Source organism: Lepeophtheirus salmonis, chromosome 10 (assembly GCF_016086655.4).
Source record: "Lepeophtheirus salmonis chromosome 10, UVic_Lsal_1.4, whole genome shotgun sequence".
Lineage (NCBI taxonomy): Eukaryota > Metazoa > Arthropoda > Copepoda > Siphonostomatoida > Caligidae > Lepeophtheirus > Lepeophtheirus salmonis.
This window is the reverse complement of record NC_052140.2, coordinates 20,420,226-20,492,314: the sequence shown is the minus strand read 5'-3', so window position 1 is coordinate 20,492,314 and position 72,089 is coordinate 20,420,226. Positions and strand designations below refer to the sequence as shown.

Genomic DNA, 72,089 nt, shown 5'->3' with positions numbered 1-72,089 from the left:
CACAACTGATTGTCGCGGATCTAATGAAACGTCATGACAGCCAAAGCTGCTCTCCTCCAAAAAAATTCTTCAAATTGTCAGTGGTACAATGTTGATTTCAGTTTTCTTTTTTTTAATATGCCCAAAATACACATGCTTTTAATCACAAACCATGTATATTGACTTCAAGGACAATTTCTAGGTCAGAGGGAGTTATTGTAACACTACAATGCTTACATAGAATTAATCTGCTCAACTCTATCTGACAAATTAAAAGAACATTTGAAAAAAATGACTTTTTTCAGAAAATAAATTCATAAAATTCGAACATGGACGGAGACTCAAATCCAATATTTATAGTTATATAAAACCAGAATACACAAAGCATATGTTCGTATATTCCCGGTAAATCATTTCCTTTGACAAATATACTTAACAAAATGCATTTATTGACAGAAAGTCAATAACTGAGCACTTATAGACTTTGTTGAAAATAATATGAGCTTCCTATATGCGTAAAAAAAACACGTAAATTAGCGTACTACTTTAAGAATTTGAAGAGTGCTTCGGAGAATAGCAACTTAGTTGACATGACGTTGTGTTAAATTAGCTTCTAGTAGATATGAGATGAAGAAAAATTAACACACCTTCACACTGTATCTAGCCATTATACACGAGGTGAATTCGTATTTTTTTATTAAAAAAATATGTACTTATTCATCAAAAATTATGGTGTCCCCTTCAATGTATACAATACACTGTGCCAACGCTTTTTCTAATCCTCGACAAACTTCGCAAAAGCTCTTTTCCGATATAGCCTTGAGCTCTTCCAGTGATGGGAGATCTTTATCTACTCAATCATAGCAAATTTCCGTCCTTTCATAGGTTTCTTCAGTTTTGGTAACAAGGAAAAGTCACATGGAGCCAAATCCGTTGAATATGATGGGTGAGTCATAGTTATGGTGTTGTTTTAGGCTCAAAAATGCAATGATCATTTGGATCAAAACTAAGCAGTTTCGGAACATACATTTTTGACACTCATCTCATGCCCAAAAAATTCCAAAAAAAAATCATGATACGAGCCAACCAATATGTCAATATCCTCAACAATTTCTCTGATAGTGATTTGACGGTTTTCAAAAACAATTTTCTACGCTGCTTCAACGTATTCATTTGTTGTTTACGGCTTGGGCGTCCAGAGCGTGGCTTGACGTTGTCATCTTCCTGTACATCTTGGAAGAGTTTGTATCAATTGTAAACATATCTTTTACTCAGAACAGTTTCACTGTATGTCATTGTCAACATTTTTAGTGTTTTGGGAGTATGTCATTTCATTTTTACACAAAATTTGATGCAAATTCTTTCAGCCATTTTTTTAGTTAATAAAAAATCGCGGAACATGCAATGTACTTTTAACCGTTATGCCTTTCACAAACAAACGAAGCATATTATATTGCGGAAAAAGTAGATATATCTTCATGGCGAGTGTTCTGACACAAAAGAAAAATCGACCATACAAAATGTAGCGATAATTTTTTACTTATAAGTTCTCTATTCAAGAACAATCATTATTCTTAAATACATAAAATATAGAGGGTTCCTCGCATAGCACGGTTTTTGGAAATATAAAAATTCCGTGTTATATGAAATCTGTGTTGTACGGAGGCTATTTTAGTTCTGAAACCCTAAGAGATTTTTATTTCACTTTTGAAAACTCCTCCTGGATTTTTCAGAGTAGTAAGCTTAACATAAGTTTTTGTGAATCAATAAAAAGTCAAAAAAATACATTTTACACCAAATACATAATAGTTCAAGGCTGGGCAGCAAAACGTGGACTTGAGAGATGGATTTAGAAATACATCAATGATTTTAAATTTTCAATAATAGGCAAAAAAATAATGTTAACAAAACATGTAGACAAGGTTTTTACAAAACTTTTTTCACTCAATATGTCAACTTTTATTATGAATCACAGCCTTTACACGTCGCCAGAAGGCCATGCAGGAGTTGATGAAAAACTCTTCTGGCATATTCTTCCATGCAGCCATTATGGAGGACTTCAATGAGTCCACATTTGAGCGTGAGGTCCTGTTGGTTTCCCTCTCCAAAGCGCACTATATAGAAATGGCCAGTGGGTTCAAATCTGGTCATAAAGAGGCCGTATCTCTTTGTGCCAGAATCAAGCCATGCTATCTGCACACAACTTTTGGCACTTGGGCGACGTATGAGAGGGGGTGCCGTCCTGAATCCACACGTAGTTACCCTCCGGATAGTTGGTCTTCAGCCATGCCAAGATGGTGTACCTAATCATCTTATAGTAAGCCTCTTGGCTGATTTTCTGTCCAGCCTAGAAAAAGAACGGAGGGATCTTCTTTCCACCAGAGGCCACAAGGCCGTTGACAATTTTTTTGGGCGAGATATTTGGTGTAGTAAGCCCCTTAGACCTCTTCTTTTACTTCCGTAAGCCAGCGGTCGTTCCGGAGGTTGTGAAATTGATCAACTGTGAAAATCTCCCCTACCGTGTATATATTTGGTACATCAACATGAAATTATCATTAACAAAAGTCAAGAATAAGAAAAAATTTCCTATTTTTTTTTTTTTTTCCTTTAATTATATGTTAATATTTCATAGACATATTTGAGGCAATTATAAGTTTAGTATTCAAATTTCTAGGAGGAGTTAAGACACTCAAGAGTTTTAGCTATAGTTTAAAATCTTTATTTATATTTATTAATTTTTATATTGGTCCCGATGTGGACCTTTTCAACCATACAATTTGTCCACGTATCATTGTTTTATTGTGACGATCAATTTTGACTACTTTAAGAGTGCAATTTACGGAGCACTTAAAGGGATAATAAGAACAGTTTTTGCACAGAAATGTACAATAATTGGTTGTAGAATATAATTGTAATCCACAATATTTTTTGAGAATAATAATTATAGCTTGCAGCTTGCTTTTGTGTCATCTGGGCACATATATTGAGGTATATTTAATGAGGTTTCTATCATAACATACAATATATATGTATCATTATTTGTGTTTGCTTAATGAGTTTTTCTAGAAAAATACCCAGACATGTATTTTCTTTATAAATATACTAGTAAAGGGTTAGCCGGTGTAGCTCTGGCCAAGGAGGGAGAGGGAAATCACATTGACAATGGTCAAATAAATAGAGAAAATACTTCTATATACTACATATACAAATAATTATAATATGAATGTTTTGGTGATTGTCAAAAACGATCCTGATAATTCTAATTCTCTTGGACTCTTCATACAAAAGCCCCCCTTATATGACCTCCCCAAAAATCGAAACCCTCGTTTCAAGCTCAAAAGAAGGACACATGCATAATTTTAGCCTCCTAGTTTCAATGATGTGGGAATGTATAAAAGGCATCTACACACACACAATCTCTCTTTTTTTATATATACAGATTTCAAGAAAATGAATAAATTATTTTATACATACTTGATGACATTTTCTCTTACACTCCAAAAATAACCTGAACTATGTGGCTAACTACATATATTTATGCTTTATGGATTTGGATTTATTGAATGCCAATAAAATCACATCCAGCCTTATGTAAAGTCTCTAAACGAGGCCAAAAGTACGAGCAGGCCTTCGCCACTTAGATCATCAGTGTTGCTCTCCATCAATCATAAGCACACGTACTTGTGATGGCTTTAAACTTAGATAGTCTCTCTTCAAAATTTATAAAATTATTATAACCGCTTTAGAAAATAAAAAACACTGTTCAGGTTGTCAAGGGAAAAAACTATCACGCTATAAAATGCTTTAGATTAAGAACCCTGTATATTAGTCTAAAAATGTAGTGGTCAATGGCCCTTGGCTCCCATGGTTCCGCCACTACTGTTACACAAGGATCTTTTGTAGGTTTCAATTTTTTTTTAAATGGGACGTGTAATAACGTATCTGCACTTTGGATTTGCGACAAATATTATTTTGACATAATATTTCTTTAATGCCAAAATACAATGATTTATTGTCAATTACAATTTATTCTTTGAAGGAATTTCCTTGAGTAAAAACTTTTCATAAATTCCAAAATAAATTGATTTCCTCATTTGAAGAACTCTATCGTATTATCCAAAGACTATCCATGAGTTAACTATAATGATTCAATTTCATATATTTTATCTACAATTGTTCAACTTTCAAATCCTTTGTGTATTAGTTAACTTTCGGGTTTTCTCTATAAAGTAGAATATCTTCAATATTCGATTTGAAATTGAGTTATTTATTTATTTCCTAGGAAATTAGTTTTCAAACTGGTGCTTCCAAAAGCTTTTTCATGTATGCTTTCCGTAGCATTCCTCAAATATATATTATATCTTGTCTAGATATATAGGAAACTAACAGTATATGCAAAATATTTTATATTCTGTATATACTGTTAGGGAATAGTTTTTCATAATCACACTCCCAGGTAGTTGCTCAATGCTTAGATATTTTCTCCTCAAAAATAATAATGATAACGGCTTAAGCAAAAAAAAACAACACATATGGCGTTATCACTGGTGAGGCAGGAAGTACTTTAGTCTCTAGAGCCCTACCTACCTATACCTTAGGTCCACCATAGATAAACACGCAACCTCGCTCATAGAGCCTTGCAAATAAATAGTTATTCCATTAAATAACAGGAACTTATCCTAACTTTCATTGAAACCCCTCATTTATTATTGAAGCAATTAATTATGGAGGAGTGGAAGGACGAAATATTTTATGGAAAAGTTTCATTTTTTGTGGGACAAATGCAATTTTCAAGTGTAATTCAATTTTGTCAAAGAAAAAGCCTTTTTCTAACTTATAATTGCATATTTCCTTTTATTAGTTAGTTTGGAGGAAGGTTTTTTTAATAAATCTCACGGAAGAAATACATTTTTTGAGGGAGTATCCTTGATATAGTTATTATATTGTCTGTTCCTTTATAGCTTATAATATTTCGCTTGTATTAGAGAAGAGCATTTCTTGATGAACATTTTTTTTTATCAACATAAATATAGATTATTTTACATTCAGCAATTCATATTTCACCTAAACGACCAAATTAAATAACTCATTGAATGAAAACAGTAATGATTATTGATAGTTTGTGTGATTTTAAATGTGAATAAGTGATCCAGATGTTATGCAATCTGTGGCTATACATGCAAAACGCCTGCAAAATTTCATTAATACTGGAGTAGGTTTGCCCGGCGTTTTACGGGAAATTAAAAATTAAAATTAATTAAGAACTCTTCTGCTTGATATAAAACAAAAAATAAAGCCCATAAAATTTAAAAACTATTCTCATGTTAGTTTTTTTAGTATGAGTATACTAATATATAGACATTATATAGGCACTCTTCTCTCACGCCATGAGGAAGTAGTTACTTTATTCTGGGTCATACGCCGAACTTGTATTCTCGCTGCCGCTTCCCTGAGCATCAAAGAAACCTCATAATATCCCAAAAGCCATGTGTCCAAAAGCTCTCAGGTTGTACAGGAGAAATGCTTGGCCAAAATACAGTCTAAACTCAAGTGCTGCCGTGTTTCTAGGCACCCAGGAACCCTTCTAATATTCTCAAGTACACCCTAGTCCACGGGTTGTGTATATGAGCTGCTGGTCTCTGAGGCAGGTTTAATACAAAATACAACCTTGGTCTCAGGTTGTACAGGTGAAGTGATAAAAAATATTATTTTAATACCACAATGGCCTTAAAGGCCAAAAAATGGTTACCAGAAGTATTTCTGAAGCCTTAAGAGCCACGATGAAAAAATTCAGGAAAATCCATCATGGCCCTCGATCGAAGGACAAAAACACACATAGACAGACATTTACATTTAGTATATAGATGACTACATTGTTATTTTTTAGATTAAAAATGACTGTTTTTCATTCAAACAAACATCCATACATATATTCAGACAAACCTTGTTTTGTTAATATAGATCAGTCGTATTTTGTAGTATAGTAAATGCACTCAGATTATATAAAGTTTGAGAACCAGGGCCTTAGAGGTTTAAGTTGTTTTTAACACCATTACCTATAATCAGGGTCGGTTATAACTTATAAGAAGGACAATTACCCGATCTTCACTGGAGACCCAACATTGAATATAATTTTGTAATAATTCAAATATCGATAATTCTTTTTATAACTAGGTATTAAGCAAACAACTTGTATAAGCTTTTTAAGATCCAGAAAATCCCTCAGATCTTTTTTCAAAATTGTAAAAGTTTGGGTACTTGAAGCTGGTTCTGTTCTTGGATCTCGGATTTTCCATGATAATACAAGTTTACTTATCCCTTGCCTGGGTACTTCGGATCCGGGTCCAAGACCAATTCTATCTTTACTCACAGGTACTAAAATAACAAAGTCCGAAATTTAGTTACCCTTAGTGTAATTAGCTATTTAAGAAATATCCGGAACCCATTCCAACAGTTTGGTATGATATCCAATTTACCCTTGACGAAAAGTACTTCAATATTTTGAATCTGTTCCAGGAAAACTAAAGTAAAAATTTGATGCGAATATTTATCATCAAATTACTTTTAAAAGATAAAAGTACTTGTTTTAAGTGATGATCAAATCCTTCCAAGAAAAATATCAAAATTTAAATTACAAAAAAAAAGAACACTACGTAGATTAAACTTTAAAATAAATTAAAGTTATGGATTATAAACCTTCAGTGAGGTAGTTTAATTATATAATCAATCAATGAGAAAATTTTAGTAGTTATCTGTAAGTGTTATTTAAAGATATTTATTAAGTTTCGACTTTTTATGCACTTTTAGTGCATAAAAAATGAAGCAAAAAATGAAATAGTCACCCTGACAATTACAAAGATGTTTGGGATGACAGCAACTTAGCTGTCATGCCGCTTTATTAGATTAGCTGCAATCAGCTATTTGAGGAAGAAAATAAATAGAAATCTCCCTCAAAGTGACTCAATGAACACACGCACTTTGTACTTGGATGTTATACCAAAAATAGGCGAGAATGCTTACTTCAAAAGAAGAAGTTAAAACCACGACGACCTATGCATATTGATGGAAAACGTGTATATAATGGGTATGTTAAAAAAAACCGAAAATCAACTTGGCATCCCTAACAATTTGAAGAATGTTTTGTTAGGAGATCAGCTACAATCAGCTCTGACAAGGGAGAAGTGGAACAAGGAAATAAAAGAGAACTTTGGCAAGAATTACTACTCCGATGTTCATAAGTAAATTCTAATAAAATCGTATTTATTTTAGTAATAAATAGAATCGAGAACATTAAAGGTTTTAAACCTAAATTTATCCGTAAGCAAATATTTTTTAGACTTTATCTAGCAATACCCATATTTGTTTGGTCGAACAGAATTTGAGTGCTTTTTAACAGCAATTACTACAGCCAGGGCTGGTTTTAAGGGAGTACTTGCCCTAGAGCTTGCGTAATTTTACGTAAAATATAGAGCCTACCATTTTATCTTTATTTAATGTACCACTCAATGTAAAACCAGCCCGGATGACAGCCCTTTTCATGAGAATCAATCAAAGTAAATTTATTATTCATACTTTTTTGCCAATATGAAGAATAACAAGAGTGTGAATTATTTACTATTTAAGCTAACAATTCCATCACATAATTGGTAAAATGCCCTAAATACTTTTTATAAAGTTCTGAAATCAAGGACACATGTTCTTTTTCGCTAAACCTTATAAGCTAATTGTACATTATTAAATGAATAATCTCGTTTTGGATCAAAATATATTACTGTTACTGACATAGGAATATTTGCAGAACATTCTTCTCTTCCTTAAATTATAATTCTCCTAACTATATCTTTGCCTATAATATATTTTGCGTTAGATTTATTGATAAGTCCAACAGAGACGTAGATAGTAATGCAGTCCCTCTATCTGACACATCTCCACTGTCACAGGATTCTGCATTTGAAGTCAACTATTTTATTTTGTCATTGAAATAAATACATGGAAATTCTTTTTCTTATGGTATAATCCTCTTAAGAGTCGTTTTTGGTGGTAAAAAATCTTCGTCACTACTCTTACTTACAATAGAAAATGTATAATGGGGATTTGGTTTATCAATTCAAAAGATTTTTTGGCAATCTTGGGAAGTTTGCTTCTTTTTTTTCGAATGTATTTTTCTTGTAGTGCAACTGTTCCTTTCTTGCCCAGGACTCAATAAACATTTTTCTTTCATTACTTTGATCCCCCTCCCCAGACAGGAATCTGTGTTCCATTATAGGAATGCTCTTAGTTAATGGACATTTACAAGATGAAAAATTTCTACATTTATAAGATAAAATATCAAATAAATAATGTGAATCATCCACAAATGAATCAATATTTTTTTGCTAACCTGGTAACTTCTTGGTAAAAGATTTCATCAAATTTCTATATTTTTTAGATATATTACTATCTAATTTGCCACTTTTGTTTAAGTGATAATTTATTTTTAGATTTGTATATTCTATGATTATACAAATCTAGAAATAAATTATCACTTGATAGTCCCTTTTTTTTAAATGCGTCATTATATTGTTGCTCGGCGTACTCAGAAGATATAATGTATTATCTTGTTAATTAATAGTATGTTCATCGTTCAATGTTTAAATCATAATCCCTTGTTAATAAAGTTTGATAAAGGATACAATCTAGATTTATAAGGTTATTATATATAAATATATCTTTACACGTATTTGTCAGTAAACTGGGTATACTTGGAGAGGTATTTAAATAGACAATAATTCTATATCAAATATCTTTAAAAACAAAATAATCAAGAATGAACAATTTAAGTCATAATTGTCTCATTTCTACTATACTATTTTTTCTTTGTTTATTGATGAATTTTCATCATGATATATATTTTTGCCATAATATATATATGAGAGCAAAAGTTCCGAGTGAAAATTTTTCTCAGAGAGAAAGTTCCACATGGCGAAAATATCTTAGAACCGAGTGCACACACTTATACATATAATTACTGCAACCAGTTAAAAATATTGTTATCATAATAATACTATCCTAAACCGATCTCAAGAACCACATCCCTAGTTAATAGTACTTGTATGTAATTGCAAATTAACATATATCATAATTATATACAATTACTATAGAAAAAATACAGTTATTTGTCGTCTTAACATACAATAAAGTATTTAATATTGTTGTACAAAGGTATTGTATACAATTAATATATGTACCTCGTTTCATATTCTTGATTCTTTGTACTGACAACAGTCTAGATAAATATATCTTTAATTTTATATGATATATTAATTAGTACCTTTGTCGTAATGATTCCTTCCTAATATTTTCATTTGAATAAATTTAACTGTAGAAAAATAATGTAACATTCAATTGCAAGTTTCCCTACAAGGAAGAGTTACAATTTATTCATCTAAATCAGGGGCGTTCAGAACCTTTTTTGTGCCACGAAGTAGTTTCATCATTAAACAAATTTGCAAAAGGGGATTGATTATATCTGTCTTAATCATTATGTCTCATAGGTGTGAAAAATATGTGAAATACAGCGGGAGCAACTTCATTTAGTTGGCAATCTAAATAAGCTTTTTTTATTTTCTTTTGATGTTATCATTATTATGTAACATCTAAGTTTAAAGTATTCCTCAAAAATTATCAAAGCTGTTAGACAATTAATTATATATATAGATTGATTTTATATATGTACTAGCAGAGGATGCCCTCGTTACAGGACTGAATAGAGGGGAATAGAAACAAAGAATGAAGGAACAAGAAAAGAGACTGAGTGAGGGGTATAGAAAGAGAGTAGGAAAATGAGGATGTATTTTGGCTAAAACCAGCTTATAATGGCCTTGAAGGCCCCAAAAAATATCATAGGAATATGCTTGGTTATTTTATACGTCTACTTGTTAAATTCCAGACTGTTTTGTTCGTCCGGTTTGGATTCCATGTGTGAATAAACCCAAAAAATGTAAATAAATATCAAACTATTCTGATAAAATAAAATTAATAGATAAACCATTCATTTCAGCATTCTTTTAAATCAATTATCTCTTTCATTCTAGTACAATTTTACTATTAATAGGATAAAACCAATAGCCCTTAATTGGTCCAAAAAAAAAGAGAACAAAATGAATGCACGTTCCTTATGTAATATATAGAGAACTCCTTGCTCTAATAGAATATATTTTAACTCTTCTTGGCAAACATACCTTCAATTTTGACAAAGAAGATTATATTCTTTTTAACCAGATCATTTCTCGGACAAAAAATGTCAGTATTATAATAAATTACGTATAAAGTCTTGACTTTTTACATGACACAAATTTGGAAGAGCCGGGCTCTGAATCTCTGAATGATGTTGGAGGTCCAAAAAATATCTTTGGAACAAGTTTGGTTATTTTATTCGTCTACTGGCTAAATTTCAGACTAATCTGTTCGACCATTTTGGATCCATGTGTGATAACATCAAAAGCAGACTTATAAATAATTATAAGATATGATATAAAAAAATTCGGGGAAGGGCTGTAGAAGCTTTTAGATGGGATTCAAGCTTCCCCCTATGGGCTAGCAACAGCTCTTTTTTTTTACATTATTACTCATTTCTTTAGCCCCGTGTCTTTGCAAGTTTATTCCACCTTTGTAACTACTAGGGTATATTTATTTATTAATTCGTTTCTACAATAGATTAACTACTGTGTACGGATTTAGGTTATTAGTAGAGATTTCTGCAAGAGTGATGGTTACCCTGATAGCCATGTTCGAACGGGACATGAAAAAAAGGGTAGCATTGTCAAGGCTAGACCATTCAGGTATTATAACTAGAATTATGAGATTTGTTTGAGGAGAGTTAGCCTTTAGGGATTTGATTTCTTCCAAAGACTAGAATGGACCGAATAAATAGGGACCAACATAGCACTCTGATGTACATATATAAAGTAGAATCATTGTGACAATAATATTTAAGCAAAAAAGACACGTTGTTGTCGAGTATTATTAAATATATTAAAAGTTTAATTAACTTGTCCCATATCGTTGGAGGATATTTCATTTGGACATAAGTGAAGATCATCATGGTTTCATTGCATTTGTAGTATTCAATTGGAACCCGTGTTCATTCATGATTATTGCCATTCGAGTAAGCAGTTTTACAATTTAAACATCTGTTTGAATTTAGAAATTACTTATTTGCTTACGTGTTTCGTTCGATTCGCTATTGTCTATAATTCTTTATTTGTATGAGTATTTATCGGAGCATTCCATTAAATATATCATGTAAGGAAATTATTTATTGTATTATGGCTCCGACGAAAAAGGTAAAGGCTTGTCTTGGTGTATGGAGCAAAAATAGGAAGGTTTTTGTAGAGGCATGTAATAATCTAGAAAGTGAAATTAGACCAGGGGATGATGATTCCCATCAAATTGGTCTGTTAATGGATGTATTAGGTCTTGCTTATGAGAGGTGCTCCCAAACATATAATGCTATGGAAGAATTACCAAGTATGAAAAATGTTAAGGACGTTGAAAATCAACATGATGGTCTCCAAAACAAGTATGTGAAGGTGCTTAAGAAACGAAAGAGACATAAAGTTTATTATAACAAAATGAATTAAAGATGAACGAGAAGCAGAGTTGAAACATGGTAGAAAAATTACATCTATTCAGTTACGAATTTTCGTAATCAGAGCTCTGTACATAATGATATTCCAAGGCTTCAGTTGGCTTCATTTCATGGAGCATTGACAGAATTTTCGTGTTGGAGATATTCCTTTGAAGCGTTATTTAGGTAATTTGTCAAAAATGGATCCTTTATTGAAGTTTTCGTATTTGAAGAGTTGTTTAAAGGGGCAACCTTTGAGTAAAGTAGTTTTGCTACCTATCAATAAAAAGGTGTGTGGACAAAACGTCGACTGGCAAAACGTTGAAGGGACAAAACGTCGAATAGACTTAACGTCAAATAGACAAAACTTCGACTGTAGAATAAAAAATAAGGAGAAACAGTGTTGCAATATATATCATTCAGATATTTCCTACCTGAAACATACCCCCAACACTACCACACCTATATAAACTACCAGTGCGGGTGAATACCAACAATCTTATACAACCCGAATGTCGGGGATATTTTCGGTTACCGCTGTGTCCCGAAATGGCATGAAATCCACCGCCACTATTTAAGCAACTAAGAGACCCTTATAATCCCTCAGCTACACCCGAATGTTAGGGTTGTTTTGGGACGCCGCCAGGCCCCTCAATGGGATGAAACCCAATACCACTACTTCCATTTACACCCCAAAGGACTCCAAATTTTGAGGTTTTGCTGGTTTCATCTCGTTTTGGGAACCGGTAGTACCCAAAAGAAGCCCCAATTTCCTTGATATAAATTGACGAGTTTGTTTGTTTTTGTAGGCGTACCTTTAACTTTTTGAGGTTGCAACGGGGATTTTCAATCTGTCTAGTGAGGCTGTTATTGCACAAAATCCGCTTTCTGAGGTAAATATTGGGATGTTATAAGGCTAAAAAATAGATGGCTCCATATATTTTATGATGTTTTTTTTCAGGTGTTGCAACATTTACTCGGCATACATTTCCCGCTCGAGACATTCCCCCCTTCATAAACAACAGTAATGACCCCTCACCCCCCCCCATTTATACCCCGAAAGTTGGGATGTTTTCATTTATCACCGGGTCCCAAAAAGCGATAAACTCCACCACCGTCAGATAAGTTACCTTCAAGGCCACTCCTAACTCGTCAATTTATATATAATTTTTAATGAAATCGTAGTTGGAATTAAGATCATACTATACGCGAATTTTTAATATTTGATTACCTATGAAAATGTGCACATGTAGAACCTCCGTTCACCATCACCTTTGTACATATTATTTATATTAAACACACACATGTGATGGTAACAATGCACGTTTACAAAGACCAGGGAATTTCAATTATATGCATCACACAATATTTGTTTATCAAGAACGTTTAATGTATCTTACCCAGGGCGTCCGCAGGATTATATTTTAGGGGGAGGGGGGGGGCTGGGTAATAATTAATAATTCGTTATTATTTATTGGACTAATGAAGTATTAAATATACATATACTATTTTAAGGGCTGAACAAAAAAGGAAGACAATGGACATTTACAACCTGTGGGCAAGGAATATTATAAAAGGTATTTAATTTCAAGTTTCTGAATCATTCATTCATTTTATCGTCTGAATATAATATAAATGCAACGAAATTGCCCACAATAATAATGCCTTGCAATAAAATGATTCCCCATCATATTGGTGACCGTTATGATTCATCAAGATGACATTACCCACAGCAATTTTGTCTCAATTATAATATACACAACAATTTTACCAAGCAACGATTTTATCATCAACCTTTTTACCACAATTATTTTACAATAAACCCCTACTGTGTTCTGGTTATAATATTCATTCATGAATATAATTAGTTTGAAATATTTTTCTGCAAAAAAAAACACTAAATAATTACCGTATATGAGATATATAGCATAATAGTTTAGAAACAATTCCCATTTATCCTAATATCATTTTAAATTGAATTAAAATATGCAATCGTATGCATATATCCTTAAATTTAATATCCTTTTTAGGCGAAACATCCCAAATGGTTGTTTGTTGAAATGCCCTTTTGGCGGGGAAAAAAACATCCCCAGTTGGTATTATTATAGCACCTGGTGGGGATTTTTTTCTTTGATAATGAGAATATAATAAATTATTAAACCGAGAGCAATTTAAAAATTTTGAAATCATATAAAAGATTGTTCAGCGATGAGACTTTTGATTCAGGACCAGATGGATATCAGCTGTATACAATTCACACTCTAATTGGAAGTAACAAAACTCTTCCGAGCAGTATATTGCCCATCCAAGAATAGAAAGGATAAAATTTACTCCATCATATTGAATTTCTTAAAAAATAAACACCTTAGTCCTCTTTCAATCACGGTCAATTTTGAAAGAGCTGTGACTAACCAAATTAAAAGAGTTGTCGTCCCGGAAACGAAAATTTTCTATGTAATTTTTCTATTTTGGTCAATGTTTATGACGAAATATTGCAAGCCTTGGTCTTCAGGAATGGAACAAGAATGAAAACAGTCAGCTGATTATCAAGCAATTGCAAGCCCTTGTTTTTCTTCCTCCTGGCAAAATGTACAACATATTTACGAGATACATGATCACATTCGACGTGAAAAATAATGAATAGCTTGGCGATTTCTTGCAATATTGAATAATCCTTTTTGAATCCAAATGGATTGGCATCAAAAATTGCATTGCATTGCATACGTATTAGAAAATTATTGAATAAATTATTTAATATGTATTAACGTTATTATTAATTTTCGTGTCCTGAATAAATTGTGTGTTGAGGGGGCCTTTGATACCTAAAAGTAATTTCATTAACAGCAGTAGGGATTCATCCCACTGCTATTAATGAAATTACTTGCCATTCGAACTAGTGGAAATATTGACTAGCCATTGACTATCTCCACATCGGTGTCTGAGACCCAGAAGATTTTTGATCGTAAAGTCACAATAACCATGAAAGGTTTCATTGAGGCTCCACTCCCAAAACTTCAGTCTCCGTTGAATTTATTGATGGAGGATACGCTTATTTAAAGAAAAATCCGTTCTCATGATTAGTTGTAGGTATGAGGGATATGATTTTTTATTTTTTGTGACGCATCCAATAAAGGATGAGGTCCAGTGTTGTATTTAAGATCTGTTTTTGTGATCGCGTACATAAGTCAAGCCTTTGAAGGATATGACGATCTCTCGAATGGAGCTTGAGGCCCCACTATTAGCATCGCGCATGGTTCCACATTTTATTTATATTACTCCAGTTGTGATATCAAGCCTCCTTGCTTGGAAGGATTCCACGGTGGTGTGCCATTGGCTAAAAAAGAAACCGTGCGTTTGGAAAACGTATGTCACTAATAAAACTCTGGAGATTAAGGATAATATGGCAAGCGTTTTGTGGTAGTGAGGGTAAGGATGGGCTTGTTAGAAGCGTTCTTATCCGAGTCTCTAATAGTCGAACATTTAAAAAACTGGTTAAGCAAGGCTGCAATGGTTATCCCTTGCGAATGAATATTGATTTGATCAATTGGTAATTGACATGTATATTATAGTTAAGATATTCATATGGGGAGTGTCAATTATTATGTTATTCTCTCTTGTGTACCCTACACAAAAATGTTATTTTCTTGTTAATATATATTGTTTGTTACGCCTTATGTATATATAAAGTAGAGCCTTTGTTACTATGATATTGAAGCAATAACGACACGTTGTTGTCGAGTATAATTAAAAATATTAGTGTTTAATTACATTCTCCCATATTGTTAGGCTCTTAGGTTTTCTCTAAGAATTGATTCTCCACTTACCAATTTATTGCTAATAAGGGCCTTGGCACTCAAAAAAAAGAGGAATGTATTGCCCGATTTTCAGCACTTTTTGTTTTTATCTTACTAAATATAGACACAAGATATCTAGGGCCTCACTTATACACAAATTCAATATAAAACATTATTAAAATTTTATTTTTGAAGAATAAAAATCAGTTTGTCAATCTGTTTATTTAAAAGTATCTTAAATATAAAGCACGAGGTCTATATAAAGTACATGAACGTAAAGACCTCTTCAACGTGAGCTACTCTGTCATGACGTTTCATTAGCAGCGAGCAGCAATGAGATAAAGGAAATAACCATAAGCCCCACTCTGTATCTAGAAATAATATAAGCAGGAATTACTTCAATGTTATTCCTCTATTCTACCCCAAGTCCATCAAGGCCTTATACCCAAACCTCAACAACCAATCCTCAGTGGCACTCTTTGTTTTTCACACACTACTACCTGTTACTTTATACTTATATGTTATAGAATTATGACAACATCTTTGGTAGATAAAAAATATGCACTCAGGTAGCAATTGTAAAAAGAGAGCATTTTTCAAATTTCATATTTTTTTAATTTCTAGGATTAGGATTACTGGAAAGTGCGGTGAGAAGTTGGAGTGAGACTTATGTTATTAATAAATTAAGACCCTCTTTTATATCAGCTGCCTATTGTATGATTTTGAGAGAAGAAAATGAATTACTGCTAAAATATGGTAATTACATTTAATTTAATAATTACCGGATTGATTTTATCTAGTGGTACACATTTTTTCCCCTCAACTTTTCAAGAGTAAAATTTAAACAAGAGGTTTTTTGAGGACATTTGGTTAACCAAATCATATGAAAATAGTGTTTGGTACAGCATTTACTCAATGTGTGAGGCCTCAGCTCTATTAATTGCCTCAATACGAGGCCTAAATCTCTTTCAGCTCAAGTCTGACAACATATTCAATGGAATATGTTGTCAGACTTGAGCTTGATCCAATCCTTCTGGATGGAAGCCTCTATAGACTGGACATTCCTGTGAGGATTAGTATATATCCTCTCCTCTAGACGTGTCTTAATAGAGTAGTCTAAGGGGTTTGAATATGGAGAGGAGGGTGGCAACATCTTGAGGTACAAAAATCAGTAGATGGTATCTCAGGAAAGGCTGGTCTATGCGGTGCGATGAAACAAAGCTACTTCTTGAGTGAAAAAAAAGTTGTCTCTGAACTTATCTCTGTCCAAGGTAGCAATTTCTTATCCAGAAGTTCCATGTAAGCATCAGCATTGAGCCGGTTCTTCCTCTACACAAAAATCGAATGGAAGACTCCACAACGCCCAAGACCATGGTTCCATGTGTCACTGAAGCTAAGACATTGTCTGGATGTTCATTTGCAATTTAGCAGCTGTTTTGCTTATTCACAGTGGCATCAACGGGAAATTTTTTCATCAGAAAAGAGCAAACTTTACCAGAATTTTTGTTGGTCTTGACAAAATTTAGAATCTGTTTTGCTTTTTCCAGCTGTGTCAGCTTGCTTTGTTCAGTGATAAACTATTTTGTTGTACTCCTCCGTAATTTTTCACCATTGTCATTCTGGATTTTAAATAATAAATGTGTACCACTCTAAAAGAAATTTATTTTCCATTTATAAAGCAATTTTTTCCAAAGATAATCGAGAATGCTCACTTCAGAGGAAGAAGGTAACATCACGACAACCTATTAAATAATCAACAAAAAAAAAAAAAGAGTACACGCAACAATGGGGTTTCCATTTCTAATCGTTAAACTTAGTTTTTTCTTTACAAATATCCCTTCTTCATTTATAATAGATGTGTTCTACTACAAAAAATTAAAATTTTAGGTAAAACAAAAAAGTTGGTTAACATATATCTATGTACATCATAAAGTTGTAGGAACAACAGCAGACATGAACTAATGGGATCTCTTCGCCCTGAAGTAATTCATACTTATCTATGAATTCACAATTTGAATTATACAAAAGGAAGAAAAAACTGCTTCCGGCACGAGGACAAATCGGTTGAAATCCTTGAGGTTGAAGAATGGTGTGTAAACAATAGGATACGATTAATGACATAAATTCGAATTTACATAAAAATTGCTGATATTATTCAAATGAACATTAGAGAAAAAAATTGTGAATAAATCTGTCTTTTATACATCCAATTTAACTAACGATCTTTGTTGATGATGATGATCAGTAAAGCAAGTGTTCTATATTAACCTACAATGAACCTTATTAAATATTTGAATAAACACTAAAAAGTACAGTTATGACGTCTACAATGAATAATTTAAAATACTTCTATACTCATAGATACAGAATATTTTTTTATAGATAAAAGTAATTCGAATTAGTTTCCAAATCAAAACAGATTTGATTTTCTGCAAATTTGAAAATTGATCATACCATTTTTCTATACTTATCAACTATAAGTAAAATATATAGTCATGAAAATCGTCTGTATTACGGGCATGTAAAAAAAAAAAAAAAAAAAAAAAATCAACATGTTTGGGGGAAAGCAGCTACAATCAGGAAATTGTAAAAATGGAGAAGGGAGTAGCTGTTTGTAGTTGGAACCTGAATAATGAATATGTGCTGTTATTTTTCAATGTGGTTATCATTTTTTTTTCTTGGAGAGAGAACACATGTGTATAAAGTAATCTCTAGTTAGTGAAAAACGAAAAAAACATTACAGATTTGTTGTGGTAACTCCTGCTTTTAGATACAATCATTTGTAGATACTCTCGGTCTTTAATGGACACACAAGACTGTTTTATCAGGTTTTGAATATAATTGATTGTAGTAGAAAAGGAACTTAAACTACTCAGGAGTAAAATAATGATGACAACAACTGAGGAAAAGAAAATTTCTTCTTCAGATTACCCATTCAAAAAAAAAATGAGGTAGCTAAAAAATATACACGATTTACAATACTAGATATATAACCAAATTATAGTGATGCAGATGTGGTGTTTTTTTAGTTTACTGGCCCCGAATATTTTGAGTTTTGACCCCTATTTTGAAAACTATTCACTAATTTAAAAAAAAACCACAATACTTAAATGGTCCCCTAAATACAAATAAATTAAGTTAATTTATATACAAAATTGCCAATAAACCTTTTCACTCCTTTAATGAGTGAAACATCTAAATTATTTTTTTTTAGTGTAATATAAAGTTTTTAAATAAAACCTTCTATCCTTTCACAATTTATAAAATAGCTTGTCTCAGAAATGGTAGAACCCGCCTCTTCTCAACCGTTACGTTCAATGTTAGTTTCCAAACAATGGTCCTCTCATCAAATTCAAGGTTACCTTTGTGTTTTTTTTTTTTTTAAATGTCTGCAAAAGAGTGGATTTGCTTGAGTTCTATACTATTGCGGGAGATTTGACACACAGTATTACCTCGCTAACATAAAAATATCCTATGCATTATGTTGTCAGCTTTCAATCACCTCGTCTCACTTGATATGTCATGCCTATTTCATAATGCATGTTAAATAAACAAATTAGTAAGTAAAGAGGGGTTATGTGTAGAGGAAAAATAGGGATATAGGGATCTGAAAAGGAAAAACGGTTGAGCGTCTGCTCTTTTTTGATTATTATTTAATCAGTGGTGGGTGTGTTAACATCTTCCTCTAAAAGAAGAATTGTCACCTCTCTTTGGTGTAAATTGATTTAAAAATGCAAAATTTAGGTGTATATGGGACATTTCTTATTGAAAATTGACGTTTGATGAAAAAAAAGAGAAAAAAAATACAAAATTATTCAGAAAATGACAGATATTTTAGTTAAACATCAATTTTTCTGGATCAAATTTATATGCAAACAAACTTTTAGACAAATTTTATTCTAATTACGAATTCAATGTCCATTGGAAATATATTCGTTTGTACCTGAAATAAACAAAACTGCAATTTCCCCCGATTTCTTTTTTTGCCTATAACATTTTTTTTTCTAATAAATTTAAAAAAACCTTTTCCCTCGTAAAGTTGTTTTTTGAGAGAGCAGTCACTTTTTGATTTATAATTCAAAACCTATCTAGTCTCCTTATAATAAATAATAAAATGTGTACTACTAGATAAGATCAACCCTGTACAGATATACATGTATTTCATTTTAAAAATTGTGAATAAATAATATAGCAATGGTAGTCTGGGAGTACTTAAAAGATAAATAGCAGCTGGTATAATTCACATATATGGCCAGTTACCGAATGATTTTGGGTTTCCCCCGTTTCTTTCTGTATAAAAGGTTGCGTGATACAATAAAGGCGAACGACTTGTTGCGTGACACAATAAAGGGGAACGACTTGTTGCGTGATACAATAAAGGCGAACGACTTTTTGCGTGATACAATAAAGGCGAACGACTTGTTGCGAGCCCTGGAATGAGAACACTTTATAAGCAAGAAATATGATATTATAAGTGTAAAACAATACTTAACTGCTAAAGTCAATACGGGATAAACAATCTTATTTTCGTCAAAAATTGGAGGTTTAAAAATACACAGCCCTGCATGATCTGCGGGTTAAACATAACTTCTTGCATTAATAAACTACAGATTACGTTTGCAAGGCACATGGTCACAAAAATAATGTGTACATTGAATTGGTTTAAAAAATATATATATTTTTTCATACGAGATGATAGATCAAAGAGAAAGTATGAAATATTAAAAAAATATATAATAATATATACTATGATATGTATAAAAAACAACGAAAAAATATTCACTCCACACAATAAACTTTTTTTTTAACTCACATTATAACTAATTATTATCGATAATAATATTACAACTTTTACGAAGTATGAGTACAATCAAATTTTAAGAAAAGTAAAATACAAAAACCCTTACAAAAAATACTAATAATTTACAATTCTGTTCAAATGATTAGATGCACACACTACAAAACTAACTAATAATATCAATTGACTAAATTTTTGATAATAGTAAATTAATATACGAAGAATTCCAGACCCGGAAGACCAATTTAATATGAAAAAGAAGAAAAATTTCATCATGCAGAGAATACTTTTCAACATTATGAAATTAAAGTGTTAGTAAATTTGATTAGATGATCCTTTGGATTTAAAGTTCATCAGATTTGCCAACAGTTTCTTCCCTTTTCACATCATCTCGATCTTCCCCGTACCCTCATGTAAGATCCAAATACGAGGCTACAAAGACACGTAGAATTTTGTTCAGATCTTTAATGGTTGGAAAATCAAGAGCATCATAATTGTCTTGAATTGTATGCCAAACGGAGGGAAATGGCACAGGAATCAAATGTAGAATAGGAACTCCTGGAAATCATAAGTCATATGAATTAATGGACATAACTTAGATAAATAGCATCTCACACCTCTTTGTAAAAATGGTATGTGATCATCCTCAATTCCAAAATTGCCTTGCTTCCCGTGGAATATTCGATCTTTTGTTTGCAATAGTCCTTTAGACGCCAATGTTTCTTCGACATATTGCATCAATGCAAACCAGTTCTAAATATTAGAAAAAATGAGTACATTATTATCATGGGTGGTGAGTAAATACAAAAACAATCTTGAACCAAAATAAAGAAATGAGAAATGCCCAGTTAATTTTTTTACATCATGTATCCTACAAACAGCCTAATGTTTCTAGGACTTATTTTACTAAATTATAGGTAGTGTGCTCAAATTTCTGGGACGAGTTGAGAAACCCAAGAATGTTAACTAAAGTTTAGAAGCCTTTATTTGATATATGTGAATTAATTATGGCCCCGATATCATCTTTCAAATAATCAATTTCTAATTATTTCATTGTGACAATGAATTTGTGGTACTATAAGTGCAATATGGAGGGGTTCCTCCAAAGGATTAATTATAATAATTTGTTGATAGAAAAGGACAATAATTATTCCTATGTAATCCAGACTCAAACATTCTAGATTGTTTATTTGTTGACGAGCCACATTTACATAAACTAACCTCGGTCTTTTCGAAATAATTATATATTTTGGGAGCTTTTGTACCAAGAAGATCCAACAAAACGAAAAGATCAATCCTATCCAAGGTCCTCCCAACCTCATTACCAAAAACAACCTTTTGTTCAGTCCAATTTTGTGCCATATGCCTTGCACCGTAGATGGAATCCTTTTTGTTCCAATTTACAAAGGCTTCTTCACCATCAAAAAATACGAGTTGAAGAGATATGTCCTTCGCCTTCCTATTTTGAAGAACATTTCGGAGCGTATGAGCAACGTTCATCATTTGAGCGCAGGGAACGGCAGAATCAATGGCCCCAAGGAATCCTTTAGGTGTCAACTTGGAATCATAATGACATGCTAAAAGGAGTTGCCTAGGAGCTGTTGGATCATGAGTTGCAATAATATTTGTAAAAGATTTTTCTCCAAGGGGCGTTTTGGCGTCAAACTCCTGCTCTTCAACATACCAACCCAGACCTCTCATAAAAGTTACGATATCCTGTAAATTTTGGAATAAGAAAGAGTGTTTATTATACTATAATTAGAACCTAATTATATAATTACTCACACTACGAACTTTTGCATGACCAGGTGAGCCTACTGTTCTTAAAATAAGAACTTTATTCAATAACATTCTAAAATTATCTTCATCTTGTAACTTATTAGCATAAAATTCTGCATTAGACAAAGAAAATGCCTCAGATGATGACAGTTTATCGAAGTGGGAATGCTGGAAAAAAAAAGTTATACGATTCAATATCATCAAATAATTACTTCAAACATATCAAATTGCAAAAACAAATCCTACGCAAAAAAAAAAAATACGCGTGTTCAACAATCACTCTACTCAAAATTGCAAATTTAATTTTTGATCAAACTCACCAAAAGCCTATCATCAATGACTTTATACAAAATAACTACACAAATAATTAAAGAAATTGTCAAACATTTGTAGTTGTACAATAAATTCATAATTAATATAAAATATGTAATTTTATACATAGATGGCGTTTCTATCATTTTAAAAACATCCTTCACTATTTGCTTCATAGCAAAATAAAGAAGATCAAACCTCTTACCTTTCTCCCCTTCCACGAATCCCCAAAAACCAAGGTAAAGAGAAGAATTAGGATCATAAACATCCTAATTTTCTTCATAGTAGTAAATCACTACGACAATCCGCTCTGATCTTACTTCACGATGGATCGAGACTGATTAATTAGACTTCCTTTTATATGAATTTGACTTCTCTCACAATCACTTGGATTTTTTCACTTAACAACTCTCGCCTGTTTTATTATTTTTGTTGGACTTTTCTCTCAATCTCTTCCTTTTTTTCTCTCTCTGCAGTTTCATTCACAGATCTGTAAAGTTTGTTCAAAAATGACAGGTAGAGGGGTTGTAGGTTTGTAAGGTATAAAAATATATGTATACAGATGATTTAAAGTCATGGCATGGCGGGAATTACCTACATAAAAATAAGCATGTTTCTGATAAATAAAAAATTTAAAGGGATATGAACGTCCTGTTTTTATTTGTATGAGCAATTCATTTCCCCTTTAAAAATGTTTCATAGATAAATTGTATAGTACGAGCTATTAATAGATCCCAGGACTAGAATAGATCCTCTCAAAGCGAGTACATATTGTGTGACGTTATTGATTTAATTTCACAAAAATGTGTCAAGATATCAGGGATTAAGTACTAGGACAAAATGTGAAACGTACAAAATGTAGAAAAAACAATTTTTAAGAAGTTATTTAGAAACCCAAAAAAGTTATTGAACAAAGAATATGCAAGAACAAAAAGATCTGAGGGCATGACTTTTGGTGATACTGATTGAATTGTTGTAGATGATTGATCTGATTCTACATGCTTCCCTTTAATCACATTTCCAACAGATGGTATTGCAATTTTCGTTATCAAAAAGATATGCATATCCATCATGCAAAAGCATTTTTCTGCCTTTTTGAGTCTAATCATTATCATGATAGTTTGAAGTCACAATACAATAAACACAGTTTTAAATGAGTACTCCGTGGAGCAAAAAATCTCCATCTGAAATCAAATTGAGTGATGTATCTCAATTTATTCCAAACTTACGGTCGATTATGCATGGATTATCCGCTAACGAAGTTGAACGGAGGTTATATTTTTGCCCCTGTTTGTAAGAGGCCATTAAATTTTGAGAAGTCAAAGGTCAAGCAGGCACAAAACTAGAATTTTCATAGCGCCCTCTATGTGAGTAACATAAACCTACATTTTATATTACATCGAGTATTGGATCAGTCCTAGCTATCTTTATAAGCATTCTGCAGCACTCATAGCTAGGATTGAATAATATAAAAACGAAGAAAATAATTATAAATGATACCAAGAACTTATAATATGAAGTTTTAGTCAAACACCTCCTAGTTTAAATTTCATCTATCTTGTCTCTTGAAAGAGATTATATTGATTATTGAACAGCTGAAAGACTGTCAATTTTACTAGAATAAAGTTAGGTAACAAGAAAATGGCTGGGTAATCACAGCAGATTTATTACATAAATAGATCTCTCTTTCTATTTCTGGTGACGTCATTGGGACGAGTATTGGTTAATTATACTACGTAACATAAATTTAAAATTTAAATAGATTATATCATTATCATAGAAGTGGTTACTCTATATTTCTTAAGCGATATTTTACTAAATATGAGCACAAATTCTGCCTTCATCAGAATTGAATTCGTTTTTTTTCGACAAGCCAAAATCCAAGCCTTCCCTATTGCAAGATCTTTCGGGAATCGGTAGTATGAAACGCCTTTTGGATTTTTACAAATAACCACCGCACAAACTCTTTTAGTTTTATTTACCTAATGACTAATTAAATTAAATATATGAAAAATCATTATGACATATTATTTATTAACATGTGTTACATCTATGTCTTAATAATTTATAAAATTCGAATACTTACTTTTGAGATTATATTTGGTAAAATATCGCTTAAGAAATATCGAGTTACCACATTTTTTTTTTTTTAATTTATGTAGTATTAATGAACAAGACTCGTGCTAATGACGTCACCAGAATAGAAAGAGAGAGAAATTTATTTAATAAATCTGCTGGTCTTCCCCAGCCATTTTCTTATTACCTAACCTTGTTCTAGTAACATTGCCCAAAGTTAGTAACTATGTCGTTTCAGCCATTGTAGCCAGCATAAATGACCGGTCCTAGGACTGAAATTTTTTATTAGGATTGGATTGATAGGACTGCGGTCTTTTTAATTTTTTAAGACCAATCCAACGTTAAAAAATCGACCATAGCTTGGATACAAAGTGAGATATTTAACTCAATTTGATTTTAGGTCAAGGTTTTGCCCTCTACAAAGTGCCCGTTCTATTTACATCTTCGTGCCACGTTGGATTACGATCAGTAACGTTTGACATAACCCTGCTAAATAATAAACCGAGGCAAAAACAATATCCTCCGTTCAATTAAGGGAATTATTTAAAACATAAATAGTTATTCATTGGTTTCAACTTTATTATGCTCTCAGATCTCTTTGTTTTTGCATTTTCATTGTTCCATAAAATTGTTTTGGGCTCAAAATATCCTATTAAAAATTGACCCTTCAAAATTTTGTCTTTCAACGTTATATCCGAGCATCGGGGATTATATTATGAATATTTGGAAACGTTAATCATTCAAAATATTTCCTTGTTTACATACCTATAATATGTCAATCCATTAATTTTAAAACTATTATACAATTTCATTATTGAATATCAATTAGCCGGTCTCATAATCTTTCGAAGCATGTGGAATGACTCATAATTCCACCTAATTGATTTTTTGTAAGGATATCGTAACAGTACATAAATACTTCGAAATAGAAGTATAAAGGACGAACATTTGCTAAATGAATTGATTTTATTTCAATCAGAAATATTATTTGTTTTAATATATCAAATATACCGTATTCAAGTACGCATTTTAGATATTTGAGATGGACGAATATATAATATTAACTTGTGAGAAAAATCTGTAAATTTTGAGAGTTTTGCATTATAAGTTCTATATTTATCTTTGAAGCCTTTGTAGTACACCTGTAGTAGTATTTTCTAAATGAAATATCCTATAAGATTAAATAATTTAGAACATACATACTTATTAAATATCTTATTCTATTGTCTCCCATAGATACCTGTTCTATCCAAAGCTAGCAAACAAAATATTGAAACGAATACCACGTGGTCAATATAACTACAAAGTAAAGGTCGTAGGGAAAACTGTTTTTTTTTTCGCTAAAAGCATCGAGTATATTTGAGCATTAATGCATAAATGACTAGAATGGGCACTCTGTAGAGAGCAAACCAAAATTTGTTTTGTGTAACCTTGACTTCTCAAAATTTCACTGTTAACATATACAATCTTCCTGGAAAGTTTCACCAAAATCAAACAGTAAATTTTTGAGTAATCATGATTAAAACAAACCGAGGCGAAAATATATGCTTCAATCAACTTCGTTGACGGAAGTAACTATGCTACCTCCTTGAATTCAGTCTCTTAACTAAATTAAAAAGGTAGGTTAATCCACCTTTAATTCAAGAGAAGGTACGAAAAAGTTGCATTCGAAATGAGGTTGTAACGAAGGAAAATGATTAAATTGACGCCATCTAGCTTAGCAATACTGTCATCATACACAACGGCATCTATGGTGGAAAAATATATCAGTATGCCCGGAATTTACTCAAGCTAACAGTCGCCATATGCCAATTTGTATTAAAGCTTTGAATACTTGCTCGGACGCCTACCAAATAGATCCGGCTCACAAATGAAAGTGATTTGATCTGCAGATCTGCTATACAAAAAAAAACGAATTTATAAAAAGATAAAACCTCTACTTCTCAAGCATGACGTTATTCGGGCTTCCATGAAATATCTAGATAAATGAGCAACTCTGCCACTTAAATGCAACCCTCTTTGACTAATGAAGCTAAACTACACTGAAATAGAATACATCCTGTTATTTATTATGCATAATGAATAAGTAAAATTATATAAGCTAACCCATGTATTCATGAATTAACATCAATGCCTACAGATTAAAAGTACTCAGTTTTCTTCTACTTGATGTTGTGGATCCAAAATTTATTGAATCCAATTTATTATATAAAGAAGAAGATGAAAATATTGTTCCATCTGCTCCTCTACGAGCCACCATTTGAATCCATTTAGTCAAGGCACTACCTTAGTAAGTATTGCTGGAGCGTCCCAGGGTTTTTTTTTTTTTGGGGGAGGCTTAATTTTATGCAATATAATTTTGAAGTTAACATTTTTTGGCCAGGCCTGAATTTTAACAAATTGCCTTTATTTGGGGTGGGGCCTTAAACTCTTTCAATTCCACCCCCACCACCCCCTGTATTAGTATTTAATTCGAGTCCAAATTTATCGTTTTTAATTATATGATAGAATTCAACAGCATTTAATACTCTTAGGCCCAGTTGCACTTACCCAAATTAAATTAAAAACTGGCACCTATGACAGTCACTTGCATTTAAACACGACTTAAATTTAAGTAAAGTTGGTGAAATTGGGTCCAAAAGTTCAAATCGCAGATTCGATACCAAAAAAACTAGAGTTGTAGAGTTCAAGTTTCTGCGTAAAGTCGAATTCGTTTTTGAATAAATTACCGATTTTCGAGATAATTATCAAGTCTTCTTTTAATCAGAGAGTTGCTGCGTCTCTAGTTTTTACTGTCCATTTGAGTGTGACACTAGAAATTTGACAAATCATTACACTAATGTTTCGTTTTCAAGTAAATTTGAATTGTTACAGAAAATATATTTCGAGCGAATTTGAGTAATTTTCTACCAATTGTTAGTTCTAGTATAGTCTAGCTTTTTTATTTAGTTCGAATAATATTCGAATTCAACACTATATAGTAATGATCAAATAATGATGTATTTAGTTCCCATATTTTTGGCCAAAAATTTGCACTTTTGAACTAGCTTTATCCTAACTGAAAACCATTCAACATCAACATTTGTATCTGGAGAAACTTTAAAATTAACAATATCATCATGGCACATATTTGATTTTTCAAAATTGTAATAAATGGCAACTCTGACCTATCATCCTTATATTGGTAGTACATGTTCAGGTTGGAGAAGTAGGCCAGGATACCACTCATGAAAGGGTTCCAGTCTCTTGGGTGATTTAAAAAAGAGGACTCCGTTTCAGCAATTAGCGGATTTACAATTTATTTACATACATTGTTTTATGTATTACTAGTATTAAAAAAAGAGTTAAAAGTTATCATTTTGGTGCTAACATAGGTAAGAGTTGCAATCATAGTGGAAAGTTGTAGATCGCAACTAAATCCTAGCTTTAGTGATTAATTAATCAAAGGAGCGAGTAAATCCATGTTTTTTGATATGGAACAATGTGCGTCACCTTATTAGACTTGAGTTTAATGAATGACTCATTATATTAGAACAATAGTTATGCTAAAAGAAAGTTGAATCTCCAGGCTCCGCGCATCGTTTTTGAAAGTGGAGGGACTATTAACAAAAATTATATATAAATAATCTAATTGTTCTTGAGTTTGATAAATGCCACGATTATATAAGTAAGTAATTACAACTAAAAGTAGGTAAAATGAAGTTGGATCCCACCCCTTATACATAATCTTGACCAAGGAATGAAATATTATCTTATTTATTCAATATAATGAAGTATCACAAATACATTATGAAAAAAAAAGTCAGTAGAATAATACATTATTATTGTTACTCTTGCGCTATGAATGGATTTGAGATTGACTCCATGCCTTCCTGCGGGCAAATAAGAACAATGCCAGTCCCTCTACAAACTACCAACCCTAGAGGACGAGTATCTTCTGTTAGTTTGTAAGGATCATCAGGATCTCGAAGATATTCCGTAACATTGTCTAATACTAAATTCTAGAAATGAAAAATAAAGATATATGAATTAAACTATAAAATATAGTTTCAGAGGGAGTTAACAATAAAACTTATTTCGAGTACTATTCATTTCAAATCGCTTATTTATTGTATTTCTTTAATGTCATTTTCGTGTGTTGTATAATTTTTGTTTCATTAATTAGTCAGTTTCATATTTATAACAAGTTATTTTTAGTATTTGGGAAATGGAGAAGTTGAACTCTATAGATTAAAAGTTACTCTAAAATTGCACTATAGTTTCAGAAGTTCAGAAATTCAGAAGAAGCAAATAAAAGGGGTTGCTTACTGGATAAAAAAGCGATAAATATCTATAGAGTAACACTTCTCTATCGCCCAAATACTAACAATAAATATTAATACAATTTGCATTGTTGAAGTAATTTCAAGGTAGAATACACCCACGAAAAATGTGCATACTTTTTTTTTGGGGCTGGTTTTGTAAAACATCACTCACTTCATCTACAAATCTAGATTAAATATACGGATATCTTTGTGTATACCAATTAGAGAATATAATTTGCGTGGAATAAATACACCTTGAAACGTATTTATACCTTATAAAGTTGATTCTTTAATAACAAAAAGTTGGTAAAAATTAGATATTGGGTTAAGATTTTAGTTTTTTTAATATGCAATCAAAAAAAAGGAATGCAAATATATTTTTTTACTTCATATATGCATACACCCTCATTATTTCAAAGATATTTGAGTCCGTTATAGGCTATGACTTCAAATGTGTGAATTAAATTAAGATATTCAAGAATTTTATCTATAACTTCAACCCTTTATTATATTTAAAGACTTATATTAGCCTATCAAATAAAAAATTTCAGCTACTTTAAGAGCAATTTCCAGCAGACAAAAATGGATAATAAGAGTAACTTGTTGATAGAAATGGATGATAATTCGTGGAAGAATAAAAATGGAATGCAAGATCAATTTTGAGAAAAATACTTCAGGTTTAAATTTTGTGTTACAGGGCCACATATGCTTTTACTCAAAATTAAAGAGTCCTGTTTTACTCTTTGAAGTTTTTCACTTATATTACGTTAATGAGACTAACTAAGTTGTATTATTAACTATGTAAAAGTAGAGGCAAATATTCGTAACGTCCGCCTTAAATAAAAGAGTTAAGAGATATGCAGCAAAGGTGGGTCTTTAAGTATTTGGATCCTAGAATGAAGTATTAAGCAACCAAGAGAGTGAGAGGTTGAGTGATGTACGTAATTGTCATCCCTCTCATCGACTAAATGACTAATTGACTATTGGAATAGTCAATAAATGTTGGAATAAGCCTCTAAATTGCCGTACAATACACATGGAGCGATCCAATAAGAGCTTGTCTTCAAAAATCCCATTCAATGATATTAATTCAAATGCCTTCAATTCAGAAAACGTGAAAATCTTACTAAAAGTGGATCATATCCCTTAAGAGTCCCCGAACATTCACGTCCACCGATGAATTTGACCCGAATATCCTTTTCCAAATATCTGGCTAACTCCAAAATAGACTCTTTCTTCCGTTTATCTGCTGAGGAAGCCCCTGTATTCGAGGCCGTACCGCTACTCATGCTACTCACTAAAATAAGATCAACTACATGCAGCGCCCAAAATAGTATCCAATAAATAACATACAAGAGATCGAACCAGCCAATTGTATAAAAAATGACGCAAAATTATGAGTTCGAACCAGCTATCTAATAATAAAATATAGTATTTATTATGACGTAAAATGACGTCACATTAAATTTATTCCCAAAATACACACACACTGTGACTTACAATAACATTGTGGAATGACGCATTATATAAGTTATCTATAAGTTCATTGAAGTAACTGAAATACCATCTTTTTTGTTTATTGGAGAATATAATGATGGAAGTCATATTCTGTCTAATTTTATGCGTAACATATATTTTATGGATCATTTTTATTTAAATAAATTGTCAGAATACCGTCTCAATGATGAACATAATTGAGAGGGTGGGTACGAATGGTTAGTTAATTGCGTAAATCTACATATATAGAGGTGACAAGATACACTAACAACTGTTCTATTGATTTTAGCTGTTAACTTTTGTATTGTTACTGTAATAGCGTTTTGCCGAAACAGCCAATAATTTATTGGGCGGATTTTTTTCCTCCGGCTTTTAATGTAATATCTTGATGTAGACTAAAGACAACAGCTGCATAAAATTTCTTTAACCTAGGAAAATTATTGTGTGTCTGCCTAAGTAAGCCCAGCGACCAAGTAGTAGGCTTTGTCACCTCTTGCTTTCTCCGCTCTTTGAAAAGAAATGCATGATGCCAGAAAGAGAGAGCTGTAAAGAGGTAGGAAGCTGTAGATGAGGAGAGAGATAGAGAGAGAAAGAGAGCGTTTGAGTAAGTTGGTTGCTGTAGCCCTGCTGTGCCATTGCGTAGTTAGTGAGTAAGTAGAGTAAAAAGAAAAAGAGACTTTGCTTCCGTTGTAAGTGTCATGGCGGGTTCACTACTAACAACAAATAAAAACTTCTTTATGAGTAGAAGAATAGAGACGAATGAAAAGGAAAGAAAAAAGAAGAAAAAAATCAAGTAACTCTGGGCGCTCCAAGGTAATCACTTAGTGAAGAATTCAATTAGAAGCGAGGAGATGGAGAGCGAATCCCCACTTTTATCCATGGACCACTTCGTGATGGAGATATCCTCTGGCGCTTTGGGTGGAGGAGGGAGCGGGCAGGGATCCCATATGTAAGCAGGTTCCAGAGCTACGTCTCTTTGATACGTGAAATGACCTCTTTGCTTGCAGCTACTCTTCGGACGATGACTCTGAAGTCTTGAACATGGCGGAAGAGGAGTGCCGCCAAGTGTCCCTCACACGCAAGAGCCAGGCCCTCATATTCGATCGCATGAAAAAGTGTCGGAGATACCTTGAGATTCAGAAGAAGATGGATGGATGGGAGGAGGAGGAAGAGGAGGAGGAGGAGGAGGAAGAGTCCTCTTCAGACTCGGATTTAGACTCCAAGTGGGATGTTGTGATTACGGAAGAAAGTTTTCAGAGTCTCTTCGCCTCTCACCTCGAGAGAAAGAAAGCCCGGGCTAAACTCCGCAATCTGCCAGACGTAATAATACCCATTGATTTATTAAATCCCTATGCTTCGTAGAAATGAATAGGGCCGAACTTGTTTGTAGTTTCACAATTCATTTACAGAATGTTCCCAACGGTAAAGATGAGGACGACACAGACTCCAAAGTCCACTCCTCCAGCAATATCTCTCTTACATCCATGAACAAACTGTCAAAACTAAGGCCGGATCCTCCTCCAAAGAAAAGGCGTAAAAAAAAGGGTGATGGGAGTGATGAAGGGAAAAAATATAAAAATCAGGGGTATACACCTCGGCCGCCAACGATTGAGCAATTAAACACGCGTCGACGACGAGCTTGGGTGAGTATAATGAAGAAGGAGATATCAAAGGCGCAAAAAGCTCGTAATCTAAGTCAAAAAGAAAAACTTGTCAACAGTAAAAGAGTGGCGACGAACTGTATGCGTTTTGTGCGTCAGAGAGCCATGCAATCTCAACGCGTTATGAAAGAAACGGTCTGGAGGGCTAAAAGATTATCCAGGGAAATGCAGGCCTATTGGCGTAGGTTCGATAGAGCAGAAAAATTACAGAAACGGCAACAAGAAAAAGTGGCCGAAGAGCAACGGAAGATGGATGTTGAATTACTCGAAGCAAAAAGACAACAAAGGAAGCTGAACTTTCTCATCACTCAAACAGAATTATATGCGCATTTCATGGCTTCCAAAATTGGAACGTCATCCTACAGTTCTGAAGGATCCATCTTGAGTCGTTTGGATGAAGAAGACAAGACGGATGAAATGCGAAGATTGGGGGATGACTATGACTGTGAATACGAAAAAACGTCTGCTAAAGATAACGCGATCAATGCCTTAGAAGTGCATGCCTCTAGAAGTCGAGTTTATGATCAAGACTTGGATCCGTGTAGTGTTGGGCTTCGAATGTCCTCTTCGGAAGAAATGAAGGAAGAGCGAGAACAACCTAGTATTTTTGAAGGGATGCTCAAGGCGTACCAGCTAAAGGGTATGAATTGGCTTTTGAATCTATACGATCAAGGTATTAATGGAATACTAGCTGATGAAATGGGATTGGGCAAGACGGTTCAAGCTCTGTCCTTACTTGCATATATTGCTGAAAGGTACAACATTTGGGGCCCTTTTCTAGTAATAACCCCTGCCTCGACTCTCCACAATTGGCAACAAGAAGTAACAAAATTTTTACCTTCTTTCAAAGTTGTTCCTTATTGGGGATCTCCGCAGGAGCGAAAAGTCTTGAGACATTTTTGGGATCAAAAGAATCTTCATACTCAGTCCGCGTCATTTCATATTGTTATAACGAGTTATCAACTTGTTATTTCGGATTTCAAATATTTTAATCGAATCAAATGGCAATATCTCGTTTTGGATGAGGCGCAAGCCATCAAGTCGTCTTCTTCGCAACGCTGGAAAATGCTATTGGAATTCAAATGTAGAAATAGACTCTTGCTTTCTGGCACACCCATTCAAAATTCAATGGCTGAGCTGTGGTCTCTCCTTCATTTTGTTATGCCTACTTTATTCGATTCTCATCAAGAATTTAATGATTGGTTTTCTAAAGACATAGAATCAACTGCTGAGAATAAGTCACAGATTGACGAAAGTAAGAATCCATTTCTATAATCTTTTTTATATGAGTAATGTCTCATTCCATTTTACATTTATTCTAGAACAAATAAGCCGATTACATTTAATATTAAAACCCTTCATGTTACGTCGAATAAAGAAAGATGTAGAAAATGAACTGACTGATAAATTGGAAGTGTTACTCTATTGTCCATTAACAATCCGGCAAAAGCTGTTATATATGGGTCTTAAGAAAAAAATTCACATAGAGGAATTACTTTCCGGACTTGGTTCTCAAAATCATAACTCTGCCTTAACTTCTAGTCTTATGAACCTTGTGATGCAGTTTAGAAAGGTTTGAATTCACCCTACTATTAAATGTAATCCTAATTTTTTTTCTATTTTTAATGTCATTTACAGGTATGTAATCATCCTGAGTTATTTGAAAGAAGAGAAGCTAGATCACCATTCATCATGCCTACAAATCCTTACCTTGTTCCTAAGCTACTATATCATGATTATGTCTCAAGAAGAACAAATAAACTGCATATATTAATGAACAAACTGAACATTTTCCATCCTAATAACGTACACGCATCAATCAAAGAGAACACTGGAGGTTTCTCTTACACTCGTTTTATAGGATTGAGTCCAAAAGAACAATTTTATTCATATGGTTCCTTACTTGAGAGATGGAAGATAATATCTGCTCTTTTTGAAAAGAAACGTCGACTCAAGAAGAGTACCTTCTCCAATACTCTTATGCTGGAAGATATGAACCACGATTCATTCTTGTCAGATTCTGGATTAGTGTTTGTGAATCCAGCTAAGACTTTCATTTCTCATTCTGATATTATACTCCGATCAATGCCAGAAACGCTTTCTCATCGTCTTGTACGCAGTAGAAGAAATATTAAGATAGAAGATATTAATGAAGATGCAGATGAAGATTATATTAAGAATCTCCTTCCTGAGTTTCCGTACGTTCAACGCCCTAAAATGGTATTTCCTTGTCAGCCCGTAGATATGCCTGCTTTTTTGTACGATCTTTGCCCTTCTGTTGGGGCTTTGAAAAGGACTTTGTATTCTTATGATCGTTCATGTGCCTGGCATCTCCTACGTCAAGCTCAATGGAATAACGAAATAATGTTTGGAAACAACGATTACGCTCACAGATATGAAAACCGTAATTCTTGTTTTAGTCATATTCCAGTCGGTGGGCTTACAGCTTCTAGACCTACTCATGGTTGGAGTCATATTGTCATTCCTAATAAGCAAACCTTGGTGTCTGATGCTGGAAAGTTATTTGTTTTGGATTCACTTTTAGCGAGATTAAAGGAAGAGGGCCATAGGGTTTTAATCTACTCACAAATGACCCGGATGATTGATCTCTTAGAGGAGTATATGTGGCACAAAAAGTACACTTTCATGCGATTAGACGGGAGCTCTAAGATTCATGAACGACGAGATATGGTAGCAGATTTTCAAGAAAGGTCTGACATATTTGCCTTCCTTTTATCTACTAGAGCTGGTGGACTCGGAATTAATTTGACAGCAGCAGACACTGTTATCTTTTATGATAGTGACTGGAACCCTACTGTTGATCAGCAGGCAATGGACAGAGCTCACCGATTAGGTCAAACAAAGCAAGTAACTGTGTATCGTTTGATATGTAAGGGAACGATAGAGGAACGGATATTACAAAGAGCGAGAGAAAAATCAGAGATCCAAAGAATGGTCATTCAAGGAGGTAGCTTTAAAGGAAAAAATGAACAACTCAAACCAAACGAAGTTGTCTGTCTTCTTCTAGATGATGAAGAGACGGAGCGTCGTTATAATGCTAGAAGGGGGGAAGAGTCTTCGATCCAGGAGCAGCAAAAAACTTCAAAAAGGAAAAAGGAAGAAATCCCTGAAACGCCAACTAAAAAAATAAAGACGGATGACGAAGCTCCCTGTATCGATGATGATAATTGCTCATCCTCATCTGAGCCTCTTCCTTTATTCGACTTTTTGGGTGAAAAATTAGGTCCTAAAAAAACGAAAAGAGGAACGGGTAATAAACGAGGAAGGCCAAGAGTAACTCCCAATATTGCTGGACGAGGAGAATCCGTTTCAATGTCTCAGCTCATTCCTACTTCTCCTCACAGTTCTATTAAAAGAGGGCCAGGTAGACCCAGAAGCAAAGTTCAAGTAGGTCCAAGTCATCAAGGCAGTCGAGGTGGATCCTCTAAAATCAAACGACCTGCAGCATTAAACCCTGTAGATGGAATTATCTAATCACACACGTCACTATCGTCGTATAACGCGATGCCCTTGTATTCCTTCAGATCAACAAACCATTCATTGTTGTAAAATGTCAAAACACACACACGCGTCACTTATATTTGTATTTTTCTGACCAATATGCTTAAATAGTTACATTATAATATGTAGTAGCCAACTGCATGTCTTTTATTGTTGAGGATTTTTTAATATATGTTGAATATCAGTCCTGGAGCTTGATATAATTAGTATGTCTGTCTAGTTATTATGAATTGAAGTCAGTATTTTTTTAATGATGATAATCATTGTTATTTGTACGTAAATCGATGTTTAAACTTTCAAATTTTATCGAAATATTTGTTTTCCTGTTCAAATGAAAGCAATAAAATGTTCAATGTGACTTGACGTATACCTTAACTACGAAGTATTATTAAAAATGTGCCATTAAAGTAAAATTTGTACAGGTTTTAATTGTTGTAATTCTTAAATAAGATTATTGGGCCTTTCCACTGACGTCATAAATTCCAACCTAACAGAAGGAAACTCCATTAAATGGCTTAAATAATAAAAATAGATTTAACACTTTCATTGAATACTACTTGATGTCTATTATAAACAGTGATATTTGAATTAGAGTCGTAAATATATAATCAAGTTTTTTATTATATTTATAAATCAAAGTAATATGTACTGAAAATCACTAAAAATGAGTAGATTTGTAAAAATCAAGATTAGTTTTATTTCTATTAAACTTGGTTGAAATCTTTTTTTTTTTTTAATATATTATATTATGGACGAGGAATTATAGAGAAATATTTTATTAGATAGATTTTTGTTGGAGCATCGGAGAAAATAGAGTATTGCCTATGAACTCTTCCCAATTGCCATTGATACTTTGACGTTGAGTCTTAGGTCAATTTTTGGTGGAGTAGCGGGCAAATAGGCAGAATAGAACATTAAAATCAATGTACACAAAAAACGATACAGACAATCTGGAAGATTCTATAGTACAATAAGGCATAGTTATACTTCCCCGTTGCTACACCAAGTCACGAGAAAACGTTCTACAGCTAATAAGGCGATCTCTATCTAGTCAAAACCTGACAAGATTTCAAATTTAAACACAAATAGGAATTCAAACTTCTCTCGAAAAATTATAATTACACAGTGGCACCATTTTTTTGTGATATTAACTTTACTACAAGCTTGGACTTCCTACTTATTTTCAGTCAAAATTATCGTATACAATGCTATTGAGTTTTGCTATGATACTAGCGCCGTGCATCTGCACAGAAGTCATGCAGGATGTTTACCAGCCCCTATAATAGAATGCAAAGCCATATTGGGGGACTATCTTTCTATTTTAATAAAGCAAACTTTGTCTGTCTACGCCTCATTTTTGATTGTACGCTTAATATCTTAGAACTGTGTGATTACTGGATCTAAGAATGAATAATGTAGCAACGAGGGTGTTTAGCTTAAGTCGTCAGTCTGTTAAGTTTTCAACATTTTGAACAAGAAATGTTCTTTCCAAGAACATGGATGTTGGTGAATCAAAGAGAAGGATGCAGCGAATAGGCAGCAAGAGAGGAGCCCTGACACTGAAAGCAAAGCTTGTCAAGGTCTGCAAGGCTGCTCTTGCATATAAAATACATTTTTTGGATGCAAGTGGGAAGTTACTGTATGCACCCACAAACATCTAAGGGCATAAACTAAAGAATAATCAGACCCAAAAAAAAAAAGGGAGGAAATTTTGAAGCTACTTTCATGCCGGTTATAAGCGATCAATCAGATTGTCATCTCAGAGTCTGAGTGACAATAAATGGTGGTCAAATTTAAGACACTTATGCTCTTCTATCCTCCGAAAATTCGATTCATATTTAGAAATTCATACTGATGCTTGGCATTTCTTTTTCGGACAGGAGGTTGGAGCTTAAATCAATGACAGATTAAATTAATCTTCTTTATTTGAAAATATGAAGTACTATCCAGAGATGGGGTCAAGTACATTTAAATGTACTAAAGTCAAGTACAAGTATTTCATTGAAAATACAAGTATTAGGCTTATTGTCTTGAGCTATTTAAGTAATTTACAAGTACTTATAATATATCTAAGTACAAGTGCAAGTACTATGAATAATTAACTCTAGTGCATGGTTAATAGAAATACAAGGTTATACCATATCGCTATTCTGACTGATGTTTGACTTCCACCACGCTTTTTAATAGTGATGTCAAAGAGTATATATATTGTAACTATTAATCATACAATTAATATACTCTATGACGTCAAAATCTGTCTGTCTTCCCCAGCAGTCGGTACGGTACATCAAATTGATAATTGACATGATGGTTTAAACTTGTATTTCTAATAACTTGGTCTAGTGCTGTGCCAGTCCCTATTCATTTGGTCCGGTCTAGTCCAGTCTTACGACCAGTTCTATAATTCCTTAAGACTATCGGTCCTTCGTACTGTCAGTACTAAAACTGATAAAGAAAAAAGAAAAAGTTGAGTGACATCATCAAGGATCGAACTTTATAAGTGATATTCAGGACTGAAGTGGAAGGGATGCGAGTCCTAAATAATGACTGTCACAACACTAATTACCTCCACCAACGAAGTTTACGGAGTGTTTTTGCATCTGTTTGTTTGTTAATCACTGGGATTACGGTAAAAGTTACAGATATATTTAGATTCAACTTGGTAGGAAGATTATATATGGTCACAGTAAGAGGCTATTAAATTTTAAGAAGTAAAGGTTAAGGTAACACAAAACTTAAAAATTGCATAATCGACCATAACTTATAATCAATTTGATTTTTGGGGTAGGTTTTTGTGCTCTACTGTGCCCATTCTAATTTATTTATTGTTTGTCTCAATCCCACTTTATGAGTTAGTCTACTTATACCAGAAATAAATTAATTTAGGAGTTCCCTGCAAAAACTCAATTAATATTCCGAAATTAAGAGAACAGATCTGATCATCTTAAGCTTAGAATTCCATCTTGCTATATTGTCAAATTGTAGGCAATTTTCATTTTTCAACAAATCTGTAGAATCTGGATTTTTTAACCAACGCAATAACTAGATAGTATTTATTATTTATGACACTTTTAAATACTTTCGACTGAAAATTTTAAAATTGATAAAAATACTTAATGTTTTTAAGGGAAATTAGGGAAGTCTTTTTTTAAAATTTACTTTCGCAATTATTTAAATATTCATGAATAAGTGCTACTTTTTAAACCAAATATCTGTACTCGATGTTTCATGAATACTTACATAAGTATAAATTATGAGACTTAAGGACACTTAAGTATATTTATCAATGTATTTGGCATCATCCATGGTACCATGAGAATATGCCTGGTACTATCATTGTTATGAGCGTTGTCTCAGTCCTTATTTCGAACTGAAGACTGGAGTCACTTCAAATTCAGTCTTGCATTTCAGTTCCAATAACTAATTAAGTTCAGCCCTTGATGACTTTATTTATTCTTCCTTGTCTGTTCTTGTACTAATACAGTATTAAAGACCGACGGTCCTAAGTAGTGATGTAAATCGTGTCCATTTTTAGCTATCCCATTTTTTGGAATTGGTAATCTGAAGAATTAATCTTTATTATATACAAGATTTTCATAACTAGTCCGGACTAGACCGAATAAATAAGGACTAACACAACACCAATCATCCTTTATATTCCTAAAAGAGTATCTGTGATAAGTTTCCGGGGTTAATATAGAATTTTCCTTTCTCATATCTTTTTTTTATTATTATTCAAAAATAGAGAATGCCTTCACTTCAGACTCTGTTAAATTATTCACAAATATTGACTAACTTTGTTGAAATATGATTTATATACCCTATATATACAACTACAGGGGTTGGGCTGAGAGGCTGTAATCCACCACCAAAGAAAGAAATTTTTGCTTTTTACTAGAAATTATATTTATTGGTCAGGACGGAATATTTTTAACCGAAAATAGGTGTAATTTTTTTCTTTCTGGCAAATTATGGAGCAGAGCAAAAAATTTAATATTTGAACTTTTTTTTTGAAAAAACTTAATTTTTTTGTTTATAGCTATGGATTTTGGAAAAAAAATTCAAAAAATTTAATATTGTGTGAATGGCTGTGGATTTTGGAAATTGTTTTCAAAAATCCACATCTGCTCACCAAAGAAATTAATTTTTTAGATAAAATAATTCACATATTAAATTTCTTGGAAATGTTTTTCATTCAATTTTTTGTGAATAACGCGATTTTGGAATTTTTTTTTCTAAAAAATTTAATATTTGAAATTTTATTGTAAATAGCCATGGTTTTTTGGATTTTTTTTCAAAAAAATTCCAAAATTATTCCAATTTTGCGGACGTCCCTGGGCTAGTAGCACCGAACTTATTATAGTAAAAAGACTCAACACCAGAATGCACTCAAATTAATTTCTATAAAACGAAGATAAAAATTAAACATATATTTTTATCACATATAAATATCACATGGTATAACAGCAAAAAAGTTAAGTAACAATAAACTCTTGAAATATATATATATATATATATATATGTATATATGTTTAAAATAATGATATAATTTCTTAATCTGCATGTAAAAAACAAACGTGGGTAAATATAATTAATTTAATATTAAATTATCATTAATATTTATCATCATCATCTAGCTAAACGTAAACAGCATCCGCAGGTGGTGACGTAACAACAGATGAGTTTCCTGATGAAGAAGAGAGGAGTGAATTTCCAAAATCCTCCATCCGAAGAGGATGTCCTCCGTCATCGAAAAACCTTCTGAATGTAAACTCATAAAAACGGTGGTAGTCCTTTCTCCGCTTCAATCTTTCGTCTTCTTCCTCCTCCTCATCATCTTCGGAAGTAGCACGGAGTCTATCAGGATCAATAGGATCAAAATTCGAAGTGTCTGTTTCATACATGATATCAGGCTTATAGGGAGCAGGCTGTGTTCGAATAGGCTTCGAAAAGTCGATACCTTTGAAGAATGGATGGCATTTGATCTCCTCAGAACCATTTTTGCCTAGTCTGCGGTCTGAGAGGATGCATAATGATTTTATTAGGTCTTTTGCTTCTTCACTTAATTTCGCACCTCGTGGTATGTGGAGTGTATGTTCCCAATTAATGACCTTTTAAAAAGTTGGTGAAATTATAAATTAGTTGTGCTATATTTTAAATATAAATGTCATCGTCATACCTTATATTGGGTTTCGGCGGGTGAATTTGCATGAAAGGGAGGTTGTCCAACCAACATTTCATACAATATAACTCCAACAGACCACCAATCACAAAGCTGGGTGTAGCCTTGTCGAAGTAAAACTTCGGGTGCAATATAATTAGGAGTTCCAACGAGGGAATGAGCCATGCACCTTTGATGTTCCTTCAATCTTCGTCTTTCTAAGGGTTTAAGACCATTCGAAATGCTGGGACAAGAACATCGACCAGAGTCCAAATCCAGGTTACCAGGATCCATAGAATCCTGACGGCAATGCCCATCTCCTATAAAAACATAATCATATTAATTAGGACAATGAACTATTAATTGCTTTTGAAATTTACCGTTCTTTTGGTAGTATTTGGAATTATGAGTCCATCTGAAGCCAGTACAAAGACCAAAATCAGTTAACTTAATATGCCCCTTTGAATCGATTAAAATATTGTCGGGTTTGATATCTCTGTGAATAAAGCCCATTTTGTGGACACTATCTACAGCGCAGGCTAATTCGGCCACATAAAACCTATAAAACAAATAATAGAGTGTTATAGAATCTTTTTAATCAACTCATTTGTAAATTTTACTTTGCCATGCTTTCTTCGAAAATTCCCAATTTGATGAGTAAAGACATTAAATCGCCACCAGGGATGTATTCCATGACAAAATATAGATTATCTTTATCCTAAAATAAAACAATAAAGAGTAATGACATAAATCAAACAGGAGGAGGGAAAAAGATAAAAACTCACTTGAAATGAATAATACAATTTGACAATCCAATCGTTATCCGCTTCAGCTAATATATCCTTTTCAGCAATAACATGAGCGACTTGATTTCGATCAACGACATGACTTTTTTTAAGTGTTTTCATAGCGTAGAGTCCGCCTCCTGTTTTGGAGGAATTGGCTTGATCAATATTCCTGACTAATGACACTTCTCCAAAGGCACCGACTCCTATGGTTTTAATTTTTTTGAAATGCTTTTTATTCAATTTGGCTCTTTTCATTCGCAAATAATTAGTTTCTTTTTTACGAAGAACACAGCGCATTTGCTCACTCATGACGGGATCCTTTACATTTAATTGAGCAAGTTCCTTTTCGAGACGCATTTGACGTGCACGACGCTGTTTAGATTCCTTGATGACATTTTCAATATGTTGCTCCATGAAAAATTTGAAGGCTTGTGGTGGACAATTGCGAATAAGAGATTCCTTACGAACCTCTTCCTTTTCAGCAGATACTTTCTTCCTTTCGGGTTTAGGTGATGTATGATGTGTTGTTTTATAGGGTGGGGGAGGAGGAACGATAGAGGATGGTTCCATTCCCCCAACACCAGAATCTGTTGTGGTGGTAGCTTCATTAGAGGATGACAAAAATGAGAGAGGTGAAGCCGCTGAGACAGTTTGAGAGTCAGACACTGGTGACTCGGATCTCGAAGCAGAAGATCCGGTTTCAGAGGTTAGTGGAGAATATTTTCTTTGTAAGGGTGGTTTATTTTCGATAGTTCGAACCAAGTTGGCATTTGAAACAACCTTAGCAGTACTTATAACAGGCGAGGCTTTAGCATTGATAGCAGTAGCATTGACGAGGCCCTCGGAGTGATTATTAGTTTCTAAAGAGAATCCAAGAGCAGTGGATGGATAAGGAGGTGGGGGAGGAAGGTGATGCTCCTCCATGATGGGTAGCCTTTTAGATGAATTTGGAGGTAAAGGTGGTGGAGGTGGATTTAAGGAAGGAGAAGTTCTTTGCTGCTTCTGTTGCATGGAGAATTCATAGGATGGAGGAGGTGGAGCTCCAGTCGGTGGAGCCACAGGGGGTGACGATGACCCGTCACTCGGTGGAGTTGGACTTGGTGCAACAGCTGTTTGTAGTACAGGTTTTTGGACTTGAGTACTTTTAACAGATTGCATAATAATTGGCGAATGAGTCTTTGTTTGTCTAGAAGGCCAGGCCTGAACGGATGAACGAGTTGAAGATGAATTGGAGATTACAGACGGAGTAGGTGATGCTGTCGCACTATTGGTGGCCATAACAGAGTATGCAAGCAAGGGGTGTCCAGGAGCAGGAGATCGCCGATAATCTGTGGATGAAGTGGAACTAAGAGTAGGAGATTGACGCATGGCTAAAGACTGAGAGTAAGAAGGTGGAGGATTGGGTGTCATTGCAGCAGTGCCCATAGGATAAGGTGGTGGTGGCTCAGCCTGTCCATTAAGGTGGTCTCCAGGAAATACACTAAGAGCTTGCATAGACTGAAGAGTTTGTGCAAATTGTTGTTTAATTTCTCTAGAATTATGAACCCTCATGGGTTGAGGCGGAGGCGGTTGAGACTGGACTGGAGAGTTGCCTCTGTTAGAACTAGTCGTGCTTGAAGGTGCTTGAGGAGGAGGTGGCTGACAAGATTGTGCAGAGTTTCTTCCGGGAATTGGAGACATTCTACGCAGGAGTGGAGGTGGGATGGAATTGTTAACTACGAAGGGAAAGGAAAAAAAAAAAAAAAACGATAATCAATTATATATTAAGAAAGACAATTATTTAATTTTGTGTATAATAGATATGAAGTATCCGCTTATGATAGTGATATCACCGTAGCCTTAGAAAGAAAATGTCATATCCGGACATTTCAAAAAAGTTCATGAGGCTAATCAAAATTTTTTGCTCTATAAAATGTATAAATATATAGCCGGAAGTTAAACATTCCATATAAGGACTGTTTAATGCATAAGAATAGCCACAAGGGCACCCTCTATCCAATAAAAACCTGACAGGATCTTTAAATATTAAAAAGAAGTCGAATTTCTGTCGAAAAATTCAAATGACTTAGTGGCATAATTTTCTTGTGATATGAACTTTGCTTTGTCATAATTATTTTTTAAATCCCATTGAGTTTTGCCCCAATACTAGCGCCGTGCGTCTACAAACAAGTTGTACCGGACGTTAAACAGTACCTATAGGGATTTTAAACGGTTTTTATTCCAAAATTATGACTAAAAACATTATGAAATGTGAAAAATCCAAGCTCAAAGCAAAGTTTATCTATATATTACATACAAATATAACTGTATGTATGTCCGACTAAACCAATTAATGGATTTTGCTGAAGTTTTTCTTTAGCTTTTTAACTCACTAAAGACGGGTCTGATAACATTTTTTTTTTGGTTTTAACAGCAGGGCACCCTTAAAGTTGCACTGTTCTTAAAACGATTTTTATAACAAACAAACGATAACTTCATAGAAAAAAAAAAATAAAGACTGTCAAATTCTAGAATTATTCTCCCTGCATGATAGTATGTATCTTTGCACACTTTTCCTTAAGATTTAGATAAGAAAACAGTAGAGATAATCAGATTTTTTGAGATCCTGTCGTGATTTGATTGGATCGAGAGCCCCCTAATGGCTAATCTTGTACATCAAACAGTCCCTATTGACAACTCAATTATTGAAATTTGACCAGATATGACATTTTTATACCCAAACAGCGATATATAAGGAATGTGTGTGGAGGAGAGATCCCACAGTTACTTGGAAAAAGTAACTACTGATTACTAACTACTCCTTCAAAAAGTAACATAGTTCCTTTACAGACTACTTGATTTTCAAAGTATCTAAGTTAGACTACAAGTTACTTTATTAGTTAAATTCAGCAATCGCAGACAACTTGTACATTGTCAGCGTACAAAAAAATCTATGCAGATCATAAAATAAAATTTGATTTCGTTTGTGAGTGGCAATCAATTGGAACATATTAGCGTTCTGCAGTTCTACAGCCATCATCACCATCATGACAGATAATTTTGAGTGCCGTGGAGTATACGGCGTATGCCAAATAAAAAGGTTCGTTATGCTGGCTTCTAATGGTCTACGTGTCATTAGACTATCTAAACGGGAGATGATACTTTTGAAGGAAAATGACAAAAATAGTAAGGCACCATGAACTGGTAAGTAACTTTAACTGACTACTACTTTGGAAATAGTAGCACGTTAGATTATTCGCTACTGCAAATTAGGGTAACCATTGTTAGTGGGATCACTGGTAGGGATTGAGTGACTTGTGACTCACCTTGAGGAGGTTGCTGATAGGAAGGATTAGTTGGCGGAGGTGGTGGTGGAGGAGGGGGTGTAGTGCCCCGCGGAGGTGGTGTAGGGGGATTATTGTTCCTAGGTGGCGGCAAGGGTGGCGGAGCAGAGTCAACATATTGTTGCCTACTTGGTGGTAGCGGAGGAGGTGGAGGATGATCCGGAACACGAGGAGGTTCCCGATTAGTTCTAGGAGGTAGAGCAGGGGCAGATGTTGCTGTTGTTACAGCAGTTGCAGGACTTTCACTTCGATATGGATACGCAGGATAATGATGATCAGTGCTACTTGTTTTTCGAATAGCACCTTTGGCCGTGAGACCTGCTGTGTTATTACGAGCTAGCCCATTTACAACTTCTTGACTTGCCAATTCAGCAGAATATTGTTTATGAAGTAGATCCAGAGCCGTTTCTATTCGTCCTCCACACTGCACAAGGGCTCGACTACTCAATTCCTACAAATAGAGAAAGAGAAATGCGATGTTAAAAATATTGTATCATCTTTATAAATGAATAATTAACACATGTCAACAAAGGTTTAATTTTTTTTTTTTCAAAAGTACTTAAAATTCCATATTTAATTATTGATTTTTAATGTCTCAGTCATTAGTGAATGACTCCCTCAACATGAAATATAAATCGTGTGTATACTGGGCTGAAAATTAAAATGGTAACCCTGACAATGTAGAAGAATATTTTGGAGGAGATAAGCAAAAATCAGCTATGAAAAGGGAGGAGGGGCAGAAAGGAATAAACAAGGACATTTGCAATAATTACTCCAATGTCAATCCTCAATTCTATTCTGAGTCCAAGAGTGGAGGAAGCTCGAGTCTGACTCCATAGTCAAGGTGGTCTGCAAGAGATTTAAGCCACGTATTGAGACAATGATTAGAGTTGAGGGCTCACATATTGAATAAAAATTGTGCGGAGTACTATTTTCAGATAATTTTGTTAAATAAATGTCCTCACAAAACCACTCGCTTAAATTTTACTCATGAAATGTGTACTAATAAAAACAATTATAAAATATTTATATATATTTTTGATTAGTGTAATTAACATAAACGCAAGTACATATAAGTGAGGTTGCCCTGATTTTAGGTGCATGCATACCTTCATAAATGTATATAAACTAGATATTCCGGCTTCAAATAAAGCGTTCATATCTAACGTACATACATTGCATGAAGCAATAATGATAGAGAAAAAAAAATAATAAAAACAAATGCCCGGGGTCTATTTTTCATATTTGCAATTTCCATTTATGCAAAGATAATCAATTTTAAGCATATATATAGTTATTAGTGTTGATACTCGGTCCAAGACCGATTTTTTCCCCGGTTCGGTCATAGGTGATTATTTCTAGACAGATTTGAACGGACATTGTGGTCTAGATCGTGATCTTGTAACGAAATTTAATTGTATTCAAATGGAGGAGCGATTTTTTCAATTTTTTGATTTTCTCTACACTCTTGATTTATGCCTATTATAAATATAACTTAACTTCATAGTAAATTATAGTTCAATGGGCATGCCTAGTAATGAAAATCATGTGTATTTTGGGCATGTTTAAAAAAAAAAAACGATAATCAACATGAACTCCTCGAAAATTTGAAGAAAGTTTTCGAAGAGAACAGCTTAGCTGTAATGGCGTTTTATTAGATCAGCAACAAACAGCTGCGACGAGGGAGGAGGGAGAGAAGGAAGTTAACAAGGACTGTCGATCCTCAACTCTACCCCTGTTAATTATAACTCCACAAAAAAATCCTCAAGGTGACTCTCCGTCTCCTATGAGCACACACAAATATTCAATCAGGTTTTGAACATAATTGAATGTAGTAGAAAAGAAAGTTGACCACTCAGGAGTTAAATAATAAAAGTTAACAAAAAAAATCATTCTTCAGATTACCAATTCCAAAAAAACGGGCCAGCTAAATAATATGACTGTTGTTTACTTATCACACAGTTATCTTTATTTCATCACACAACCTTTCATACGAAAAGAAACAGAGAGTAAAGGCCCTAAATCAGTTGGTATTTACTCGATTCTTCCCAAATAGTAAAGTGTTCAAAACATAACAAGAGCAAATTCTAATTCGACCAATCAACGTTAAGAACGGTGATTAGGGGCAAAGAAGCAAAAATATCGACAGCTGATAACTATTTAGGGTTACAAAATGATAATATGATACAATTTAAATAGTGATTTCAATCGTTTGTATTTATTTATTGACCCTTTTATTAGGAATTTGTAATCTGAAGAAGGAATATTATTTTCCCCTCAGCTTTTGTCATCATTATTTAACTCCTGAGAAGTGAAGTTCCTTTCCTAGTACTCTCAATTATATTCGAAACCTTATAGAATATTTGTGTGTGCTCATAAAAGACAGAGAGATACCTCGAGGATTTGTTCCAGAGTTATTATTATAAGTTCTTATTAGAGAATAATTGAAGATCGACCTCAGAGTAGTTCCAGGAATTGTCGTTGTTTATTTCTTTCTTCCGTGTCACAGCTGATTGTAGGAGAAAATACATCATCACAGCTAAGCTGCTCTCCTCCAAAACATTCTTCAAATTGTCAGGGGGGTGGTGTTACAATGTTGATTTTCAGCTGCTTTTTTTTTTAAACATCTCCAAAAAACACACGATTTTCATCAGTAAATATAAAATATAGGTGTATGTTAATTACATAAAGGGTGCTATGAAAATTCTACTTTGCATACACCATTTTTTTTAAACCATAAGCTACAGACTATCACGCCACCTTGCAGAAAGTATATTTTTTCAACTTTGCTCATACCCTATTGTTCACAATTTTGAAACACAGACAACTTCATGAGTAATTCATCTATTGAAACAGTCTATACAGTAACTAATTTTTTCGGGCAACTAAAAATCATAACGGTCTCGGACTAACCCCAACACTAATTCTTAAGACAAAATATTTTTTCATTTTTCTTCTTCCTTTTCTAAGTACAAATGGAGAATTAAGGAGGGAAATGCAGATAATAGACTTTTGTGTATAAGTTGCGAATCTGTACAACTTGTTACTTATTATATTGCTAGAAGTTAGTAACCGAAATTATTAGGCGTCAACGAACAGACAAACATTGCTTTAATCATACAGATTTGCTGGTTTCAAAAGTGGCCTCTCTACCCTCACAAGGCTCTTTCCATCTCCTTTTTTGATAGCTCTCTAGACAGTCTGTTGTGAAGCCCCGAGATCTATTGCATGACCCCTCATTGACTTGAGAGGATTGGCCTGAACTGTTTATTTAACTACTATGGGTCGTCCAGTAAGACCTTTTTGACAGAGCCTTTCTTCCTCTAAAATGTTTCAGACTTACTGACGGTGTAGATGGTGGTCCTGGAGATGCCCAACTGCTTGGAGTGCACGAACGATAAATTCGTGGATTACGTTCATTTTCTAGACTTGTACGTAAGCTAGAGAGCTCAGGTTTGTTTCATAACAAATTGTTAATGCTTTAATATATCGAAATATGAATTAATATTTGAATTAGTAAGTGTACATATTTCAATAGACCATCCGGTATGTGTGTACAAGTTGGCATTTGAGGAGAGGTCCATGCGTTGAAGACTTGCGACTCAATTTAATCACACATTCACATACATTAGACTTAACTTTGACTCCGAACAGGTGTTGAGTAACGAGAATTCAAGCCAGTAACGAGTATTCAGACGACAAACGAAGTAACGAATTGCTCCTAATTCCTATACTTTTTTTTTCAAACTTTAAAATACTACAGCAGGCAAATTCAGCTCCCAGCACATCACTAATTACAATTCATAATAAAGGAGGAGAAACTCAACTAAAAAACAACCATGTAACACACTGACGTAGTAGATACTAGACACGCTCAAGGAGCATAATGACGAAATTTCTCTCTTTGTTAGGTCGATGATTGAAGAATGAAAAATACACAACAGAAAATAAATCCCTCACAGGTTCTTTGTTATGGGACTTATACAAATACAAACAACATAAAATAATGCAAAGGGAAAAAATTCGGCGGTTTCTAATTCACATTAAGTCCCACTGATTATATATGATACCTAATTATAATTAATACAAACTCCAGGGGCGTCCGCAGGGTTGGGCTGTACCCTCTATCCCAAAAATCTAGAAATGTTTGTTTTTACTAGATTTTTTTTTTGGTCAGATAATTTTTTTTATAAACAGCTATAGGTTTTTTGAATTTTTTTTCCAAAAAATTCCTAAAATTCAAATAGATTAATCATAAAAAATTTCTAATAAATGTATTATTTCATCATTACAAAAGTCAAATAGAATCATTCAAAACCTTTTTGAGTAATATAAAAGACATATATGCTAATGTAAAGTTTCAAAATACCAACATAACATTCATGTCTCATATTTGATGAGATATATTAAAAATGAGACGGATAACGTAGAAAATCCAACTGTGTACCACCTCTTTTGAATACTCATTACTCTTAGGGGTATGAATCTGACAATATTTTCCTAATTGATACTTTTGGTGTAATAAATTCAAAAATTTGTTCATTTAGGGATACTACAGCCCCTCTAGTCCACCCCCTGCGGGCACCAGACACTAACTTACGCTAACAAATTCATGAGTCAAAAAATCATATTTGATATATGACAGTAAAGGGTTATCAAGCATTGCTCGGGCCAAAGACGGAGCGGGAAATCACATTGACAATGGTAAATGTGATGTATTGTTTATGTTCCGACCCCTTTGGTGGGGGCGATCATTATATTATAAGTATTATTAAGAATAATAATAAAAAAAAGTGTTATAAACTTCAAATATCATACCAACATTAATGCATGAAAAAATTTGTCTAGATAAGAAAAAAAGAAATAAATAGAATTTATTGACATTGTAAAGAGGAACACCAACCTACCAAGATTTTTTTCGTACTTACAAAAACAAAAAAAGTTATGAAGAATAATGCCGTGAAAACAATAGCCTCGTTCATTTTTGCAAATATTGCAAAAAATTATGTAATAAAATGTTATGGAAATTGAAAATACTATATTGCTCTGATATAAGTCTAATGCATTATGCACAAAATGTATCGTTTTGTGGAATTTCTTCTTAAAAATAGAAAACTGAGGTTTCATGAAAAAAATGAAATTTTTAGAAAAATTATTCAGAAAATGACAGATATTTCAGTTAAATTTTTTTTTATCTGTCATATTTATATGCAAACGAATCCCCAGACAAATTCCTACAAACTTTATTTAATCTACGAATCCAATAATATCCCATTGGAAATCCATTTTTTTTGCACTTAAAAAAAACAAAAACGAAAGTGTAAATTTCCCCGATTTCTTATTATGGAAATAACTTTTTTGATTTAGAATAAATTTGGAAAACTTCCTTATTCGTATATTTGTTTTTTGAAAAGCCGGTCACTTTTTGATTTAAGACTCAACTCCATATCTAGTCTTTTGTGTTTGGGTATAGAATAAGACCCCAAGTCGGCACTCCTTTCTTAGCCTGCCCAGATTCAAAAGAGGCACGCATTCAAAATTTCAGCCTCTTAGATTCAACGGTGCAGGCACCCATAAAGGACAAACACTTTATTTTATCAATATACAAATCATACAGCGGGGGTTCTATAACAGTTGATATGATTTTACGTGGCATTAACATCCTCAAGCAATCTATACTTACCTATCATTCAATTGAGCGTTTTACTGACGGTCATACATTGCATCTCCATTTTTGGGGATCAAAGATGATATTTTTACTATATAAAATCCACAAATTTCCTAAAAACCTTGATGTAACTTCAAGAAAAACAAAAGTCTTAATATCTGCATTGGATACTACTTGATATCAATGATGAACACTGATATTAGAATTAAATCAAAGTAATATGTACTAAAAATGACTAGATTTTTACATTTTTTTTTTTGGATCAATGAAGGACGAGAAAAGTAGTCTAATTAGAGAAAAATATATATTCCTTGCAGCTCGAACCTCAATTTTGTCCATTGTTACAAAAACCCTCACATCAACTCACTCAAGCGACTATTACATAACAACTAGGCGCCCAAAATGGCTGAAACTTTGATGAGTAACTCTCAACAGTTGCAAGATAAATGTGACCAGCTTTTATTAACCAGTAATGCCAGTGGTTGAGGTCAGAACACCCTCGTATGAAGTAAGGAAATAAATGTGGATTTTCTCATTTTCTTGATTTGTGTTCAAGATTACTTGAATGTTGACACACAAGAAATGCTATATGATACTCCTACATTCAATTGACGTATACGAGTACAAATATGTTGCAGTTATAATAATATGTGGATTCTAGAGACTACAAGAACTATAATATATATATATATATAAGAAAAAACGAATAAGTGTGAAATTTGTTTAGGAGCAGGTCATAAAAAATGAACGTCGCGTCTCACAGAGTACACATATCTACACATGAAAGCAACACGTACACGTAGTATTCTCATACATACATAAAATAATAACTACCAGACGCTGCTGACTGGCTGCTAAGGGGAAAAATGTAGTAACTTGAACATACATACTTACATTTTTCCCAAGCTGGAAAAATGAAGGGGGAAAAGCCGTTATTTAATACGTACCGAGTGTCAAATAACTCTATGGAAATATTTCCCTATTTAAAAAAAGGAAGAAAAAAAAGAGGAAGTAAATCCAGACTGGCCAGTCAATTTTAACGCAATTCCACCGTAGGTTAAAAATTCGACTAAGAGCACTCCTGTAATAAGTTTTCTAACAGTTCTTATTCATTTAGCCCAGTCTTAGGACCGGTCCTATCAATCCTTAAGACCGTCAGGCGTAGATTCAGGATTAGACTGGACCAGATCGAGGCGTAACTGGAAGGGATTGCTGTCATAAATAAGGACTGCTCCAATACTACCCGTATACGGTTTTGTAATTGGGGGCTGATTGGAGTGACTATTATTGGGGCTCCAGTTCCCCCTATGCCCCCTACAACAACCCTAAAAAGTACTTTATTTGAATACAATTTCGTTCGACACGATCACGAATAAGACAATCGAATAAAAAAACATTAAAGTCGACCTGTAGTAAGTCCTCACACTGCTCATATGCCCCAATGCTTCCTTAGAAATCACATCCCCCTTTTTTGGGCACTAAACAATGTAGCCACTATTTCCGTCACATGAAAAACTCCTGGACTGTGTTAATTTTAATGCAATTCCACCAAGGCAGAAAAGTAGACATTCAAATTGCTTTATTTGAATACAATTTCTAATCACCAGTAGAAGAGGGCCTGAGCCCCTAATAATCTTTACAATATTAGTATTAATTGCTTTTACTTATAGCATCGTTCATGGACATTCCAACTAACCCCCTCCTCCTGGAATAGCAAAACTGTGTTTACGGTTGTAATGTTGTCGTCCTGCTGCAAGATGATCACACTATCTATTTGATCGTGCTCTTCAAAGATGCTCACAGTATCTTTGAAGACCCAAAACAGTGTGAACACTATTTACGTCTCATGTCAACCTCCTGCACTACATGTTTATGGACGAATGTTGAGGACAAGGGCATACGTCACACAAGTACCAATGACCTAAGGGTATTTGTCAATGCAGTGGAAATTGACTTCAGAACCCGTTTGTAGGTCAAAAGATAGACGTTCTTTACACATTCTTTAAATTTCAAAACTTTTTTTGTCAATATTATATTTTTGTTTTTGATGTGCGATGGGAAAATAGTTATCTGACACTCGGTACACAACATTCATAGAATGAAAGAAGGAATATTAACTAAGAAGATCAGAAGATAGAAACTAGAGAAGTTATTACAGAGGAAGAATAAGGCTTTTTAAACATTCTATTTTACTCAGTTGAATGGCCGATGTGTGAATATTATATATGTATACTAAGAATTTAGAGGATTTATTTTCTTCACCTGAACATTGGAGTAGTAGACAAATTCCTGGCTTCTCTCCGCCTCCTCCTTGTCCTCCCTTCCTCCTCCTAATAATTTCCGGGCCCTAACTGTCCGATTATACTCATTGGGATCAAAGAGATCCAAGGGAGTCTTTCGAGATGAATCAGCATAGACATTGTCATTCCCGTGATAGCAGTCACGAGACACATGCCCACAATTGATGCAGTAAGACTCTTTTTTGCGACGAAAACTTCGACGTATCCTCTGAATCATGTCTGAACATGAAGATGATTGGTGGTGTAATTATTTTTCATATGTTATGACTCTAATAGCAATGATAACAGTAACTCAATAGTATATTTTTATAAATATATATCACTTTAAATAACTATGACACTCCTTCGTTCGCTCTTCACTGGAACACTATTGATTGTGAACTGAGAAATTCCCCCTCCCCCCTCTTCGCTCTCTTCTTGATGGGGTGGTATGTAATCACACGCCACTGTTACTCCTGTGCTCAAGGAAGAGCGGAGGGGGGAGAGGTTCTCCAATGAACATAACATAATAATACTTACTTACTAACGTAAGGGCAGCTGCAAAATTTTAAAGATACTCTCTCGGAAGCAGCTGAGAAAAAAACCAATTATTAGTATATACATATATAGAGACCATATATAAACAAAAGTTTTTATTCTTTATTTCCTATCCTAGATTGGGGGAGGGGGAAGGGGGTGGAACCATTGAAGTATATAAATATAGGTATATGCATGATAGATTAAGTAAAGCATTAATTAATTTGTCCTTACATAGACCAAATGTCACATAAGTAGCGAACTAACGAGAGTGGTCTGAAAAGTTTCCGATCTAACAAAGATATTTTTTCTTATTTTTTAATTATATTTTTCAACCATGCTTCCTTGTAACTCTCCAAACTTCTCCTAATGATCTTCCCATCACTGTAACCCGTCCACATAGTACTCAGCGTCTCACAAAAATCTTTGCAGCCCACTGTTTAGACTCTATTTTTGTTAGGGGTGTATCCAAGTTTCATCTATAGTAATTGATTGGCCCCAAAACTCGGATGTATTGCACCTAAACTGCGCCAAAAGAGCAATACTCGATTTTGTCCATTTTTGCCACAAAATCACTCATATAATAACTTTGCGCCCAAAATAGCTGAAACTTTAGTGAGTGACTGTCAACGGATGCTAGATAGATGTGACTAGCTTTTATTCAAGAGTGCTATAATCTTCACTTTGAGGTAGGAAACTTGTCAGACCCCCCCGCTCTACTGATAGGGATTTAAAATCCGTAAAATTTAAGGGAGATGCATAAACCAATGATTTTCTCAAAATTAATTCAGATATTCCCTAATCTTTTCCCCTTACACAACGGGATTCAGGGTGAAGTACATAACTCAAACAAACCATCTCCAGCTTCAACCACAGGCCTTGATGAAGAACTCCTTGTTCATGTTGACCACTACCTTGACAATGGAAGACACAAGGAATCAACAATATTATATTCAATTTTACTGGACTCTCTCTATCCAAGACGCCCCCAAATAGTAGTCCAAGAGGTTCAGATCCGGGTAGCTAGGAGACCAAATTTTCTTTGTCCAAAAGTCTTACAAATATTGGGGTTTCCTCCGTCCAATTACCCAATTTAGATAAACAGTACCAATTTAAAATTCTAGCACGACTCCGGATCTGTTAACATCAATTTAAGCTTTCTAGTATTAGTGTCTATGGAGATGATGTGTGTCCCTGGGTCTGCGCCCCGGATGGAGAAATAAAGTAATACCCGGACGGCGTTCGTATTCGGCGGATATCTCAAGTATTTTGTATTTCTTCTTACAGTTTTTACCAGCACACTTTCTTGAACATAGATCTTAGAGTTGCCAAGATAACAAGATCTAAACTTGTACCGGATATAAAATACCCACCCAGTATATATATACTATTTTCAGACAAAACATACTAACTGAAAAATTTATTAAAAAGTCACGTTTTTATGCTTATGAGTAGTACTAATTTATTAGGTTCATTCCAGTCTGAGGACAAGAACTATCGATCCTTGAATTTTTCTTAAATATGTCAATGGTTTATTACGCCACATAAGGGATATAAGATATACATTAAAATCATTGTACATATCTTGCATAACATATTCATGTTTTCATTCAAACATATGTGGCCCACTCAATCCAAAAGCAAGCTAAAATGATTTTTTGAAAATTGAATGACGATTATTAAATTTGTATTCTTCGACGAATGATTGTCAGTTTCTATAAAGAAATTATTCTTATTAGCTCTTAGAATGTGTCGCAAACTGCACTACTTAAAGTATCCAAAATTGATCGTCATTTCTTCACAATTATATTAAATTCCTGAACATCTTGAATGAGCTTTTCTAAGTTCTACTCTGAGTTGTGAAGTCTAGTCACAGAATTCAAATCGGACATATATATGACATATTAATGATACAAGCAGTCACTTACTTCCATCCAGAGTACGACTAATGACAAGAATATGGGTTTATTTGACTCGAGAGAGGACTTGAGCTCTCGCCAAATATTTATCAAATTCCTTGATTTGAGTTTTGTTGGTACGGAAAGTGGTCATACAACTATTGACATACAGGAAACGAAAGCGATCGGAAGACATATATATATATTGATTTTGCTTATTTAGATTATAAACAGATGCTAGTTGGAGATTGCAAATTTGACTCACGCCACCCATGACAACTCGGAGTCAACATTCAAACCCACTATCCCGTTCGAAAGCGCCTGGAAGATGGGCCCAGCTTCAGGGATCCTCCTTAAAGTGGTCATTCAGTCAAACTAACCCCTAAACTGCCAAAAACTCTTTTAAGGCTAATCCAGGCATGACCCTCACCAAATCCACCCCCCAAAAGTCTTTAGACCGGTCAACCGTGACAAGGAGGTTAATAAACTGGTTTGATTTTAAACTTCTTTCGAATTTCGATTACAAATCGGACAGAAAACTTGCCTTACAGAATAAAAATAAGGTGCACAAAATTTCATCGCTCCACGATTTAATCTTAAGGTTGCACATTTTATTCAAAGTTTTTGAAAAAATGATAATTTTCCCTTATTTTGGCTATATGTTTTGATGAACGTATATATAAGATTTTTTTAAATATACAATTGTTAGATGTTAGTACAGTCTACATATTGCATTTTCTAAACTTTTACATAAAATGATAGTTTATCCCGCAAAAAGGGAAACTTTATACTTTTTTTTTAAATGACTCGCGTATAATGCGCACCTCTTTTAATGCATTTCAATGAATAATTTAAATATTAATTCATTTAAAAGTATATTTCCTTACATTCACTCGTGAAATTCGAATAAAAAGATACCAAAATATATAATTTTGGTAAATATCAAAAAATTGTCAAATTTAAATAATACATACATTTCTTCAAATGGTACGTACTATAAAAAGCCTGAGAACCACTCTTATAATTCATGACAGACATACATAACATCCACTTCAATCATACAGAGTGATGATTGATGATAAATAAAAGTTATTACTCATTTAAACTATATTTTTATGAAAAAATATATATATATATATTTTTTTTTTTTTGACAAAATAATAATAATTATATTTTGTGAAATCCATTATTTATTTCCAAAAGAGCGAGTTGTCATTTTTTATGGATTTTGATTCATAACGGTATTACAACTTGGAAGTTGAAAGGGTGAAGATCTCTTTATCTTTTTAATGGCCTTTAACAACGCTTTCGCGGCCTACAACCACTATATAGTAAGCAACTGGTAATGCATAAAATTATGTATTAATTATTTTTAAATAGAGATCATGATAATCAAATAATGACAAAGAAAAACCGGAAATATTTGTAGCTGTGTTTTTTGTTCATGTTTGTCGTCGTATGTAGGGAGCTCCATGCACTTAATTATACCTACTTTGAAAAGATATATATATATATACCAACGAACAATAAAAATTCCTCAAAGGAAAAGAAATCTTTCGTTCGTTCATTCTTGTGTAGCAATACTATGTATATCTATTATTTGACTTTTACAAGTTCCACGCAATAAAAAATAAAATTCCACAAAACTTCTTAATGACATTTCCACGTTTCGTCTGAGCGTGGGAGGAAAGAAGAAGAAGATATTTTCTATTCTGTATTTGAGTATTAGGATACATATTGATCTACTCTGCACAGGGAAAAATATATTTAAAAATGTGAAATAAAATATTTATGAAATACATTGAGTAAAGTCATGGACGATATAAAAATCTAGTTACTTTCGGCATATCCATACTTCATTTTTTTAAATAAGAGCTATCTACAAGTTCCATTTTCTTTGTTTTAAAATATCTTATTTAATTACAACATTGGTCATTCTAATAAATAACTATTAATTAAGGCTATCATTTCATTTTGATATATTATAAATTACATTGTTATATATTAAGAGTGATGGAACTTTTAAGGCAAGAAAAAGTTGACTTTATGCGGATTTTTACTTCGTGTTTTCTTTTATGCGAAATATTTTATTCAACCCTCATAAGGGAGTAGATTGGACTCCTTCATTGGGAGTGAGATACCCAGATCGAAACAATAAAGTGATCCATTCACAATGAGTAGGGAATTATAATATTTTAAAATGGGATCATTTAAAAACATAAAATGGAACAAAAATCCTTGGAATTGTATATTTTTAAATTATACATTGAATATTTTTCTACAATATAAGCTATGATATTTGTCATCACTATGTATTATGAATAAGTTATATGGATCTAAAGAAGAGTGTCGTTTTTCAGTCTAAAAATAGAAATATATCTCGTTCGGAACAAGGTACAGAATCAATAAAAACCCTTTTTAATCTTAAGAAACAATTTCACATATATATTTTATTAATCCTACTTTAAATTTGGAAATTGTTTAAGGCTAAAAATGACTAGGAACGAGAAAAACTGAGATAAGTTATGGATTCTGCGCTCATAGATAAATTCGATTATTGTCATCAATTCATTTCTAGAACCCCCCTAAATATTCGGATTTGACTGTATAAGTTGTGATGTGTCATAACATCATATTTAGCTAAAACATCAATGATTTTAATAAATAACTACTACTAATTGATGATATTTATTGTCATTTCATTTTAATCCATTTTACAAATAATAAATGTAGCTATGGACATTTGAACTTTATAATGTGCCACAGAAAATACTTATAAATGAGCAATTTCTACATTTAATAAACAGTCAAAAATTACACTATTAATAATTAATTAATATATCAACCTTTAAAGAATATTCTATTGTTGAGAGTAAATTATAAATCTCATTTTTGAGTTGCAACTTGTACACGACATTTATACGAGTAATATAACTGTGGAACCTCATAATGTACCACAAATTTTGAGAGGTATGAGTCATTTTTTTACAATTTTCCTACTAGTAATGTTGTCGATTGCAAAGATAAACTTTGCCCTAGTAACCACCATGAGCACACAGTACGGGAAAAGGATTAGGATAGCAATCCTCGAGGGCCCAGCCTGCTCCTCAATGGTCTTTTAGGATAATTTCACGCGGAGGAGTGATGCTATCTCAATCCTCTTCTCGTACTCTGTGCTCATGGTGGTCACTAGGACAATGTTTTTCTTAGCAAACGACAGCTAATTATGTGTTCTACAACATTGGAAAATTGTAAAAAAAATTACTCTTAACCTTTCAAAATTTGCATAATAGAAATAAGTAAATAATAACGGTTGGCCCCGTACATATCAATTAGTAATTGTCATAACAAAAAAGAGTGGCAATTACATTAATATGTCGATGGAATATTCAATTGGGTTATCTTTATCACAAGTAGGCTCTAAACTCTTTTTCTCCTTTTTGAGGTACAACTTGTACAAAATCCTAACATCCACACGATATATATATATATATAAACTAGTCACAGAACGATTAATTGGCATCAGGAAAATAAGTTGTAATTTCCGAATCTTATGTGATATTATTTATGACTTTTCTAAGTTATGAAGAAAAAAATAATTATGAAATATTTTGTTCAGATACAGGAAACAGCGACTATGTGAATTTATGAGTTTAGTTTTATAATTCTATGAAATATCGTAAATATATAACTTAAGATCAAAAAATGTTTGAAAACTGAGAAATAACAAATTGAACACACACCGAACTTAAACAAACATGATCTAAACAATGCAGCAATTGTTATTTCAATGCAATAAACTTTGTAAATCTAATGCTCAAACGTTTCTAAACGCATGGTGGGATTATTGTACAGTACTTGGTTACCCGTTATACTCATTAAAAGTACTACTGTAACATATGTCGACCTACAAGTGGCCAAGTATACTTATTAAGTAATCACCAGCGACTGTTTTAATTATGAAAAAATATGATCAGATGAAAATTGTCTAAAAATCGTTAGTAGTGCTGTAAATAATGATGGAACGATTAAAAAAAAGAATCCAGAAGTCAATTCCGATGCAATTCTAGTAAAAATGCCCGATGCCGATTCTTTAATATTCTAAATAATAGTAAAAAAAATATCATTTTGCTATTTTTTTGAAAAAAAAAAAAAATATAATATAAAGTTTTTGATTTTTTTTCTCACATATACAATTTGAGATTGAAAGCATTTTCAAAAATCCACAGCCGGTCACAAAAAATCAAAAAAAATCTTTAGCTGTTCTCAAACAAATAATTTTTTTTTCTAAAAATAAATTTCTTTAAAAAAAAAATCAAAAATACATAGTTATTTGAAGAAAATTTCATTCTTTGGAAACAAATTTTAAATATTATATTTTCTAGTAAAAAGCAAAAATTTATTATTTTTGAAGGGGGATGGCTATTTTTTTTTCTCCATAACTTAGACAAGTAATAAATAGTTAAATACCAGTAATAAACAAGAATCTGAATCGCAATTAAACATTATTTTCCCGATCCCAGAAAAAACACCAGATTCTCAAATTCCGATTAATCATACTATCATTAGTTATAAATAATGTCGGTCACTTTCCGAACTGACAATCTTCCGATAAAAATAATCTGTTTTTGATGATGATTAATGCTGCAATACAAAGTAATTATCAGCTAGACTACTCCAATCAAAAACAAATTTTGATAATTATAGAGTCCGAGACGACCTCGTGATAGAGAAATGTCACTCAGCACTTGACCAGATATATAGGACTCTAACACATTGGATCCAAGCAATCAATATATTCACATTGTCTATTGAATATCAATCATTGATTGAGTCCTTCTATTCTTTAATGAAACATATTTTTTCTTTCTAATTTATTTATTGAGCGGATGTCAATATTTTTGCTACAGCGGTTCTAAAAGCGGTTTGAGTCAACTTTTAAGGCATCCTCATTATGACATAAATCAATTATTAGTTCATTTAATTAACACTTAATCATAGCAATTTGCGGCAAATAATTGGACATTTCATCGTTCAAAATTGGACTAGCTTGATTGGGAATCTTAACATATTGTTGCAGCATCAGGATTATAAGTATATATTTATTTATCTTTTTTTTTAAATTAATTTGAAAAAAGAAATGCAATATTAAATTTTTTTATTATAAAAAATATTCGAATATGAAATGTTCTAGTAAAAACAAAAATTCCTTAATTGGGGTGAGTGGGTAAAATACAATATAATTTTATTTGAAATGTAGATTTTTGAATTTTTTTTTTTGGTTTTTAGAATTTTTCAATAAAATACAAAAACAAAGGGAACAGACCTTCAATCCCAGGATAGTATTAGTATTTTTGGACAATTAAGTGTCTGCGCAGTGTAGGATCGGGATGGGGAAATTGTTTGAAATTGTTCCATCACTAATAAAAACCGTTGACACATTATGAACCGAAATATTTCCATAGATACTATATAGATAGCTATAGAATATTAAATTTAAAGAAGAAGAAACGAGGAACGCGAACATAATGGAGTATGGAATGCGGATGACCTTGATCCTCTCCTCCTCTAGAGTGTAACTTTAAGCCGCTCAGCAGCACAATGCTGCCTATTACATAATAATAAATATAAAACAACCAAGGAGAGGAGATATTTTGCAAATAATGAGCGTATTGCAAATATCACTACATACATACATACATAAAAAATGAAGGAACCGGTTTAATACTATGGTTATGACTCTTAATAACAATAAAAATTATATACTTGGTATGCCGCGCATATAAAATGATGGAGGCCATTTAGGAATTTGAATTATGCGAAAGAAAAGAAGGAGAAAAAACTAAGAATTTCTTTAATTTTTCCTAGCCCTCAACATTAAAGCAAGATATAATTATTTTAAAAAATAATATGGGGAATTCAACCAAGCCCTCCTCCTATCAGAAATAACAAACGCCCCTGTTATTATGTATTTATGAGTAATATAACTCTGGGCATTTGAAATTTATAATGTGGCACATAATATATTCGAGTAATTTGCATTAAAATAGTCAAAAATCAGGAGGTGTGACGGCTGGCCAATAGTCCTCTTGGCCAACGAGAAGACCTCATTTATCAAATTACTAATTTAGGTGTAATGCCAGCGTTATGTAAGATACCTTCGGAGAGAAATTTGGAAACATAGCTTAACATTGACAGGATATTGATTTCAATTACAAAAAGTGTATATGCATATTTTAGTTACAGTTATAGGGATTAAGAACCTGCAATATAAAGTATTTTGAACCTATGGATTTTGAGAGAAGTGACAAAATACCCAGCGTTAAAATTTTACATTTGCGTGGAATTGCCCGTAGGTGACTGTATCCAACGTCTCACGAGGTTCAAGGAATACGAGATCTCACTAATGTGAACATACTTATATGAACTCATCCGATCCAACAACTACAACCACTTCAGGATGAAATGTTTAATTACTGTTTTATAAATATTTTCTAGATGTTAATGTATTCACTGATTGGCTGCTAAGAGCCAATCACAATGCTACATCATTTTTAGTGGCAAATTTAAAAGTCCATTATTTTAAGCGAACTCACTTGTACAAATTACAAAATCACAACTTGCAGACAATAATATATATATACCAACTCAAAAGGATATATTGAGACATATTTTCTCATTTTCTTCTTGATCCAAGATTATTTCTGGGTGAACCCCTATAGTGTAGCTTCATGTCTTACTAATATATAGAAAGGCAGTTTATTACCAACTATGTACAAGTATTTTGTTCCCCAAATGGCAACAAATAACACCCCTTTTCTTTGCATTAAATACAAATAGTATTGTAGGTGTCCGATAATCTGCATCGGAATTTCAAATAAATTTGAATATCAGCCAAAAATATTTTTATTTATTCTTCTTATTAAAGGTGCGCAGCATTCCTTGTTATTTATTTTAATAACCCCCCCCATCTTGCACGTCTTCTCTTTCCCATTACAAAAAAAAAATCAGTTTTCCCTCAAATTTACCAACAACGATTATTTAACAACAAAGATTCTTCAATGGGTCAAAAGTTCAAAAAAGGAATGGAATTTTTATTACTCTTTGAATTAAGACAAATCTTCACACACACGTACATATGACGCATTTTTGGGGAAAAAAAAAATTCTTCAAGGCTAAAAATTAGGCTAACTCTCTTCTTTTCCTTTTCTTCCCCCTACTATGATAGTTTCAAGTGCAAACCTTTATTTATTAATTAAATACTAGTGTTGCATCGACTCGGTTTGAACACAATACAAATTATTCCAAGTGTAGATCCAAATGTCAAATTCGAAAAAAAAAACACAATAACAACCGTAAATTAACTACATGCTTATTTATTGAGTAGGCTTCTTACTATGTGATTTGTATTATATAGCCTCATCAAATAGATGTTTTGAGCTTATTGGCGCTCTTCACTCTAATAATTGGAGTTGTGTCTGTCTTTATTTATTCAGTTCAGTCTTAGGACCGGTCCTTGAGACCGTAGGTCCTTAGGACTGCCAGTATAAATGCATTTGAATGACGTTATCATGGGTGGAACAGGACAGGACTCCAGTCCTAAATAAAACCCGACACAGCCCTACTACTAAGTGATTTTCCAAGTCGATCTAAGTTTATGATGAGTTTCTTTTAATGGCTAAGGAGACAGACGAGTATGTAGATGTTGTGCACAAGTTCCTACTTGTATAAACAAGTTGTAATTTTGTTTTGTTTTGTGACAAATGACTGGATGATCACAGTTATTTTTACTAAAAAAATATTCGATCTCGGACCAAGTGTGAACAATTATATATTACATACAAAAAAAAAATGTATGTAATGAAAGTATTTCATTGACTAGAAATGAATGAATAATGGTCATGGTCGTTTTTATTCAAGGATTAATCTGGGCTAAAGTGCATGGGCTCACTGATGAGCTGAAAATTTGTATGTTTTACTATGAGTAAAGTAATCAGGGCCTACAATATTCTAATTCTTAGGACATATCATTAGGGTAGGACAGCATTTAGCAAGCTACTTGATTTTATCTCACTATTTTCCTCCAACAATTTATCGATTCGTTTCGATCTTTAACGACTATTCTCGGTTTACATTGTCAACATTCAATGTGTATTTTATTGATTAGAAATTAATATTTAATGGGAATATATATTAAGCATGTGGCTAGCTCAGATTTTCTCAAGCTTTTTTCAGTCTTACAAAAATGTATAAAATAGTGTAATATCTTATAGAAAATGACACTTCATCGAGCCTAAATGCAAATGAAATATTTTTAATATTTGTAATTGTCCTTGAATGTCATTTTTTTAAGCTAAACTACATACTAATTATCTACCCTAGCGACCATGTGGACGATTACTCACATGAAGTAGGCCTATACTCCATATCACAATCAATCATGTCCAGTTCTTATGGGGCTTTTGCTTTTAGAAAACGATCCATAATGCTTTTGCTTGTTCCTTACTCTTTTTGAAATCTAATGTATTTTCGCAGTAAATGATAAAACTATAAACTGCAGTCAGGCTGAACCCGGTGGGCTAATGACAATGTGTACTAGAGACAGATTTTTACGGTTCCTTTGGTATATTTATTTATGTAAAATGAATTACAAATAGCATCCTTTCATATTGAAAAACAAATTTATTTATATATGATATAGTATTGGCTTCTGTCTAATTAAATGTTAATAGTCGCATTCATTTTTTGAGGAGCACCACTGTCACGATGAGAGGCAACCCCAGTATATAATTACATCCACTTTACCTAATACTTGGCTAGATCTCCCTGCACTCTCCCCAAACTCAAATTTGACAAAGAACATATTCCTTTCTTTTTTTTAGCATCGAATACCACAAATATTGGATCATTTTTAGACAAGTATGAAGGTAATTTTGTCTTGAAATAAGTTAAATTTTGGGAGTACAAAAATACATTTATATAGTTTACTTAAAAATCACCCCTAATATTTGTTTTCAATGTCTATTCGACATTGACATAAGATAATACTCATGATTTGAACTCAAAACTGACTATATATGCAGTATGTAAGGTATGCCATTCCGTAGCTTAAACGGCCTACATAGAGGCTACTCTACTCTAACCCAACTGGATTTTTACTAGCCATGGGCTAGTGTGTCTGTCGAGTCCTGGATATAACTCAAAATTACTTCATTCTTTCTCTTAACTGATCGACTCGACTTAAAAATGTTGCTACGCATCACTACAAATAAGTACATCATACATTCATATGTACATATATATATTATCATGTAATTCTTTTAACGGCTTCAATGGAATGCGACTGAAAAAAGAAAGAAAAGTAGGCACGCCGATCAGGGAGAACGCTGCTCCTTCACTGCACACTCTTGACTTGAATAAGAAAGTATTTTAATGATTTAAAAAAAAATAATAATAATAAAAAACTACGAAAGAATGCAAGTAAAAAAAACCGTTTTTTCTACTTATTTCGTCTTCGTTTAAGTCTTCCTTCTCCTCCTCTCTTTTCTATTAAATCATCCTTGATCCTTAAAATATATCTAATTCTTAACATATTTGAACAAATATGTATTGGTATAATATATATAAAAGGAATATGAAGGCCAAAAATACCTTTGCCAAAATAATGCAAAGGACATTGATGCAGAAAAAAAAATAATAAAAAAATGTAATCGGATTTAACGCATTCTTGACTCAAGATGGCGTTAATAACATAATATTAATAAAAAAAGAAGTATACAAATGACATTTAAACTTGTAGGACGACAACAAATTCAACGACTTTCATATTATCTCTCTACCCCCCCAATTATGTAGATCAAATATTTACAACACCCCATATGAATGGAATTTGTAGTTGCAAACTGCGTAGGATTAATACAAAAATAATATTTATAATAATAACAAGTTGATTTTTTTACCTCATCAAAACCCATATTAACGAGGCATTGAATACTATCGTTGTATACACTATTGTTCGAGGAAGAGCAGCTAGTTGTCGTAGATAAAGAGCTCACAGGACGTGGTAGATCCTGTTGTTCAAACGGCCGTAAAGAATTCCGTATTTCTGCCATTGCTTTGGCATTATAACCCGAACGATGAGCCTTTTTATTTCCGTTAGATATGATTGGCACAGAGTTGCTGCCTCCACTGCTAACACCGTTTGGAACGGCCGTCGTCGGCTGACCCATGATCGTCGACGTCAGTACAGGGCCTGTTCTACTTGGCATTCGATATATACACAAATCTCATCCTGAAAATATAGAAAATATGTGTTTTTTAAAGCCTTGAATTGGTTGAAAGGAAGTACATGGAATTGTATAATATATATATGTGACATAAAATGTTCACAAGGAAATCAATGTGACAATTATTTATTATCCAAAATTTCAATGACAATCACAATATCGACAAGAATTTAATTGATTCAAAAACTCCTCAATTGATGATTAATGCACTGATGACTCTCTTGTTAGTTAAATCAAAACAAACCTCGAAAACTTTAATATATATACAAACACTTCAAGATAATTTCTCAATACAAACTGAAATGGAATTTCCCAAATATTTTTAAATTATTCATTTTTTTATTTAAAAAAACATGACGTAAACAGGGCGAGCGTTTTTTCGTATATATATATATATTCTTTAACTTAACAAAATTGATCTTTCTCTTCTAGTATATGTATATATAAAAAGACTATTTAAAATAAATTATTAAATATATATACACGATCAAAGGAATGTCTATTATTGTTAAAATTTTGACTAAGAGCCAATGCGAAATATTTTCTTTCCTTTTACTGATTATAAAAGTATTTAACGTGTATGGATGTGCCTTTGTTTGTTTCGCAAATGTGTTCTCCCCGTATGTGCCTATATACATTTGTAGCTAAAAATATGACTTTGTATGATGTGAAAATGCGCGCATGATGTACAAGTTCAAAAACAAAATTCCCACGGCCAGGAATTTCTTCAGACTTCATCTTCACGATGAGAATTGAGTAGGAGGAGATTGTCACATATATTATACGACATAGGTAGCTGGGTCGTCATACGTTCAGAGCAGCAAAAATGTCACAAGTGCAATAATATGTTATGTAGATTGACTAAAAATGAAGGAATAATTCTTTCCTTAATATATATTTGTCAAAATATATGATGAATTAATTATGAGCTTTAAAAATCCTATTTTTTAGTTTGTGTCTGTCTCTAATATTTAGAGTATAGAGAGTATGGATACCTCTATAAAAAGGCCATTGTGTTGAACAATGACCAAATAAAATATATGGAATCATTTATTGATCCTTGAATAGTAACAATATCAATAACAAAATGGGAATCTATGGTTTTCAAGCCCCTTTCGGGAGGGAACTAGGGATGTGAAAATGATAGAAATCTTCGTGAGTGTAAATAAAAAATAAAAAAGTCTAAGTTGTCCATTTCAAGAGACGAGATATCTGCTGCTGACAGAGATCACAATATACAGTATCACCTATTACTCCTTCATTGCTAAACAATACGTTTGATTTTTCAAACTAAGGAAGAATACTTAAGGTTACCAACATATACACTTATTTTCTAATATATATTCTCACGAGGACTTCGAGAATTTCCACACGTCTTTAATCATGTTGAGAGTCCAGCTCGCAATGGACAATCATACAACGAATCCTAAATTTTTCCCTTGAAGAGCAAGACTGTGTGTAATCCATGACATGTAAGCCCCTGGTGGAGGGATGTGGCCTGTGAAGTAGAGCGTAGAGGTCATCCCCCAAACTCACGCAACCTCGCGAGCTCCTTCAAGTGCTCAATGGGAAATTATTTTCTTTTCTGGGAAAAAAAGTGAGCGAATGGGAAGAAGGAAGAAGAATTCCGCCCTGCTCAACACAGGAGGCCAGAGACTATTTAGATAGAAGGAACGAATAGATGCTCATCCGATATTGGGATTTGCTGTCATGGATCATGTCATGATGTTCACGGAGAGAGAAACACTTTTTAGAAACACAACATAGGACGGGGGAATGGAATGGAGTCCTCACTGAGATGATCCTTTAACAAGAGTTTGAAGAACTTACGTCGTCCAATTCATTTGGATAAATATATTGATGTTATTCCTGAAGGAGGAATCCACACACTTATTCACTTACGAACAAGAAAATAACAAGGAGTTGTGTTAATTCACAGTCACACATAAATAACATTCAGTTCACTCACTAATCACTACTCACTGCAATTCTACTATGTCACTACTAGTACGTACACAGGGTTGGAAGTGGTGGTGGTGGTGGACGGTGGACGGTGGTGAGCGAGAAAGGATCAAACAAGTGCGTAGATCTCACACAGCTAGCAGCACAATAGTCAGCTAAAAGAACTTACAGGAGGAAGCAAGCAAGACAGAGGGGGAACAAGTAAAGAAACAGAAAAAAAGAGAGAGAGAAAGAAGGAGGGACTCAAAAGAACGAGAGACTGAGGAGTTCAGTCCTCCTTTATTTAGAGTCAAATTAGAAAGAGAAAGAAAGAAAGAAAAGAGGGAGAGGCGCACAGGGAGAGACTATTCAAAACAAATAGTTCCACCGCCATCTCTGCCATGTTTTTTCCTTTAAAAAAAAAACCCTTTCTTCTTCTCTTCCTTCTTTTCTCTTTCAGCATTTACACAATATTAAGAAGTAAGAAAAGCGCGCGCCCAACAGGTAAAAAATTCCTTTGTGATCTCTCCTACTGAAAAAATACCTTTATTGAATTAAACGCAAGGTCGACTTATTTGTTCTCCATGTATGTTACTTATGAATAGAACATGAGAACGGATCACAACGGGCGCCTTACAAAAATAAAAAAAGGCGATCACATCGTGGTTATTTCAAATTCCAACACAAATATATAGTGATGGATAGTATAGTTTGAATTATTCAATATATATCATTTGATATATATAGGTATTTTTATCGAGTATGACTGACTGAGTATCAATAGCCCGGGTTATAGTCCCTAATAGTAGACTTGTGAGGTTGAGAGAGGATCCTGTTGCACAAAGGCAGAGAGAAACCGCATTCCTGAACGTGTTTCATCAGTTAAATACTACTATATACTGATAAAATATTTATTTCTCAAGAAATCTATTTAAACATCTTCGAAATATATATATATATAGTACATTAAAAGTTGCTTTGAAGAAAAAAAAAGATGATCTTGATTCTTGGAGCTTTGAAATAAAGAAAACGGGTTTATATATATTTATAAATATATATTAATATTCTATAATATTATGTATGTTTGAATATTATTCATTAAAAATGGATCTAACTGACTCATAGCGACGACAATTCAAAGTGAAATATATATTTGATTAGTTTTATTCATCATCGGACGACTTAATGTTCAAACAGATTTTTGTGTACTCAATGCTATAAGGATGAAAAAATATAATGACAAAGAGGTGACCTAGTTTATAAAATGTTAGGTAACTGCATGAATATTTTATTATACATATAAACCAACGAGTAAAGTGCATTAATCTACGTAATGGTTTGATCAAATCAAGAGATATATTATACTATAAAAAACAACCCTTTAAATATTTACAATTTTTGATATAAAATATTTTTAAATATCGTGAAAATAAATCTCAAACTTTTCCCCTTAAAACATAAGCATATTTTGACATCATATTAAGCAACATATTGGTTTATGAATGTGTCAATCATTCCCAACTATTCTACGGATCAGTTTGACCTATGAACACATCACTATTATTATAAGATTAAAAATTACTCCTAAGAAATAAGGTGAGGGCTGGAGATTTTTCTACCTGTTGGGAAAAATAACTGACTCGCGGGCAAAATAGTTATAAAAAAATATCATTATTCCTTCAAAACTTTTCACGATGGTGAAGAGAAGTATATATTGTTATTAATATGTTGGATGTTGTACGGAGTCCTCACTCTGTATTTCATCATTTATTCTTCTCCATGATCAAGGGAAGAATGAAAGATTCATGATTGTATCAACTTTTATGAATACATTTATATGTTTTAACTTGTATTAGGAACTTGTACAACTTGCAATTTCTTCGTCTTATAAATCCTTATTTAATTACAACAACAGTCATTTTAAGCAACAACTATATAATAACTAGTGTACCCATTATTTCATTTTGATCTATTAAAATTACCTATTATTATATATTTACCGGATGCATAATTGAATACTGCTCACTTTGAATCGGGAATTTAAACAAGTTTTATTTTGGAAACTAGGGAAGCTACATTAGATAAAATTTGTACATATGTTGACAAATATGTTGCCATTTCTAATCTTCAATGTAGCCTTCATCAACATTGATAATGGCTACGATGCGCATCCAGAAGCTCTGAAAGGTGGTAACAGTGTAATTGGGGCTCATAAAGTTTCAATGCTCATCAACAAGAGCTTCAAGTTATGTGCCCGTGTCCAGCAGACCTTAGCGTCGACATGCGTCAAGAACGAAATTCGAGTGGGTTGGCATCTAACAAGTATGGATATTACATTGTTTTCGGCCAGAACATCCTCTTGGTCTATAAAAAGGACTGAGTAAATTTTCTATGTATGCCCGTGCACCTTCTTTTTGAATCAGTATATCCGGATACAGTCCCTGATCCAGGGAATCAACTTAGTGTTCAACATATCGACGTAGTCAGAAGCGTTGAGCATGTACCTTGTATTCAACCAGGCGAGTGGGATGGCCACAGATGCTCTGTTCTTAGTAGTCATGAGACTGCAGGCTTCCTCTTGATCCCAATACCGTCATTAATGACTTTCTTGACGTTTAGTCAAGTTTTGGATCTCTGTTGGTATGTGTTCCACTCAAAGAAGAGTAGCAATCACCTGATGGGAGGAATGATCAATTCTTCCCATTTGTTTTTCTTGATCTTTTCTTTTATATGCGCCAATGAAATGAGACAGTTGTACGATTCAACAAGCTGGCGGGTGGCTATAAAGCTATGTGGGGGTGCGTTGTGATAAAGGAAAATTACCTTATGTTTTGGGTGTTTTTGATCCGGTTGTAGAAGGTCATACCATCTTCAAACTTTTTGGTGGCCGGACGCGCTCTTCATTTCTAACGTCAAAATTACCACTTTGGAATTTTTCAATCCACCTGAAGCACTGTGCTATGCTTAGAGCATGTCCAACGTAACCTTCCACAAGCATTTGATGGGCTTGAGAAGCGTTTTTCTTTAATTGGTGACAGAAAATCAATGATGTCCGCACATCGCAGATTGTAGGCACAAAATTAGACATTTTTATGAGCGAAAAAAGTGTGTTGTTGAATAAAACTATACAAAAAAAATGAATTAAATATTGTTGACAAATGTCCAAATAAGCATTCAGATTTTTGGAACAGTAGGGACCAATAGCTGGAAGTCTTATTTCATAGGCGCATACCGAGTAAGTGCCCAGATTTCTAATACACACTCTTATAAGTGATGCAACTGTGAGCATTTGAACTTTATAATGTGCCACACAATCCCTATTCATCCTAGTTTTCAAAAATTATAGAATGAATATATTGATCATCCAAATATTGAACTATATTCATAGTAAGTAAAGGAAATTTGGATAATTGCAACACGGGACGGTTGCTACAGTCTATTTTTCAAATCCATAAAACTACTGGCATTAAATTTATATGATAATTGTATAATATAATGCGGATTACCATGGTTTTTTAACATCTCCAAAATATACAGAATTTTCATCACTATGTATTGCATGCAATTATAGAGGATGCAACCTCAGCACCATATTAAAAAAGTAAAAAACACTTCTATATATATATTTAGAGTTGTAAATCCTAAGCATTTTTAAACGCGCGATTTTTGTTCTTTTATTTTCTTAAGCTGTTATCATTATTGAGGTTAGGACTTTTAAGTTTTGAGTCATTACGTGTGAGTGGGCTCATGAATATCAGAGAGTAATTCTGAGGATTTGTAGGTGAACTATCTTTCTATATAAAAAACAAGGATACTCTGTTCATCGACAACTAATAATTTTGAGCAATGCCATACACTTGTAAAAGTTGTTAAAATTGCATTCAAACAACTGAGAGTCAGTAACAAAAAAAAAAAAAAAAAAAAAAAAAAAAAAAAAAGGACACGATATAGATAAATACCTTCACCAAAATAGTAGCCATTTTTTCCACATATTTCTGTATTGTTTTTAGATTTGTATCTCTATAAAAAAAACCCAACAAAAATGTGGCTTATGAACAATTCAAAGAGATTATTTTCATATCTATAAATATACATAGAAACGTAATTCACAATTCACATAACTTGTAAGGGATTGTCAATTAGCCTATCCCATAAAAATATACAACAATGAGTTTGTTCTGAATAGTAATTTCTTGAACCTAATGAAGAAACAATTTTTGAAAAATACAATTTATGATTGTTGAAGTACAATTGATGTTTATAAGGAATTTTCTTAACTATTTCCTCTCAAATGTATATTGATTAATATAATGTTTAAATTTGAAGATGCTATGGCATGGACTATATTAAGTAATTACCTTTATTCAAGAAGATATAAAAAGAGGACACTGGAAATTTTTCTTTTCATTTCTTCGAACTCAGACCTATAGAACATTTTTGTCAGTTGCAGCTTTTGTTTTCTTTGTACATTAAAATGTTTGATTGAATGAGTTGAGAAGTGTGTGGTTATCGTTATTAATTATTATTGTTTGTCGCAAAGTTGGGCGATAACTCTACTCTGAAATAATTCAAAATCCCTTATATTTAATCGATTTCTAAGGATCAACATCGGGATTGGTCGTAAAAAGATCAGAAAACTTTCTTCATTAGTCAACATATTTCATTCTTCCACCAAATGGTCGTTAGGAACCTATTTCAAATTCGTCAATCGAAAGAAGGATTGCTCAGCCCGGTGTCAGACATTTTTTTGGATGGATATCTCATAAACTGCCCAATTATAATATTTGTATTTATTACTGTAGGGTCAAAAATGGTTCCCTTTGACGGTTTTTTTTTTAAAAAAAAAAAAAAAAATGCTCATTTTAGCCTTTTTTTTTT

General features: G+C 33.1%; 4 protein-coding genes across 9 annotated transcripts; 1 reads left to right on the top strand and 3 right to left on the bottom strand.

Annotated features, from left to right (window-relative positions):
* Nucleotides 1-20,038: 20,038 nt before the first annotated feature.
* On the bottom strand, nt 20,039-24,789 carry LOC121125192 (glutaminyl-peptide cyclotransferase). Its single transcript, XM_040720327.2, has 5 exons — nt 22,476-24,789; nt 21,965-22,126; nt 21,401-21,895; nt 20,797-20,932; nt 20,039-20,737 (listed from the first exon to the last, which is right to left on the bottom strand). The coding sequence occupies exons 1-5, from the start codon at nt 22,551-22,553 to the stop codon at nt 20,589-20,591; spliced, it is 1,020 nt and encodes a 339-aa protein (XP_040576261.1). The 5' UTR covers nt 22,554-24,789; the 3' UTR covers nt 20,039-20,588.
* A 3,297-nt stretch (nt 24,790-28,086) lies between these two features.
* Nucleotides 28,087-30,004, bottom strand: LSm7 (U6 snRNA-associated Sm-like protein LSm7). Its single transcript, XM_040720328.2, has 2 exons — nt 29,778-30,004; nt 28,087-28,347 (listed from the first exon to the last, which is right to left on the bottom strand). Exons 1-2 carry the CDS (start codon nt 29,937-29,939, stop codon nt 28,174-28,176), a joined length of 336 nt encoding a protein of 111 aa, XP_040576262.1. The 5' UTR covers nt 29,940-30,004; the 3' UTR covers nt 28,087-28,173.
* A 761-nt stretch (nt 30,005-30,765) lies between these two features.
* Nucleotides 30,766-35,705, top strand: Ino80 (chromatin-remodeling ATPase INO80). 2 transcript variants are annotated; one of them, XM_040720430.2, is made up of 5 exons: nt 30,766-31,096; nt 31,155-31,467; nt 31,557-33,063; nt 33,131-33,381; nt 33,447-35,705. In XM_040720430.2, exons 1-5 carry the CDS (start codon nt 30,999-31,001, stop codon nt 35,301-35,303), a joined length of 4,026 nt encoding a protein of 1,341 aa, XP_040576364.1. In that variant the 5' UTR covers nt 30,766-30,998; the 3' UTR covers nt 35,304-35,705. The 2 variants fall into 2 exon arrangements, with proteins under 2 accessions (XP_040576364.1, XP_040576365.1); XM_040720431.2 differs by having other exon boundaries at nt 30,822-31,096; nt 31,538-33,063.
* A 4,040-nt stretch (nt 35,706-39,745) lies between these two features.
* On the bottom strand, nt 39,746-67,431 carry wts (serine/threonine-protein kinase warts). 5 transcript variants are annotated; one of them, XM_040720432.2, is made up of 8 exons: nt 67,101-67,431; nt 64,944-65,275; nt 44,585-45,053; nt 41,277-42,994; nt 41,112-41,209; nt 40,872-41,050; nt 40,510-40,811; nt 39,746-40,441 (listed from the first exon to the last, which is right to left on the bottom strand). In XM_040720432.2, the coding sequence occupies exons 2-8, from the start codon at nt 65,250-65,252 to the stop codon at nt 39,968-39,970; spliced, it is 3,549 nt and encodes a 1,182-aa protein (XP_040576366.1). In that variant the 5' UTR covers nt 65,253-65,275; nt 67,101-67,431; the 3' UTR covers nt 39,746-39,967. The 5 variants fall into 5 exon arrangements, with proteins under 5 accessions (XP_040576366.1, XP_040576369.1, XP_071747661.1 ...); XM_040720435.2 differs by having other exon boundaries at nt 66,621-67,411; XM_071891560.1 differs by having other exon boundaries at nt 67,286-67,353.
* Nucleotides 67,432-72,089: the final 4,658 nt, after the last annotated feature.

Bases quoted from the DNA above. Each gene is read 5' to 3' on its own strand.
- LOC121125192 (XM_040720327.2), bottom strand. From the start codon at position 22,553: ATGAAGAAAATTAGGATGTTTATGATCCTAATTCTTCTCTTTACCTTG. The intron at 21,896-21,964 runs GTGAGTAATTAT...CAAAATTTACAG, and splicing joins GTCATGCAAAAGTTCGTAGT to GATATCGTAACTTTTATGAG. The intron at 20,933-21,400 runs GTTAGTTTATGT...TCTAATATTTAG, and splicing joins ATTATTTCGAAAAGACCGAG to AACTGGTTTGCATTGATGCA.
- LSm7 (XM_040720328.2), bottom strand. From the start codon at position 29,939: ATGAGTAGCGGTACGGCCTCGAATACAGGGGCTTCCTCAGCAGATAAA. The intron at 28,348-29,777 runs GTAAGATTTTCA...TTTCATTTCTAG, and splicing joins AGGGATATGATCCACTTTTA to AATTTAGTATTAGACAATGT.
- Ino80 (XM_040720430.2), top strand. From the start codon at position 30,999: ATGGAGAGCGAATCCCCACTTTTATCCATGGACCACTTCGTGATGGAG. The intron at 33,064-33,130 runs GTAAGAATCCAT...CATTTATTCTAG, and splicing joins TAAGTCACAGATTGACGAAA to AACAAATAAGCCGATTACAT. The intron at 33,382-33,446 runs GTTTGAATTCAC...TGTCATTTACAG, and splicing joins TTGTGATGCAGTTTAGAAAG to GTATGTAATCATCCTGAGTT.
- wts (XM_040720432.2), bottom strand. From the start codon at position 65,252: ATGCCAAGTAGAACAGGCCCTGTACTGACGTCGACGATCATGGGTCAG. The intron at 45,054-64,943 runs GTAAAAAAATCA...CTCTATTTGTAG, and splicing joins TTAATATGGGTTTTGATGAG to GAATTGAGTAGTCGAGCCCT. The intron at 41,051-41,111 runs GTAAAATTTACA...TTTGTTTTATAG, and splicing joins TTCGAAGAAAGCATGGCAAA to GTTTTATGTGGCCGAATTAG.